This window comes from Physella acuta, unplaced genomic scaffold (genome assembly GCF_028476545.2).
Source record: "Physella acuta isolate Inbredline_101_S28 unplaced genomic scaffold, ASM2847654v3 ptg001026l, whole genome shotgun sequence".
Taxonomy (NCBI): Eukaryota; Metazoa; Mollusca; class Gastropoda; family Physidae; genus Physella; species Physella acuta.
Genome location: NW_026732543.1, coordinates 100,048 through 172,136, shown reverse-complemented (window position 1 = coordinate 172,136; position 72,089 = coordinate 100,048). Strand labels below are relative to the sequence as shown.

General features: G+C 35.7%; 3 protein-coding genes and 1 long non-coding RNA gene across 5 annotated transcripts; 1 reads left to right on the top strand and 3 right to left on the bottom strand.

Moving 5' to 3' along the window:
- Nucleotides 1-24,909: 24,909 nt before the first annotated feature.
- LOC131954758 (uncharacterized) lies at nucleotides 24,910-28,119 on the bottom strand. 2 transcript variants are annotated; one of them, XM_059318506.1, is made up of 3 exons: nucleotides 27,977-28,119; nucleotides 27,645-27,726; nucleotides 24,910-26,190 (listed from the first exon to the last, which is right to left on the bottom strand). In XM_059318506.1, the coding sequence occupies exon 3, from the start codon at nucleotides 26,171-26,173 to the stop codon at nucleotides 25,277-25,279; it is 897 nt and encodes a 298-aa protein (XP_059174489.1). In that variant the 5' UTR covers nucleotides 26,174-26,190; nucleotides 27,645-27,726; nucleotides 27,977-28,119; the 3' UTR covers nucleotides 24,910-25,276. The 2 variants fall into 2 exon arrangements, with proteins under 2 accessions (XP_059174489.1, XP_059174488.1); XM_059318505.1 differs by having other exon boundaries at nucleotides 27,658-27,726; nucleotides 27,977-28,118.
- A 13,049-nt stretch (nucleotides 28,120-41,168) lies between these two features.
- On the top strand, nucleotides 41,169-43,786 carry LOC131954757 (uncharacterized). The gene is made up of 3 exons (XM_059318504.1): nucleotides 41,169-41,219; nucleotides 41,940-42,051; nucleotides 42,456-43,786. The coding sequence occupies exons 2-3, from the start codon at nucleotides 42,006-42,008 to the stop codon at nucleotides 43,367-43,369; spliced, it is 960 nt and encodes a 319-aa protein (XP_059174487.1). The 5' UTR covers nucleotides 41,169-41,219; nucleotides 41,940-42,005; the 3' UTR covers nucleotides 43,370-43,786.
- Nucleotides 43,787-46,617: 2,831 nt separating this feature from the next.
- LOC131954751 (uncharacterized) lies at nucleotides 46,618-57,849 on the bottom strand. The gene is made up of 5 exons (XM_059318499.1): nucleotides 57,719-57,849; nucleotides 53,243-53,349; nucleotides 52,862-52,973; nucleotides 52,531-52,593; nucleotides 46,618-47,920 (listed from the first exon to the last, which is right to left on the bottom strand). Exons 4-5 carry the CDS (start codon nucleotides 52,580-52,582, stop codon nucleotides 46,992-46,994), a joined length of 981 nt encoding a protein of 326 aa, XP_059174482.1. The 5' UTR covers nucleotides 52,583-52,593; nucleotides 52,862-52,973; nucleotides 53,243-53,349; nucleotides 57,719-57,849; the 3' UTR covers nucleotides 46,618-46,991.
- On the bottom strand, nucleotides 50,172-52,026 carry LOC131954756 (uncharacterized). Its single transcript, XR_009388796.1, has 3 exons — nucleotides 51,768-52,026; nucleotides 50,336-50,504; nucleotides 50,172-50,205 (listed from the first exon to the last, which is right to left on the bottom strand). It is a non-coding gene; the product is annotated as an uncharacterized LOC131954756 (long non-coding RNA).
- Nucleotides 57,850-72,089: the final 14,240 nt, after the last annotated feature.

Here is a 72,089-nt window from a genome sequence, read left to right as displayed (position 1 = left end):
CGTTTGTGTTTTTTTTTTTCGTTCGTTTGTGTTGTATTTAGTTTTGTTCTGTTCCCAAGTTGGTACATTTAAAAAAGATTTACCGTGGCGGAGCACGGGATGCAGCTAGTATATATATATATATATATATATATATATATATATATATATATATATATGTTTACATTACTATATACCCACTAAGCAAATAAGGATTGATCTACTCATTCATTTTGAAAACAAGGCTGATATATTTTTATCAATAAGTTAAGTCCCATTTCAAAACTGGCGATCTACCGATCTACGGGACAAGTGAAGTAGATTTTAGTTGTTACTATGACCTCGGCATTTTAAGGTATAGTGTTGTAGGCATTATGCCCAGCCGACTTTACGTACCCTAACGTCAATTAGGTAAAATCAGAGCTTGGTGGACTCAAGGACGGTCTACTGACTTGAACCCGGATTCGGGCTCTTAGACTTTTTCCTATTATATTCGGGATTTTTATTTTTGTGCAATCAAACAGAGATTACTCACCACATGATGTGACGTGTAAAAACGTTTAACTCAAGAACCCGGATGTTTGAACTATTTTTAGAAGCTATTCTTCTCAATATTAAGTAGAGCTGGCCTGTTAAGAGACATTAAATGATACCACAAGTATTAAAATAACGCAACGGATGATATACTTTCTTACAACTACTTTCATGTATACGTTTTCTTAATACAAGTTTCAAAAAATGAAATACGTTAACTAGTAGTCTACGGTCAAACTGGGACATTATAAGCCTACAAGTGGCTTCCATACAATTCGGTCCAGGGCTAGTTTCTACAACCGTCTCAATATAAACACATAACTACATGGTTAACAGGGAAAACATAAATGTAAATTTGGAAACGCCTTCATGTTGACCTGGTAATTGTAGCTAAATTTAGAAAAGCATTACCCTCCCAGTTATATTTTAATCAGCGAGAAAGTGCAGGGATACATACTTAACATAAACGTCATTTAACCAGATTTGGCATATTTTTGTGAATTCCCAAAAGTATTAAATAATTTCTCATTTAGTTACTAATAGTTTCGTTCTACACTATTTTCTCCCCCAAATTTTTAACATCCTGATTTAAGTATTCCCTTAAACCTATTTATAGACACAACTTACAATTTTAGACCGGTCTGATAGATTTTTTAAAAATTAAAAATGCGTGTATTATTTTATCAAAGTCCAATAATTATAATTTAAATGTAATACAATCTTTGGGTGCATTCTTTCAATAAGACATCACAGATGTTAACATGACAAGTTACATATTTAGTTCTGTGATAAAGCTGATGCTCGGTTCACTAAAATAAGAAAAATATTAATACTTATGATAGTTTAATAGACACACTTTAGTAAGCCTTACGTGGGTTATTTCTATGGGTTCATTGTAACAAGTACTATGTCGTAAATCCAGCTCAAAGTAAAATAAAAACCGGTATGTATCTGGAAATGTTAGACTTTGTAGTTGAAGCAGGCTGTTGTTATCCGATATCCTTTAGTGGTATGTATGTGTTTACATGTAGTTTAGGTAGTAATCGTAGATATCTAGTGTAGATGATAGAAGGGTATAGGGAGTGTAGGTGATAGTAGTAGACAGATAGTGTAGATGCTAGTAGTGTATAGGGAGTGTAGGTTATACTAGCAGACAGAGGGTCTACGTGAGTAGTATATTAGGTCCCTTTTGGACCGCATTTGGGTGGTGGAGCCTGGCGCAAAGGTTATATAGCAAAATACTCGGAGGGGGATGCGCAGCCTGCCGCAGCCTGGCGCAATGACATATAGTAAAATACTCCACCACCTGGTGGAGGGTGGTGGAGCAGGGTGGTGGTGGTGGTGGTGGGGGAGAGGGGGAGGGGTTGTGGAGAAGAGGGGGAGTAATGGTGGGGGTGGGGGAGAGGGGGAGTAGTGGTGACCTGGGGGTGGTGGTGGTGGCACACCATGGGGTATAATTCATTTTTGTTTCTTTGTATGTATGTTTAATAGTAAACCACGCCACCACCTAGCGGGGGTGGGGGAGAGGGGGTGGGGGTGGAGAAGAGTGGGGTGGTGGGGTGGTGGGGGAGTAATGGTGGGGGTGGAGGGGAGCGCTAGCGTGTACTTTGTGAATAACATCCATTAACCAACCGTGTAACTCCTGTTACATATCGATCCGCGATCCTTTGTTCTTGTCAACCACCGACCGGAGATTTATGGGTTTTATATTGATCGCACCCACTGACCATCAGTATGATGGTCCACCTAATTAAATCTTGTTATGCTTCACCGATTTTATGTGTTGTTCACCGAAGCGAACACCGTAGGGTCCGGTGTTTAATGAGATCCATTAAGCGCTTCTCCGCGTTAAGTGTGGTAACAGCTGTACCACTTTAATGGATTTTTTCACCGATCGAATTGTCAGCTCCGCGAAGTACGTCGATCGATTTGTCAGCTCCGCGAAGTACGTAGGTCATTATGCAACAGCTGTTGTGCGACAGCTGGTGCTGTAATTAGGCTGACCAACCGTATAAATGACCTCGAAAATTTTGTTTTAATCACTTTGACTTCACACGCCGAACCAAGCATCACAGCGACTTATCCACCCTGCGACCTCTGTTGACTCCTGAGACTAACCCACGCCAGCTTTACCAATCATCACATCTACCTAACCCTACACGGACCACATCGTTTGTGCGTGTTTATTCTATTAAAGGTAAGGATAATATTACTTTTGTGTTAAGGGAGCTAACCCCTTTTAATTAAACCTTTTTCTAAATACGTAGTCACAGGTATTTACTTTAATTTTGTATCATACACCGAGGTAAGGTTAATAGTACGTATTGTTTTAAGGTAGCTAACCCTATTAAAATACCTTTTAATTATTTATTTTACTTTTGAATCGTACACCGAGGTAAGATGAATATTACGTTTATTTTAAGGAAACTAACCAATTAAAATAACCTTTAAATAAATATGTATCTAAATAAGTAGTCATCTTTTGTGGGTGTTTATTCAATTAAAGGTAAGGTTAATATTACTTTTGTGTTAAGGGAGCTAACCCCATTAAAATCAAATCTTATTAAAATAAGTAGTCACAGGTATTTACTTTACTTTTTTAGTGTACAACCGACCCTACTAACCATCCACTGACCCTATTGAGCTACCTACCCAGCCCTGAGGCATCCACTGAACCAAACGTTCCAACTACAACCAACTACACCACTTCGGATCTCCACATACAGCTAACACGTTCAGCTTAGACGTTCAAACCCATAGGTACGTTTCAATTTTCAATTTTGTTTTAAGTATGTTTTTTTATTTTATGTTTTTATTTTATGTATTTTCTTTCTTTTTATTCTACAGCCAGCGACCTACCCAAGCATCCAACTACTACACACTTCGTCAATAATGCAAACCGCCCAGTCTACCAGCCACCCAGCTATGACCCGTAACAAGTGTGACATATGCGAGCGGATATTCTCCCGCAGAAACAATTTGACAAGACATCAAGACTCTGCACACGGACGACAAAGACATTCCTGTACAACATGCGGGAAAGTATTTACAAGACTAAGTAATTTAACGAACCATTATAAGACAGCACACAACAAACAAACATCACCGACCGACACCCCATCAACATCCAACAGACAAACACACCATCCCACATTAGTGACCGATAGAAAAACACACCAACCCACCTTAGTGACCGACACACATACTAGCCAACTCCCATCAGCGAGCCATACAGCTCGTACCGCCACCAACACTAGCCCCTTAAAACGACATACGACGTATGACGACATAGCAACCAACAAACGCGTAAAGACTAACAATGACAGTAACCTTAATTCACACACAACTATTTTTCCTGTAGACGACCTAAGGGGAGATGCAGTAGACTTACACATGACCACAGACAAAGCTTCATCCATATGCCTTCCCACAGACATTCCTGATTTTATTAAACATAATCACGCCATCAACATGTTACAAAAGGATTCACATTCCAAACCCTACACAGACAATTTTTCCTTTTTTAGATGTTTAGCCACACATTTAGGAGCATCCGTAAAAGGTCTTAGAATTCCAACATTAAATCTCGCGAAACAGTGGCAAGCACACCAAGGTCTCGGGACCATGGATAATTTTAGTGGGGTTAGTTTGGTCGAAATCCCCCTCTTAGAGTCGTGTTTTAGTGTAAATATTGAGATTTTTGAATTAAACGAAAATCAGGTCCTTTCTCCGAAACTTAGAAGTAGTGATAGGTTTAGGGAGACTGTGTATCTCTTATTTTTTCAAAATCAGTTTATGTACATTAATAATATAGGTGGGGCGGGTCACTCTTTCGCGTGTTCTGTGTGTAACAAATTATGGCCCACCGTTAAACAATTGAACAGACACGTGAAAGGGTGTAATGGGGGGAAACCCGTAGATAGGTATAAGGGAGGGGTTTATCAGACACAGCAAACAATCTGGGAGTTTTTAGCGTCCTATGGGGTAGTTGTAAATAGTAACTTTGTTTATCCCTTCCGAGCAACTTACGATTTCGAATGCTATTTCGACCATACCGAGTTACCCCTGTTAGGTAGAGTTACAAAAAGCGTAGCCAAACACGTGCCTTTGTCTTGCTCTGTCGCCTCAAACGTAGATGGATTCGTCGAACCCATCTGTTTTATTTCGACTGGAGACCCTCAAGAATTAGTGACTAGAGTTATTGACAGACTCCACATAATCGCTGAGGCAGCTTATGGAATTTTGAGAAAACAGTTCGAGCCTGTTTTTAAGCAAATCAGGAAGTTATTTCCACCTAAAGCTAGGGGTAGTGATAATAAGTCGAACGACAAAGCGTTTGATAGGTTTCTTAGCGGTAGATTAGACGAATATTTGCGACAAATGCCGGTTATAGGGTTTAATTCAGGAAAATATGATATAAATCTCGTTAAACCGTATTTTATTCAGTACTTTTTAGCTTATTCAAATACAGAAGAGGGGTTAGAGGAGGGACCTAGATCTAGTTGTAACGATGATGAAGACGACGTAGAAGATAAACAAACACCGTTTAAATATGAAGTTAAAAGAAATAATAATTTTATGTGTATATCAACAAATAAATTAAAGTTCTTAGATATAGTTAATTATCTAGCACCGGGGTTTAGCTATAGTAAATACCTCGCCGCGTATAATGTTAAAGAGACCAAGGGATTTTTTCCGTACGAATATGTAAAAAATTTAGCAGTCTCAGATGAAACGTCTTTACCTCCGCATTCGGCCTTTTTTTCATCATTAAAAAATTGTAACATTTCAGACGAGGAGTACGCGATGTATAGGCAAATTCGGGTAGAGAAGGGGATGCAAACTTTTAAAGATTATCTTATTTGGTATAACAATATCGATGTAAAACCGTTTATCGAGGCGCTCGAGCAGCAAACTAATTTTTACAAAAATTTAGGGGTTGATATTTTTAAAGACGCGATTTCTGTCCCGGGGGTAACCTTAAAATACTTATTCAAAACACTTCACAAAAACGTTTCTTTTTCTTTGTGTTCCGAGCGCGAATCAGAGTTACATAAAACAATCCGAAATAATATCGTAGGGGGCCCCTCCATTATTTTTCATAGACATCACGAAAAGGGTGAAACGTTCATTAGGGGGAATAGTAAAAAGGTGGTACAGGCAATTAAGGGGTACGACGCGAACGCGCTTTATTTATGGTCTTTAATGCAAAAAATGCCGACGGGATTTCCGATTATTAGAAATAGTGAGGAGGGGTTTAGACCGCGTAAAGCGAATCGTTATGGGGAACAGGCCTTTCAGTGGTTATCGTGGGTTTCAAAAACACAGGGGGTAACTTTAAAAACCGCGTTTAACGGGGGTGAAGTTAGCTTAGGATCCCGCCATATAAGAGTAGACGGGTGGGACGCGAACACTCGAACCGTTTATCAGTTCCATGGCTGCCTCTTTCATGGACACCCTGACTGCCCTTTAACTAAAGACAGAACAGTAAATCCTATTAGTAACAGACCCTTGACTGAGTTATTTAAAAAGACAACCGAAATTACGAAGTACCTTACAGATACTGTTGACGTTAAAGTCGTAGAAATGTGGGAATGTGAGTGGGGGAACCAGAAAAAAATGAACCCAACTATTAAAGGCTATTTAAACTCTATTGACAAATCACAAAAGACACCGACACCGACCTATGGTAAGAAATGGCCCCTGACTGAAAAACAGATCATCGATTCTGTTTTAGACGACTCGTGTTTTGGTCTGATAGAATGCGACATTAAAGTACCGGATAGTTTAAGAGAACATTTTAGTGAGATGACACCTATTTTTAAAAATACGGACGTTACGCGCGATGACATCGGACCGTTTATGAGACAATACGCGATCGATAACAACTTATTAACTAGCGGTAGACGGACTTTAATCGGTAGCTTTACAGGGGAGAAAATTGTATTAGCGACCCCCCTTTTAAAATGGTATTTAAATCATGGGTTGGTAGTCAGTAAAATTTATCAAGTCGTTGAATATAATCCGGTTGCATGTTTTAAGACATTTGGGGATACAGTTTCAGACGCGCGAAGAAAGGGGGACATAGACGACAAATACGCGATAACTAGTGAAACAATGAAATTGTTAGGAAACGCGGCATACGGTAAAACTTTGACGGATAAAACACGACATGCGGACATGACCTACTGTAGTGATAGGGATATAGGGGATTGTATTAATAATCCACGATTTAAAAAAAATGACAAATCTTACCGACGCTGTTTACGAAGTAGAAACGCTAAAAAAGAAGATAGTTTGGGATCTCCCTCTTCAGATAGGATTTTTCGTTTATCAGTACGCGAAACTTAGGATGGTAGAATTTTATTATGACTTTATAGACAAATATATAGATAGAACCGACTTTCAGCTCTGTGAGATGGACACTGACAGTTTATACTTAGCCTTAAGTACCGATGACTTGTTAAAAGCCGTAAGACCGGGACTAGAACACGAGTTTTTTGACATTTACGACAAATGGTTCCCCTCAGAAGTATGCGACTCACATAGACCACAATTTATAAGCCGCAAAGGCACGGTAGATAGTCATTGTCTAGAGTGTAGGGCTAGGAAAATTTATGAAAAGAGAACACCGGGGTTGTTTAAATTAGAATATGAAGGGGATGGGATGGTATCTTTATGTAGTAAGACGTACCACTGTTTTGGCGAGTATAATAAAACATCAACCAAGGGATTATCTAAAAATCACAACACACTAGGCAAAGAATCTTTCATGCAGGTCCTCACAACAAAGGAACCAAGTGGTGGGACAAACACAGTGTTCAGAGCATACAACACGGGGATATATACTTACACCCAACACAGAAACTCACTTTCTTACTTTTACATTAAAAGACGAGTAGACGCAGACAATGTGACAACATCTCCCCTAGACATATAAGACCTTTTAGTTTACCTACCGTGACTTTAACGAGACTTTACTGTAAATATGTAAATAAGACAGAACCATGAAGGTATGCTGATGGGGTTGTATTTATTCAATAAAAACTTATGATATAAACGGTCTTTTTTAAATTTTTGATGTGAGTTATTGTTTTGTTACTTGTCCCTGAAAGTTAGGTAACTCGGTATCCTGTATAAGATGTATGACTGGAATCAAAATGAACCATTTAAAATACTGGATCCGAGTTGGAAATATCCCTTTACCGCTCTGATCGGTGCCCCAACCATTATCACAATTCGCCCTTCCCCTTCCCTTTGTCAGCAACCCCTTCCCCCTTCTCCCATCCCTAAGCTCAATACCAACCGATAGATAAACAGATCGTACCACTACCCACACTATTCCTTGGACAGACAAAGGATGTATGACAATCCTACAGACAAATATTTATTCAACTAATATCAAAACTCCTAGACACTAATCCAACAGACTGGGATATGTAACTTGTAGACACCACTCCCCAATGAATATCCCCTTCCTAAACACATTGACATTTACTCTCAAAAGTGATAATGTTCCCATCCAAACTTTTAAATCTTTCCATATACAAATAAAAACATCCACATCCAACTTTGAAATCTGCCTCGGTGAAAACTTCACCGACCCTAGTATGAACACGACCCCTTAATCAATAAAAATTATTGATTTGTACTTTAGAATGATTAGATTGAATGATATGTATGCTAACGTCATATCATATTTAGTTTATACATCATTATTTTGGTGAAATTTAAATGTAGACATTTTAAACGGTGTGTCATTTGACACGACGTACTATAACGTTGTTGATTTTTAAAACTTGCAGTTTATAATCTTAAGCAAATTTACCACCACCTTACCACCACCTTACCACCACCACCACCACCTTACCACCACCACCCTACCACCTTCCCACCACCTTACCACCACCTTACCACCACCACCTTACCACCACCTTACCACCACCACCTTACCACCTTACCACCACCTTACCACCACCACCTTACCACCACCACCTTACCACCACCTTACCACCACCTTACCACCACCACCTTACCACCACCTTACCACCACCTTACCACCACCACCTTACCACCACCACCTTACCACCATCTTACCACCACCTTACCACCACCTTACCACCACCTTACCACCACCACCTTACCACCACCTTACCACCACCACCTTACCACCACCTTACCACCACCTTACCACCACCACCTTACCACCACCACCTTACCACCTTACCACCACCTTACCACCACCACCTTACCACCACCTTACCACCACCTTACCACCACCTTATCACCACCACCTTACCACCACCTTACCACCACTTTATCACCACCTTACCACCACTTTACCACCACCTTACCACCACCTTACCACCACCACCTTACCACCACCTTACCACCACCACCTTACCACCACCTTACCACCACCTAACCACCACCTTACCACCACCTTACCACCTTACCACCACCACCTTACCACCACCTTACCACCACCTTACCACCACCATCTTACCACCACCTTACCACCACCTTACCACCACCTTACCACCACCTTACCACCACCACCTTACCACCACCTTACCACCACCTTACCACCACCACCTTACCACCACCTTACCATCGCTGACCCTCGCTATAAGCGAATAGTTACAACCAAAGTCCTTACTCAGCGTAATAACTAGATCCTATGCTGTGGTCGCGCAACAGTTGTTGCACCGTTGGTTAATGGGTGCATAGACTAGACACGGGTCTATCAATACTATTTCTTTACTCGATGAAAAACCTATGATACTGTCCGTATAACTGAAAAGCACGGGACCCAACCGGGGGGAAAATCAATTAATGTGTTAACAGGTGTTCCCACACTTAACGCTGGCTTTGCGGTTAACCACTTAGCTCTTTCGATTAAACGCGGGACCCCTACGGTGTTCGCTTCGGTGAACAACACATAAAATCGGTGAAGCATAACAAGATTTAATTAGGTGGACCATCATACTGATGGTCAGTGGGTGCGATCAATATAAAACCCATAAATCTCCGGTCGGTGGTTGACAAGAACAAAGGATCGCGGATCGATATGTAACAGGAGTTACACGGTTGGTTAATGGATGTTATTCACAAAGTACACGCTAGCGCTCCCCTCCACCCCCACCATTACTCCCCCACCACCCCACCACCCCACTCTTCTCCACCCCCACCCCCTCTCCCCCACCCCCGCTAGGTGGTGGCGTGGTTTACTATTAAACATACATACAAAGAAACAAAAATGAATTATACCCCATGGTGTGCCACCACCACCACCCCCAGGTCACCACTACTCCCCCTCTCCCCCACCCCCACCATTACTCCCCCTCTTCTCCACAACCCCTCCCCCTCTCCCCCACCACCACCACCACCACCCTGCTCCACCACCCTCCACCAGGTGGTGGAGTATTTTACTATATGTCATTGCGCCAGGCTGCGGCAGGCTGCGCATCCCCCTCCGAGTATTTTGCTATATAACCTTTGCGCCAGGCTCCACCACCCAAATGCGGTCCAAAAGGGACCTAATATACTACTTATATGAATGTCCCTGTAATACCCAGGAGTTGAATATGGCACAACACGTTTTTAAAATACACTCTGTTATATTGTGATGTTATCATAGAACTGTTAAACTGGTGGGACATTTCACGCCTGTATTTAATTTTAATGTTTTAACATTGCTTTATGAATTTTTGTAAAACTATGTCTGTGTTACTTACACGCTTCTGACCAAATACGTCTCAAGATACTTTGCTTCGATAATTTACGATCTGGTTATACTACATGCTACTTTATTTGATTTCATTTTGTATATTTTTATTTCCACTCCGTTTCCTCTTTTAGAATCGCTCTATCAACAGTTTATCTAAATGTTCATGTTTTAAGTATATGTCACATTAATGGGATATCATTAGTTTTTTTCTTTTTTGGTTTTTTTTTTACAATTTTAGATTAAAAGCCTTTTAAATATCTTTACCATGTGTGGCACATGAAAGTAAGTACTAAACTGTAAAATGTTATGGAAACCGAAAAAAAAAACTCCGCTATATTTTGGTACTTTTAAAAACTCTAAGGCTCTTTTTACGCATTTATAGTAATCAAATTTAGACTGCAAAAATTTATTGTATAGTAAAACTTTTGTCTAGACTAATTTTTGATGATCAGAATTTACAAGGTCTGAAAAGTCGCACCTTTTATAGTATGCAAACGTTTCAAAATGTGCATATTATTTACCATAAACTTTTTTCTATTAGAGCCATCACAATTTTCTCGCGAAACAAAAGTTTACTTTTGCATGAAGAACAAATACTGAAATATAATGTTTATTGTTTTTTAAAAAAAAAAGCAGTTGGCTTTTTAGTCTAAACTAAGACAAAAAAATAAAAAAGTAACGAAAAGTAGATCAGGAAAATACAATTTCTGTGAAATTTGTTAACGCGATTGTAAACGTTAAATGATACCGAAATTATGGAAAATATATGAGAAATCCAGCTCTCCAATTATGCCAAATACAATTTAAAGACAGATATTAAACTTATCGTAGAGAACTAGTAAGATCAAGAAAAATCTTTATTTTTTTTTTAATAATGGGGTCATGAAATGGTATTTTAAACACTTTGAATAAAAATCTCATGAAGTTATTTTTTTCTTTGTACAAAAATGAACAAAGTATCCAAAAGTGCAAATAACCAATTATGACAAATATTAGGAATTTTGTCATTTTTGTATGCGCATATCCACTTAACATTATATGGGATAGTGGTATAGTGTCACAAACTTTACATTTTATGTCGATCCTAGATGTGTCGCTTATACCATAATACGCAATTTTACAATTAATATGTGTCTGATTTCTTTTATTCTTATAAAAGTTCGTCTTTTTGTGTAAAATATGTATCTGATCATGTTTAACTTGGTTGTTTAAACAATCTAATACTTGCTTTATTCAATCAAGCTTACTAATTTAAATGAAACTCTATTTAAACTGCCGTTTATTCAAATTATTCAAATTTTAATAAAAACGAGTTTTCTTCATTATCTTCATATTGTTTTATATATCAGTGAGTATTAAACATCGAGAGACAGAAACAACATTGAACATATACAGAGCTTTTAAAGGATGAACAATTTCTTAACAATTGTTTTTAAATGTGTTTTGGGCAAATTTCTATTCTATTTAATAATATGCGTATTTTACAATTATTTTATCTTAAATTTTTAACGGTATTAAAATGAAATACATTTCTTACATTTGTATGATTTCCCAACGTCTATTTAGTATACTGATGTACATGATATAATTTAATTAACCGGACAAATGAATTTGAAACGACTACATTTGAGACTCTACTACTTAATAAAAGATGCCATATTATTTACATTAAACCATCAATTGGCCTACGTTTTTTTATGCTTGTGTGTATGTGTGTGGAGTATAACAGTAAGCGTTTAATAACAACAAAAAATGTGACACTAGCTAGCCAAATATTAGATAACGTCAATGTGTTTACAACGTTTTCAAAGTTTAAACAACGTAGACTTATTAAAAAAACATTTTTTTTCACCCAAAAATTTATACTCTAAAAATTGTCTATTTTGATGTATTTGTCAAGAAAAAAAATGTTCTAGACGAGAAGCACGTATGAATTAAAACTGTGTTCATTTGTTTTTTTGCAGATTTGAATTTGTAAAAGAATCTAAAACTATAAATACACATGATTTCAATGTCATCTTTAGTACTGTCCGTGAGCTCTATCTTCCTATTGGCTTTTTAGGTCCTACTCAGAATTTACCTTGCTTAGGTACACGAGTAGTAGTTACCGATTTTCGCATTTTACGAACATAATAAACGTAAGATTAAAACAGACACATTCTTTTTTTTAAATTTTAAATGTTAATTTAATTTTTAATGTTTGCAATAGTACAGACATAAAGCAACATAAATGAGACTTTAATATTATAATTGCTTAACAGGTTTGAAAATGGACATTAATATAAGATTAAAAGTAATTCCTTTAACATTTATTTGGATTTGCTTTCCATTCGGTGTTAACCATCTATTTTGTTTTTAATTAATGAAATCTCTACACACATTTAGAAATATTTTTTTCATTATATAAAGTTTAAAAAACAAGGGTCAATTTCTAAGTAAGTTTCAAAGATCTCATTTTATTTAAGCTTCGCAATCAATACAGTGTATGAACTAATTACAGAAACATTTTGGGTGCTTTTAATTAATGCATAAAATTTGCAGTCTAACAAATCTATCTACCTAGTATAAACTTGTGCACAAAACATCTATTGCGATTATGTTATGTTTACCATTTAAATAAATTATAAAAGTGAGATTTTAAATTGAACGTTTGTGCGGCGCTTAATTTAGCATAAAGTGCAATATTTATAATAAACTATTTAGATTGCATAAAAAAATTAAATATTGGTCTTTAAAAAAACATAAATATAATTTGTATAATTAGCTTTAAAACCATTTCATGAAGTTGATTGTTTTATATGCAAAATAATATGAAACTAAAAAATTTAACTCTATTTTGTGTGTCATTTGTTTTTTTATTTATTTATTTGATTTCCTTTTAAAGAGATTAACTTACGATTATAAAGCAATAAATATAAAAGAGGATATACTATTCTTACTAGTCAATACGATAAAATAATATATTTTAATGAATTGAATTTTTACATTCTCGTAAAGAAAGAATTGTGAAAGTATTATAATCCTGCAAAAAATATAGTTTTGCAACTGTGTCCGTATGTCTGTGTGTGTGTTTGTGTGTGCGTGTGTTTGTGACCACGATAACCTGAGTATAACTTGAGAGCTGTTTCTGATAGACGAAATTTCAAATAGAAGTAAAATATCTAATTATGTTCTTTCTCTCACGTTTTTTTTTGTTATTTCTGGTGAACGAAAACATTACTTTACGATAATTACAATTTTTTTAAAAAGCGCATATGAATTTATAATGTAATAATTTTCTACACTATTATGTACACATTGTTTGCTTATCGTTTTGTGTGCAATTCTTTTTTCTACGAGATTCTACTATATTAAAAAATATTAAGTATTTAAAAATTGATTAAATCGTGTCAAAAAAATTGAGGGGAAATCACTCCCGCTTTTTTATAACCCTTTCATGACCATAAGGATATTGAGCAAAATTATAATAATGTATGCACATATTTGGTAGTAAAATGACACATAGATTCAAAAAATGATAACGTGTTGTCGATATCTTTAATTGTTATTTAGATACAGTATGTGTCAAATATGTTCCTATGGGCGTTAAGAGAAAATTATCGATAATAGGTAAAAGTGAGGGTTATATTAATGAATTAATTTTAAAACGTTAACAAATGTTAACATTGAATTTTAAAATATTAGAAACTGACAAATAACAGTCATGATAATCCATGTATGTTCTTTCAGCGTGTATTTCCTCTACAAAAAGAAACAGAAGGTAGCAGATATGAGAAGTTTTGTAGCGAAAGTGAACATGGCAGACATCACACCCATTTTCCTTTCTGTTATTATTTTCTCTTGCACATTGCACACATCCCTTTCGTTGTTCCACTTTACTCATGTGTGTTCTGACTGTGGGGTTGACATGTATTTCTTGCTGCTTGGAACAAGTTCTGGAGAGATACTTCTTTTCCTGTTTGCGTAATTCCCAGTAAGCGCTCTTGTTACTAAATATAGCTTATTTCTTAGTAGCCAGGTTAATGTTTCGTCTCTTTTGCGTATTCATGCAATGAGCATTGTTTACAGCTATATCTAACAAATTAAAAAAAAATACGCGCAGGAAGTATTTCACAGTTGACTTTTGGTCCACTTCATATGTTATCTTCTTCTATAAGATCAACGCAGCCCATAAAATTGTTGTAGGCAACTAAAATTTCAGGACGCTGCAAGCACTTGAAGTTTATCGGAAGTTTTGTTTTACCTACTTAACACAATTTTTTTATGACGTGAAGCGCAGAAAGTTCGATAGCATCAGAACTGACCTGTTGTCCATCCATTTGACACAAGTGACACCATTTGCAGACAACATATGACACTCTCCACGTATCTTGTCAACGTCTGTTTAAAACATTTTGGGCATGTGTTTACTATTAATAACCCCAGTCTGTGTTAAACTCACTATTTAAAAGCCGGTAGGCTTGTACTGATAGAATGTACAGCATGGTTGGATGGTAGAGATTACGACTGCTAACCTTAAAGTCTCGAGTTCGTTTTTTAGTCCATCCAGCGCAAGCAATCAATAGACGGATGTGTGTTGTGCTGAACACACTGTCCCTTTGCATAACGAAGCAATTGAAACAGGGTCATATGCATCTGCCCGATATGTCTTGGGCACGAAATAGTAAAGATGACAATGTACTTATACAGCATATATGTTACAATAAATTACTTTGACATCTTATGTGATGCGTTGAAACTACAACTGCTTTTTACTTAAAGTGATAAAGAAAAATATACATTTTAATTGTGTAGAAAGAGTTGCGTCGAAAAGCACGGTAGCAATACCTAGCTTTGTTTACCGATCTTGGTTATATCAATGGCTGAATAAGACGCGTCGAGCATCGAATTTTATACTGTGTGTTGCGGAAGGGTTGGCTGCTTGAAAAATTATAACCTATCGTCACAATTCAATGTAACTTTACTTTTACCTTTCGGAATAGTCCGCTAGATCATTGCACCTGATGTTATTTATCATATATGAGCAGACACAAAGAAACCGACACATTTGTCGTCAATCTGATGTCTGTATTACTGAACAGTTTTCCGGTTACTTGAACAATATTTTTTAAAAACGTTTGACGAAAACCGAATATGATTTTACTGAATACTTTTACATGTTTACATACATCAAAATGAATAAACACCAACCCTCAGCGATAACATATTTAATGTTTTGTGTCCTTGTTTTAAGTAAAATATAAACCCTTATTGGTAACGCTTACGTATATCATTTTCTATTATTAGTCTTCCTTTAAAAGAAACAGGTGTGTATTGGGGTTTTTTGTGGGGGGGGGGGGGGGGAGGTGCAGTGTTGTGTACCTCGTGAGCCTCTCAAAAAATGGTTATCAGTAAACTCTTTTAATTATTATTGTGTCTGTAATTTCAAAAGGAAACAGTCAAAGATAAAACCTAACCTATTTCTTAGATTGAAATATTTGAATGTCGTCTTTTTATGCGTGCGGTTAAACAAATTTTACTGCTTTTTTGTATATTATAAAATGTAGGCCCTACATTATTTTCTTATTTGTTTTGTAGTTTTTAAAATGCAGGCAAACTCAAACTCATTGTTTTTCTATATATAAGAACTATATACCGTGTATATAAAAGTATTTATTTAACACTTTAATCCTTTACGGCACTAAACTAGTTAGTAATTTGGTAAATATTTTGTAAAAACGAAACCCAACTTTACCACCGTTATATAATTTATATATATAATTCTCTTCTTGGAGACGTTAGAAAACAAGCTGTAAGCGCGCTTTGTAGTCCCCTCTCTTACTCTCTAGGAAGTCTAGTGAGCTGTAGTTCACGCTAAATGTTTACAATCGTAGAACCGGGTTTAGTGACGGCTATTAGGGGCAGATAATTTAGTTTGAAACGATTTTAAACTTAGGGGAGGTAGCTAAGAGGAGGCTGCTTTCACGGAGGGGGGGAGGGGTTAGGGGTTTGGGGTTTGGGGAAAGGAGGGGGGGGGGGGTATCGTCCTCAACGACTTATTGATAGTGTTTTAAAGCAAATATTTTCAGTTACAGCAGTGGTACTGTCGAATTTACAAATTATGAATTACTAAAAAGTAGAAAATAAAACAACTATATAGCGGCGTATCAACGCGCGGGTCGGCTCGTTCATTATATTTCAGTCATCCAAATATTGTTGGGTCGAAGTCAGTAAACAACATTGTAAACTAGAGAAAATAATACAAGGAAAATCTAACGCTATCAAACATAATTTTTATTCTTTTTCAAACACACCTTATAAAACACAATTAAAGTATGCAAATAACAGTGACTGTAAATTGTGTAACTACAAAAAAAAAAACACTGCTTCCAAAGACCATTTAAGGACCATTAAAAGCTTGTAAAATTTATTACGTGGCTTACGTGGAATTTTTTTCAGCTGCAGGAGTGTCAAAATATGTGTGCTATATAAATTGAAATTCTGAGAAATATTGAAAAGGAGGCTTTAATATAAATCGACTCAGTGTTAATATCGATAAAATAATGACTTATTAAATGGTAATAAATATCCATAAATGGGAGCCGGACGTTTTCCCGAAAGACACTTGCCCGAAAGCCGTTTGTCCGAAGACCGATTTCCCGAATGGACACTTGCCCGAATGCGACAAATTCCCGAATAGACACTTGCCCGAATTTGTCGTAGACCCCCATAAATACTAAACGATGCTTTTGGATGTTAGTCACTTGAAATTTCATGTATGATATTAAACATTTGCGATATTTTCATACAGTGCCCTTTAATATAAGAAAAAAATTATTAAACTGTCTTTTGGTAAAGCAAAATAATAATCTTATTATGCCAGATTGTAACATCTAAATTAATTAGAACTATAATTTGTGTTAAGTTTACAAAGTAAATTTAAAATTATAGTGATATTTTAAAGAACACTTTAAAAAACATAAAACAAACGATACAAATAATGATAATAGAAGTGTGAAAATATGGGATAAAAAAGCGATTTTATTGAACGTATTCAGGTTTTTAAATATTCAGCTTTCACACCATTATATCCTTAACCAAATTGTTACTTCCTTACTTTATCAGAAATATAAATGGTAGACCACGCGCTTCACTAATGTAAGCTAATTTACTTCGCTCTAATTCGTTAGTTAACCTGTATAGTGCCCCTATTGTCAAATATTTTTTGGAACAAACTAATGTTCACGTAAGAGCCCCTGGTGCCAAATCGCGCCCTACCGCAATGATAACCCAATCTACTGCTGGTGACACACCACAATGATAACCCAATCTACTGTTGGTGACACACCACAATGATGACCCAATCTACTGCTGGTGACACACCACAATGATGACCCAATCTACTGCTGGTGACACACCGCAATGATGACCCAATCTACTGCTGGTGACACACCACAATGATGACACAATCTACTGCTTGTGACACACCACAATGATGACACAATCTACTGCTGGTGACACACCACAATGATGACACAATCTACTGCTGGTGACACACCACAATGATGACCCAATCTACTGCTGGTGACACACCACAATGATGACACAATCTACTGCTGGTGACACACCACAATGATGACACAATCTACTGCTGGTGACACACCACAATGATGACACAATCTACTGCTGGTGACACACCACAATGATGACACAATCTACTGCTGGTGACACACCACAATGATGACCCAATCTACTGTTGGTGACACACCACAATGATGACACAATCTACTGCTGGTGACACACCACAATGATGAACCAATCTCCTGCTGGTGACACACCACAATGATGACACAATCTACTGCTGGTGACACACCACAATGATGATAGAATCTAGTGCTGGTGACACACCACAATGATGACAGAATCTACTGCTGGTAACACAGCAATGATGACCCAATCTACTGCTGGTGACACACCACAATGATGACTCAATCTACTGCTGGTGACACACCACAATGATGACCCAATCTACTGCTGGTGACACACTGCAAGGGTAATGGTTGGGGCACACAGTCACAGAAAAGGCAGAAGATGACTCGGTTAACCCTTCAAGGTGTAAAAGATATATATGTATTTTTTTTGGTCGGATTCTGGGCCCCCTTAACGACCTGGGTGAACCCCTCACCTTACTGTATGATATTACTTGTAGTACTATTGAAGACTAACAAAAAAAGTATAAATAATTCATGATAAATGTAGTAAATATTGAGTGGGGATCCCGTAATAATAGTAAAGAATAAAGTAAATATTTTACTTTAGACATAGCGATCCATTGGGCAGAGGAAGGAGAGTTCATGTTTCTTGATTCTAAGACGAACAGACATCTACATGTACCACAAGTGATGAGCTTGACTTTGATGAAAAAAACAGTCTTATTTTATAAAAATGGCGAAAATGTTACATTTTTAAAATACATAAACGATTTTAATTATACATTTCTGTTTTCTACACGCAAAAATCTGGTAAATAAGTTGATTTAAAAAAAATACCATTGACTATTTACACATAAAATAACATAAAAGTACTCATACAAAAAGTTATGGTTAAAATGTATGTTATAGATATACACATAAAAATTGTTAAACGGTTTTGGAAACCTCCATGCAGCGGCTGGATTACATTTTACATGTTATGGTTAACATTTACCTGTTAAAATACCAATAGAGTAAAAAACACATTCCCAGCCATGTGTAAATAAAAACACTAGGTAAAACAGTTTCCTAGTTGGTCAATATCTGTCCCAGTGCTGTGAATGTAGCATCTGTGTTGTAGACCAACAAGGAACTTAGACTTGTGTTCCTGGTGGAGAAGTCCATAAGCTGACATTGTTTGGTAGAGGAGATCCAGTTAAAACCCATACAGATCTGGTCTTGCCTTGGATTCAAACATTCAGCTGCACATTCAATAGAGCTGCGTGTTGTTGTGATAACGATAGGAGAAGTTGGAGCTGTGAGCTCTCGTTGGTCACAAATAGCCAATCGTTTGGATCTAACAAATATCCCATGACTTGTATCTCGCATATACTCACAACAGAGTAATAGAATCTGTTAAGTCAAATAATGTCCATAAATTATTATTTGTAATTAATATTGACGTACGTGTTAGATTTTTCGAATCAGTAAAACAAGATTAACGAATATAAAACATAATGAAAATAAATAACATAATGTAAAACATATTTTTATCATTGTAAAACTAAACAACTAATTATATAAGATCATCTAATTTAATTTGTATTCACTGCAGTTCGGCATTAATAGTTAATGTTTCAGTTTTGATGCTTTCTGACTACTAAATGTTTTATAAGGTTTATTTTGTATATTAAGTCCGCATTTTTCTTAAACGCTAAGCATTGCGAAATGCACATAGAAATAGGCTAGAAAAGCTGGATCCTAAAGGTTTCAAATGGTTGCTGCCAGAAAGCTTATTTTTCAACCAAAATTGAAAATTAATAACATTTGTAAAACAAGTACAAAATTACTTCCAGTTTGATTAAGGCTAGAAACATTCAAACAAATTATTACTTGGAATATACTATTAATTAAACGCACACTTTTATTTTTAATTTAGATTCGTAGAATCAGGGTGGTGTGCTGATACGGGTTATATTATTTAATATAAATAAAATACCGCTATTGTGTATTTTATCATGAAAAACAATTGTTGTGACATCAATGTAATCGATGGTTCCCTAACAGCTTTAATGTTTACAAACCTAACCATTATTTTATCGCTTGCCATATTTTTAAAAAGATGTTTTGTAAAATTTAGTTTGATTACATAGACTTTTCAAGCCTATTGTATTTTGTATTCTTACAAAGTTTACAAGTGTGTGACAACAAACCTGACAAAACGGACGTATCTGCCAATGACAGGAATAGAACAGTTCCAAGTGTATGTGGTAGGACCAAGTGTAGCTTCTGTTTTATAGCAGAGTTCCCCGGGATCCTTAGGAAAAGTTGCTTTCAGTCTGGGATCTGTTCTAAACACGTCAATGCTAAAGTTGTAGATAGCGCCGTCATTCCTGTTGCTAAAAATAAGATGAGATCAATGGAGGAGTCAATAGGTAAGCAAAATTATATGTACTAAAACCAATGTCTATATTTATATAACGCAGTGGCCGTTCTCGCTTTGGGAGTGATTATTACATTACTTGAAATTGCTGAAGAGGGGATCGTATTGTTTAGTTCCCTGTTAATAAATCGCTGGATAAAAATATCCTGGACATAAACCCCATGGACATACCCCCACCCCTTCTCTCCGTGCAGTGTTTCTTTCAGACTTTTTTCTCCGGTGGGGGGGGGGGCACTTGAAATTTTCGGGGGGTCGGTAGACGGGGGGGGGGGGGGGTGGACACTGTTAAAAGTTTATATTTTATATATAAACTAGCCGTCCCGGCCAGGCCCTGCTCTGGCTTCTGTGAAAAACCTTCCTGTTAAAGACCATTACCTGTGTGTTTAGTAATCTCCATAAACCAGGCATTGCCCACCCAAACCACAACCAACCAAAACCAAAACAAAAAAACTCAAACATAACGCTAACACAATTACAAATACACACGAAAACAAAAACCTAACAACAAACCCAACCACAACCACAACCACAAACACCAATACCAACACACAAAAAACGAAAAAGCAAACGAAAACAAACCAAATCCAAACGCAAAACCAACCACAAACACAAATACAAACCCAAAGAAAAAACACAAACAAAAACGAAAAAAGAAAGAACAAAAACGAACCAAATCAAACCGCAACCACTAACGCAAACCCAACCTAAACACAAAGAAAACACTAACGCGAACATAAACGCAAAGTGCTCACAGTCTAGCCCTGGGCGGAATCGCCTGTTTTAGCTTAATAAACGACTATAGTACCACAACCTATTCATAGTCATTTGCACTCACTTAAACGAACGCGCCTGATTCAATTTAATGAACAATTATAATACTCCAAGCTTATCCGTAAAATACCTACAACATTTGCACTTGATCAATCCATGCTAATTATGTAATTAAGTTTTTCCCAACACCAAAACAAAGTAATAAAAAGTAAATTCTTTTCCACGAATGCAATGGTTTTATAAAGGGAAGTAATTGTGTTTTCCTAATTCATCAAAGGGAAGTAAGTGCTATAGGACTAAATAAAGTCATAATTAGAATTTTTGTAAAAGATGATATGACTAAGCCTCCCCAAAGAGATGCCTGGAAGAAACTCTGTCTCCGTGACAATAACCCTCTCGACTATAACTCCGGATTTTGACCGGACATCAGCTATTTATATATGAACTTAGAGGCCTACTGATAATATACATGACAAATTACAAGAGTTATGAAATGAGTACAAAATTGCTTTATATTATTATAGTAACCAAAAAAATAAAAGAATATTTTCTCGGAGCTGATCGTCTGTATGACGGATGAAGCAGAGTTCACCTATTTTTATTACATACCACAATACAGTTAAATTTTAAAATTTAAAATCATATACTATTTTGCAGAAATACTAACGTAATTTAAAAATCAGTTTCAAAATTAACTGTTACAAATTGTAAGGTTAAATCATATAGCTTGACGTATCAAATTAATCGCAAACGTTTGAAGAATTACATTCTACATCCACATACAAACTACTCAACACATCAACTAACACCTAACATTACTATTGTACAGTAGTGTTGTAACTGTCAGCTCTTAGAAACACCAAATACAAAATAAAGATGATATCAGATTCTTAATATATGGTAAAACAATTGTTGGTCTTAATCTAAGAATAGAGGAATATGGATTTCATCTGTACAAAGAAGTCGGTTTGACTATAATGATGTTTAAATTTAATTACATCGCGCCGTGCTGAAAAAAAAATATTCTAAAACATATTAAAATACTATGGCTGTAAATGCATTTTAAATATAGTAAGCTTTCATTCATGTAGAGGGTAGGGTGTAGGTTGAACAACAAAAAAAAATTCATAAAAAACGTTTTAATAACAAGCTTTTATGTAATGATGCACTAAAAAGTGCTTTTCTTTATAGTTATTTAAATAGTAGTCTATAATTTATTTTCTACTTTTTAGTGCATCATTACATAAAAGCTTGTTATTAAAACGTTTTTTATGAATTTTTTTTCAGTACTTTACATGTTTTATTTACAATAGAGTTACATGACTAAACACCATTGCGCGCCTACTGAACATCACGTTCAGTAGGCGCGCAATTGTTTTTGAACGCAGCCATTACGTGATGGCGCAGCTATTGAAGGTGATGACGCGTGTGGTGTGGTTGGCTAGACATGCCTACTAATTCGGTCCAAATTTTAATTAATTCATAAAAAATTAATTAGGCATCCAATTAAGTCAAATTTAGATTCAGATTGCATTGTCTTCATGTCTTGACCCACGTGCCAACTGTGAATCGTATCGGTCAAGTAGAACTGTCCGAATTTTCACTCCTGCGTTTCCGTCTAGACTGACGACTGACGACTGACGAGGAAGTGAGTTAAATAAAAGCTTGTAAAAAAATTCATAAAAAACGTTTTAATAACAAGCTTTTATGTAATGATGCACTAAAAAGTAGAAAATAAATTATAGACTACTATTTAAATAACTATAAAGAAAAGCGTGGGTCACTTTAGTATCGATTGGATACCTTTACTAATGTTAAGGAAGACACCCACGCTTTTCTTTATAGTTATTTAAATAGTAGTCTATAATTTATTTTCTACTTTTTAGTGCATCATTACATAAAAGCTTGTTATTAAAACGTTTTTTATGAATTTTTTTTCAGTACTTTGCATGTTTTATCTACAATAGAGTTACATGACTAACAACCATTGCGCGCCTACTGAATATCACGTTCAGTAGGCGCGCAATGGTTTTTGAACGCAGCCATTACGTGGTCGTGATGGCGCAGCTATTGATGACGCGTGTGGTGTGGTTGGCTAGACATGCCTACTAATTCGGTCCAAATATTAATTAATTCATAAAAAATCAATTAGGCATCCAATTAAGTCAAATTTAGTTTCAGATTGCATTGTCTTCATGTCTTGACCCACGTGCCAACTGTGAATCGTGTCGGTCAAGTAGAACTGTCCGAATTTTCACTCCTGCGTTTCCGTCTAGACAGACTGACGACAGACTGACGACAGACTGACGAGGAAGTGAGTTAAATAAAAGCTTGTAAAAACCGATAAATTCATAGCCTTTTCTACTAGCATATTTGTATATGTGAGCGGCTGGAGTGTTGTTATTATTATTTATATGTAACTTAAAAAGGCGAATGTATCGTTTCGTTTCATGTCGTAAACTGTTCATACTTTTAAGTTGTGTAGTCCCGTATTATAGCGCCGCTGTGTAACTGTTTATGCCCCTGTTTACAGATATTATGTATATATTTTTTAATATTGTTGTCAATGTTTATATTAAGTGTCTTTTTGTATAATTATGTCGTATGTTTCGTTGCGTGTTGTTTGTTATCTGTGAATTAGGGACTGTTTGTTTACGTGTAGTGTGCGAGGTATATTTGTGTATTAAAGCAACAAAAAATATACGTGATACTTATCAATTAAGTTATTAAGTTATTAAGTTATTTCCCCTGCTTACCTAAAAAAAGAGTCTAGTAATGAAAATTGAAATTATTTTTAAAAAAATCGAGTTTTTAAAAGTATTCGGAAAATATATCAACGTTATCAATGTTATCTACGACGTCAAACTTCATATCATTATTTTTTTACATTTGGTCGTGAAGGTCGAAAGATATATATATACATATATATATATATATATATATATATATATATATATATATATTATATATATATATATATATATATATATAAATAGTTATTTAGTTATTTAGTTATTTATTTAATTATTTGATATATGTTGAATGTTTGTTTAGCTGTCCCTAAATAAAAGTCTTTAATTATTTAAATTAAAATAATTAGATTTTCTTATAAATATTTTACAACCTGCGCAAATATAATATAAAAAAACCAAATACACAATATCGGATGTATTGTATTGTTTGTACATTACTCATTTAAATTAAGCGTCCCATTTCTCCAATTGCGTTATTTATGCTGCGCTTTACAGTTTTCATGTTTGAATTAAGCGTCCCATTTCTCCAATTGCGTTATTTATGCTGCGCTTTACAGTTTTCATGTTTAAAAACTTATATTCAGTGTTTTACATTTACACTAGTTGTTCTATCAACCTTTTCAAAAGATGTTTTATATTATCACAGTCAGTTTATTCAATGATTTCTAGTCAATGACAGCAGTGTTTACACAAATGTCAGTCAATGGCAGCATCAAACTACTTTGTCACTTTACATTTCTATTGGAGCAGGTCTAGAAGCGACGATGTATCTAAATATTGTATTCGATATGGCAACATTTTTAAGTTATTAAAATTCGATTTATTTCTAATTATCTTATTCAAATTAGTCTTACATGTGTATTAGACATAAACAAATGGACTTTGTGGTCAAGTTTCAACTTACAACCCATGACAATCTGGCGCGATCATCTACATCACAACATGCGCTGTTTTACAACAACTTAAACATCAACAGACAACAAAGATTAAAATAACAACAGAAGAAAAACATTTTCTGTTACCATTTAATGTCGTTTAGTGTGAACATTTTGTAAACAAATAGAAACAGTATGAGTATAACATTTGGCAGGTAGGTTACATTTAATTTACATGTAATAGCCAGCGTATAGGTATAGGACAACAATTTGCCGACAAAAGTTATAAGCAAATTATTTACAACATTTGATACAAAAAAACTCTAAAATCCATCAATGTACATGCAAATTAATACAGTTAAACGGTTTACATCAATCAAAAGATTTGTTTTAATCATTTAAAAGTAATAAAATGTTTACAAAACATGCTAGTCTTTACACAAACAGTTTAATGATGGGAAAAGTTCGACCATTTTGTTTGTTTACATTGTGTAGACAAGGGGAGAGAACCAACAGTTACATCAGTCCCTAAACATCTCGCCACTATAATTTCCTTCAGGGTTTGATCCACTGTGGGGATGGAGAAACAACCACGCGTTATATACCAGCCTGTAGACAGTCGCTCCACTGGAGCCTGGACATGTACATGTTGTGTACAAGTAACTGGTCCATATGAGACGCCTTCTATTTGTGTTTGTCCTTTGTCCTACAGAGACCTGTTTAGGACAGCCATGAGGATGTGACACTATAACGATCAATTTGTCCTCTTCATCAAATCTCCAGTATTTGATCGCTACTGCCAGACATTGTCGTCCAAAGCGCCAACACATCTTTTTCAGTTCATCAATCAACCTTAAGTCACATGTTACATAGCTCATCTTACACACGTCTCCCACAATGTCTGGCGCACCCCTCACCTCCCAGCCATCAAGACTGACCACTGGACTTTCATTATCATCAAAACCTAAAACACAAATGGTCTTTCTCGCCTCACTGTCATCAAACACCACGTGTGTGGCTGTCACCACATGAACCTCCCCCCACACTTTGCTGGGTGTGGCAGAGACTTGACACTTGGCACAACGACAAGTTCCGCCTCTCTTTGTGTACTTGTCCACACGATACACCCTCCCCGTCCCTAACCTCATCCCGTAGCTACCTCTGTTATTATAAAGTGGATATGGAACTTGAGTGTATGTGTAAAACTCTGGTCTCTCTAGACTGATGAATTTAGACTTTACCTGGACAGTTAGGGCTGCCAATGTTTTGATTGTCTTTAACAAGAGTTTGTCGCCACGGTAATATAAGGGGAGACAGTTTTTGTTGAAATCTTTAAGAGGTATAAAACCTTTGTGACCTGGATTCTTCGTACAGCCAGTAACACGTTTGTGTAGATCAGCTTCTCCTCCATAGCACATCTCAATTTCATGATTTCCTACAGGAACAAAAAAAATTATTTCTCTAGCAAATAATATATTATATTTAATGTTAAAACCATTTTGTTTGAATAAGCCATGTTAAAGTCATCTTGAAGTTTAAACTAGGGCATATATATTTGCTCTTACATTGTATCTGCCTCATACTTTAGGGTAACTTACCTGGAGAAAACACTACTGGTTGGTCAATCGTTTTATTATTATTTTGACTTTCACAGCAAGACAGGTCAAAAACAGTGTACCAGTATGTAAGGTTTCAAATAAATACTAATATGTAATGAAATAATTACATTTAAAACTGAGGGCCATTTAAATATTTAAAATGGAGATTCATACAACTGCTGACTTATAAAACGGTATGTAATACAGAATAAACTTCTATACATCCTTTCACAATAATTCAATGTTTTAACTTCTTCTTCGTTCTTAGTTTTTAGTGTTGGGAGGGATCGAGCCTTATCTTCCAGAGGGTTTGAACTCTAGACTTTTTTCGAATTTATCAACCATGAGCTTTTCCGACTCGACCACGCTTCCATCACAATTAAGGATTACGTGTCAACTGGTTATGCGCCCTTGTGGCCATTGACTCCGATTTCAGCCTGCTTTTCTTTTTGGATTTGCTTCCATAGCCTTTTGGGTTTAGCAACCATGAGGTTTACCAACTCGACCACGCCTACTCCTAATGTTTTAATTGTATTGCTAGATAAGAATAAACATTTAGTTCTACAACTTAAAATTAAATTACGTGCACATTTTATAGTGATTTAAAAGGACATTTTTTAGCGCAATTTCCATTCTGGAGAATTGCGTTTATTAACGCGTCATTTCTGGATGTATGAATGTATGAATGAATGGATGGATGGATGGATGGATGTGTGTCCGCAGCTTTAAGTCGTATCTCCTCCTCAACGAAGCAATATCAATGACTAGTTCCAAAAGCAATTATGTTAAGCAAGTTACGAGGATGAACATAGGCCATAAAAATTCCGGGTTTCTTTCATGGATTTCCCGGAAAAGCCCAAAAACCTCAAAAAATGCAGTTTTTGGCCCATATCTCGGCAACCAGACCACTTAGCGACTTGAAACATGTGCCAATCGATTCCTGTCATAATTTAGAACAATATTGCCGAAGAAAGTTTTAAAAAATATCCTTTCATTCGGTCACAATTTTTTTTTAATTAATTAAAATTCGGACCGAATTAGTATGCATTTTTTCCAACCACACCACACGCGTCATCACGTTCAATAGCTGCGCCATCACGTTCAATGGCTGCGTCATCACGTTCAGTAGCTAGGCGCGCAATGGTTTTTAGTCATGTAACTCTATTGTAAATAAAACATGTATTTTTACCAATGGTTTTACTAACCCTGCTCTTGATTTACGCTACGACAGAGCTATTTTTAGATAACATAAGGAAATTGCGCTAAAATTGTCACTAGACTTTTTAATTACTTTGTTTTCTTACCTATAGGCCTACCAAGTGATTTGTATTTTCTATTCGGCTTTATGTTGATGTTTCCCATGGCCTACGATGCTGTACATACAAAATATGCATCATTATAAAAAAAGTAATCATTATTAAAATTGTCTAAATCTCTTGAGATTTATAATCTATCTTTAAAATCATATTAAAGCAAATTGAATATATTAAATTAAATTAACGGGTAATATTTTGTATCAATTATATTTATACTGTATGTTAAAATTAAAAGATGAATATAAAAAACAGAACTTAGTGCTATGTATCAAATAAACTTTCTTTTTCTCATGTGTTCGGTACTTACAACATGGAGACACTAAATTGCCTCTGCTTGGACCTTGAATACACACACCTTTCTGTTCTTAAAGCAATGTCCCAATAAACATATTGCTGTCCTAACTTGCCTTCATGCTCTAAATAATACAATGAAGAATAGCATCATTTATTTTTAAACATAATATCTACATTTAGTTTTTACTATTTATATGTTGTATGAATAATAGAAATAATTATAATTAAAACCATAATAAACATGTCCAATTTGGGTACTTTTATTACCCCTGTCAGAAAAAGGATAATTTGATATTGTAGAAAGCTTCTGTATGTAATAGACAATTAAAGTGTTTTAAAAAGTTTATATTAACTCTAATCTTGTAGACTTATCTATTAGTGTGTACATTTATATTTACAACTGATGATTGCTTTTATAAGGCCACTACCAGGTCTAATTATAATAATATTAGAGCGTTAATACAGAAATATACAGGCCTACTAACAATTTAAGCTTTAGATCTAAATTTTAAAAAAAAACTACAGTTACTAAAAGAATATTTTTTGTTAAAACATTTCTATCACATATATTTGATGTGTCTAGGAAAGGGAAACTATGCAACAACCTCAGTAAATAAGCAACTAGAAGATAAAATGTGTTAGTTGGAACTTAGAATACTTCTGGTGTATAATATTTATTAATTAAGGCCTATTATAAATCGAAAAGATGCGCATAGCTCTACAATTACTTTGTTTTTCTTGTCATTTACATGTTTGCTGTTTAGGCTTATGTTTTGTCTTAATGGGAAAGGGATTAAACAATAAATACGTAAGTATATTAAATAGGCTATTAAAATAGATTTTTTTTTTAAATTTTCTACTTAATTTATAATTTATGCTAGCTATACTATGTACTTTGAACTATAAACCCTCAACCCCTGACTACTGCCAGCAGAGCAACTGCTTGACCACATTGTACAGACATTTTGTCATTAGAATAAAGCTAAACTAAAAGAGTAATTGATCCAATTGAGCAGCTATAAAAGAAAAAAAATGAGTCCATTCTGCTGCAATTTATAGAATCTAGTATTTAATTTGAGCCCATTGCCCAGATATTAAGGTTATTGCGCTTTCCATCTTTTGCTGGCCAGATAGTGCTAGGGGGAAAACTATTTTTTGGAGTAGTCACTTTGATTAAATTATGATGTAGATTGTAAATCTAGCATCTATGCTTAGAATTTTGGTCTACATAGCATTCATTATTATAAATATAGATTTAGACTAGAACTAGACCTAGATTATTCTTTAATAACACTTTTTAAATTTTAAAGTTTATTCTTAAAGTCCTATTTATATTACACAGTAGTAAAGTAACTTAGGCCTACGGCTAATTATATATTTATTATATTAACTTCACAAGTTTGTACTACTAGATTCTAGATCTAGTCTAGATCTAGATAAACTATTTGCTAGAGGCTGTGATTCGCTACTAAGTAAAACTGAGTCTCTCTCTCTCTCTCTCAAAATAAATACCTGTATATAAATATATATATATATATATATATATATATATATATATATATATATATATATATATATATATATATATATATATATATATATATATATATATGTAACTAGGTGTAGTTACCAGAGAAGATAACAACGCAATAGTGCAGGTGTTAGGCTGATAACGATCACAAAGCCGCTGCGCAGTTCACAGGCTGACGTAACAGTGCAGATGGCTTATTAATCGGACTGTATGACAGAAGCGGCGTAATTAACATTCTGATGCAACGATTAGAATCGATTACGATTACGATTACGATTACGAATCCGATTACGAATACGAAGGGATATATAGGAGGGCGACAGCTGAGATGAGAGGGGATCAGTCAGTCAGTAGGAGAGCGGCAGTATCAAGTTGGTTATTGAACGGGTTAGCCGTATTGTGTTAATAAGGACGATAGACATGTGCATTCAGTTATGTGAAGACTATTGAGGACTGTTGGGGGTCAGTTGATTCAGACTATTATTGTGAAACATTTCTTTTGATTCATTATATTATTGTGAAGCATTTCTTTGATTCATGTAATAAAAGGATCAATAGTGAACCTGCATCTTCGAGTATCTATACTGTGGTCGATGTTGTGTAGAATGAGTGGTTAGACTCGTTAACATTTGGCACTACAGGCCAATAGACTCGTTACATTTGGCGTTGTCAAGCAGAAGATGCAACTACACTCGGTCACATTTGGCGCTGCGGACAGGATGATTCAACTAGACCAGCCGCTAGGGCACCCATAGTCAACCTAGATCCAGTTCATAACTGTGTTTCGTGTGTGTGTGAATTCGGACATTCAGGAACAGTGAAAAGTGAGGAACGAGGAAAATTTTTCATACACACACGGTAAGAAAGGTCTTTTCTTTTTTGACTCAAGGAATAAAAATTATAATGTCTACTCTGGACGAGAAGCAGACCCATATTGTGGTCCTGCCCAGAGAGTCCCACATTAACAAATTTTACGGGGACGGTGATCCAGCTTTAACCAACAGGTTCAGTGAAGAGGTCAAAGCGGCCTGGGCCTCGAGATACATGTCACCAGAGGAAAGATTAAGACTGCTGATGGGCAGTATAGGAGAGACGGTTAGGGCAGAGGTCAAATGCCACGATAAAACCATCCAATCAGATCCAGATAAGGTGCTGGATCTAATTATGGAGACCTTTGGGGAGAGACGGTCGGGATCGCAACTGCTATCGGGGTTCGTAGGCTTAAAGCAGAGAATGGCGGAGAGTGTGATGGAGTATTCACACCGAATGAACAGGGCCTTTGATTCGGTAAAGGGCAAAACACCTGACATTGATGTGCGCCTACTGAGGGACCATTTCATCGAGGGGCTAGCAACCCCGATCTTAAGGAGAGAGTTGAAAGAAGAGGTCTACAAAGACCCGCAGTTGACCTTCCTTCAGGTCAGGAACTCAGCGATCCGCAGGTCCGAGGATGAGGACCAATCGAACTGTTCGGTAGACAAAGTCTCTGTGCCGGAACAGAAACAATCCCCACCCACAGGGACCGGCACGATGGAAACCATGATGGCTCAACTGTTGGCCCACCTGGATAAGGTTGACCAACGATTGGAGAGGTTGGAAAGCAGGTCAACAGCTGAGAATCAGGGCAAAAACGGGACAAAACAGGGACGGGTTGGACAGCCGCAACCTGCCGGTCCATCGCTCCGGTGGACGGCTGACGGTCGACCAATTTGCTGGTCCTGCTCACAACCCGGACATATGGCAAGGTACTGTCAGGGAAACGGTCGTCCTCTGTAAGGCAGGGCCAGGCTACAGAGGGGCGAGGTTATGGCCCAAGAAACAAAATGATGGGAGTCTGTCCCGAAATGATGATTACGATCGGGGACATCGCGGTGAAGGCAATTGTGGATACAGGCTCCCAGGTGACGACAATTACGGAAAATTTTTACACCAAATGGATGAAAGGAAAAGACCATAGGTTGAGGTCTGACACATGCATGCGCCTGACGGCAGCTAATGGACTAACCATTCCATACTGTGGTTATTTTCTGGCGGATGTCGTGGTGGCGGGACATAGGTTGAAGCAGGTTGGGGTGTTCGTTACGAAACACAACCTAGAGACAAATGTGTCAAATATACCTTGCCTGTTGGGCATGAATATTCTTGGCCAGTTGCCAGAATTTCTTACAAATATTGTCGGATCGACCACACCAGGTCGGGGATCCAAGTTGGCCAGGTTTGCCAAGACCAGAGGAAGGATATCAGTCCCGGCAAACACGGTCAAGGCAATCACATTACAAATTGGTGATAGAAGCGTGAATGGTGATGTGATGATAGAACCATGTGGCGCCGCACTGAGGGCAGGCGTCGTGTTACTGCGGACATACACATCAGCGGAAAATGGACTAGTTCAAGGATTAGTGGCAAATGTTTTGGATGAGGAAATTTTTATACCGCCTAACACTCTGGTAGGAGTACCACAGAACGTCGAGGTACAAAGGTCGGCACAGTGCATCGAACTGAGCAATACCAGCAGTAATGAAGTAACAATTAGGTCGGTCAATGTGACGGCCGAGGTGAAGAAAGAGGATGGCCGATCATATACATTCCCGGAAACTGAGGACCCAAAACTAAATGAATTGCTGAATAAGTACAGGGATATATTTGCCTCGTACGAGGGTGATTTGGGTTACACGGAAGTAATAAAACACCAGATACCCTTACTACAAGACAAGCCGGTGGCGCAACCTTATCGAAGATTACCACCAAGTCACTACTCTGCGGTGAAAGCACACCTGAACGATCTACTAAAAAAGGGAATTATTACAACCAGCACGAGCCCGTATGCGGCACCGATAGTAGTGGTAAAAAAGAAGTCAGGGGAGATAAGACTGTGTTGTGATTACCGGAAATTGAACAATATCACAAGAAGGGATGCATTCCCCTTGCCTCGTATTGATGAATGTCTTGATGCGTTGGGGGGAGCAAGATTTTTTTCTACCTTGGATTTGGCTAGTGGCTACCACCAAGTGGCCATGCACCCCAACGATCAACATAAGACTGCATTTATTTCTCCACTAGGACTGTACGAGTGGACCCGTATGCCGTTTGGTCTAACTAATGCGCCTGCTACATCCCAGCGAGTAATGCAGAGTGCTATGAGTGACTTTCTATTTCAAATAATGTTGGTGTACTTGGATGATATACTGGTTTACTCAAAAACTTGGGAGGACCATCTAGAAAAATTAGAACAAGTGTTTCTCCGTCTTAGGGAGATAGGAGTAAAGCTGAACCCAGACAAATGCTGCTTCGGTCTGAAATCGGTACATTTTTTGGGTTATGTGATTTCGTCGGATGGCATCGCCACTGACCCAGATAAAATTGCAGCTGTTAAAGAATGGAAACAGCCAACAACCACAGTAGAGGTCAGATCATTCTTGGGCTTTGCTTCCTATTATAGAAAATTTGTGCCTGGTTTTGCAAAAATTGCCGCACCATTGCATGACTTGGTAAACAAAATGACAAAGAAACACAGTAAGGAGAAAAAGAAAGGCAAAACACAACTGATAGGTGAATTATGGACTGAGGAATGCCTGAACTCGTTTAAGCTACTGAAAAAGGCTTTGACAGAGGCGCCGATATTAGGATACGCAGACTTTGACAAACCATTTCGGCTAGAAATTGACGCCAGCTCTAAAGGTCTGGGAGCTGTGCTATCACAACAACAAAAGCAAGGTTTCAGGGTTATTGCGTATGCCAGTCGAGCTCTGAAGGAATCAGAGAAGAACATGACAAATTACAGCGCCATGAAAATAGAACTTTTGACATTAAAATGGGCTGTGACGGAAAAATTCAGGGACTATCTATTAGGTGCTAAATGTGTGGTATACACTGACAATAACCCCCTCAGTCACCTAAAGACAGCAAAGTTGGGATCCATCGAACAGCGATGGGCAGCAGAATTGGCACTCTTTGACCTGGAGATAAAATATCGCCCGGGGCGGTCCAATGGCAATGCGGACGCCTTATCAAGGAATCCTTACGAGAGACCGGGCGATGAGGAAGAAACGCTGACAGGAATATGTGAGGTCAGAGCGTCAACAGATATCCCTCATGGGGTGCAAGTGAGGCAGAACGGACAGACCGGGGTGGAGCACATATCCACAGAGCCCGGACATATGGACATTAGTGATTTTAATTGCCTTAATCACAAAGAGATAAGAGATGCCCAGAGAACGGATAGCGGGTTACAGCCGCTATTGAAATACGTCCAGGAACAAAAATTCCCAAGAAGAAGGGAAATAGAACAATTTGGTCGAGAAACAAAGAAAATACTGAGTCAGTGGGACCGTCTCAGTATAAAGGATGGTGTTCTCATGCGGAGAATTCATGACCAAATTGATGGGACAATACACCAGGTGGTGGTGCCTGGACAGTTACGAGAAGAAGTGCTAAAGTTGGCACATGACAGGGCAGGACACCAGGGTCAGGACAGGACGCACAAAATATTACGACGGCGGTGTTACTGGCCCAATATGGAGATGGAGGTCAAACGCCATTGTGAGGCTTGTGTTAGGTGTCAGCATGCGAAAATGCCAGTTGTCAAAATGAGACAGCCATCAGGACACCTACTGGCGACAAAACCACTAGAGATTGTGGCTATGGACTTTACGTCGTTGGAGCAATCATCGGATGGGACGGAACATGTGTTGGTAATGACTGATGTATTCACCAAATGGACTGTTGCGGTGCCCACACGAGATCAGACGGCCAAAACAGTGGCAAAGGTCTTAATAGAACATTGGTTCATCAAATATGGCATACCAAGACAATTACACTCTGACCAAGGAAGGGCCTTCGAGTCAGAAGTAATTAACCAACTGTGCAGCCACTACGGGATCAACAAATCTAGAACAACCACATTTAATCCGAAAGGAAACGGACAGTGCGAGCGGTTCAACCGCAGCATGCATGATTTGCTGCGTACGCTAGAACCTGAACAGAAAAAACGTTGGCCTGATTTTCTCCCAGAGTTTGTATATCTATACAACTGCACCCCCCATGCCACAACCGGCTTTTCGCCACACATGTTACTGTTCGGACGGGAGGCTCGACTACCTCTTGACTTGTTCCTAGGAAAAAAGGAGAGTATGACTGGCTCATACACCGCACTAGAATATGTGAATGAACATATGAGACGAATTAGAGAAATGTACAGGGTAGTACAGGAAAGACTAGAACATGGAGCACGGCGAAGGGAACCGCCGGTACAGACAAAGGACCCGCCACTCAAACTGAACGACAGGGTATTACTGCGTAGCCACCCGTTAGGCAGAAACAAAATCCACGACCTCTGGGGACAGGAGATATGGCAAGTCGTGGAGATGCCTAAAGTAGCAGGTGGCCCCTTTAAGATAAGACCCATCGATCACACCAAACCGGATCGGTGGGCGAATATTGCTCAATTAAAGAAATATTGTCATAGTCAAGAAGAGCAGTTACACACAAGGAAACCTAAGACAATTAGGGAACCGGAAACTATAACGGAAATTCACATACCCATCCCGGAACCATGTCACCATCAACAGCGCAACAGCGATACACAAGGGGAGGATAACGGCAACAAGGAGGATCCCGGTCCTCCCAGAAGCAGAGACACAGTAGAACAGCAGATAAGTGGTCCGCGGAGAAGTTTGAGAAACAGAAAGAATACGAAATTTTTCGTCAGCAACCATCAATTCTTTCATGGTCGCGCTGGTATGAGAACAGACTGTTCAAAAAAAGTTATAAAAGTGAACTGGTGAAGGCACCAAACGAAAAAGGTGGATGTGAATTCTAGAACTGCCTTGTGTCTGAGGAATATGATGTAGACACATTTGATATGTGAAATAGGGATAACTGTCAATCTTTTACGAATGTGTTAGTTGGAACTTAGAATACTTCTGGTGTATAATATTTATTAATTAAGGCCTATTATAAATCGAAAAGATGCGCATAGCTCTACAATTACTTTGTTTTTCTTGTCATTTACATGTTTGCTGTTTAGGCTTATGTTTTGTCTTAATGGGAAAGGGATTAAACAATAAATACGTAAGTATATTAAATAGGCTATTAAAATAGATTTTTTTTTTAAATTTTCTACTTAATTTATAATTTATGCTAGCTATACTATGTACTTTGAACTATAAACCCTCAACCCCTGACTACTGCCAGCAGAGCAACTGCTTGACCACATTGTACAGACATTTTGTCATTAGAATAAAGCTAAACTAAAAGAGTAATTGATCCAATTGAGCAGCTATAAAAGAAAAAAAATGAGTCCATTCTGCTGCAATTTATAGAATCTAGTATTTAATTTGAGCCCATTGCCCAGATATTAAGGTTATTGCGCTTTCCATCTTTTGCTGGCCAGATAGTGCTAGGGGGAAAACTATTTTTTGGAGTAGTCACTTTGATTAAATTATGATGTAGATTGTAAATCTAGCATCTATGCTTAGAATTTTGGTCTACATAGCATTCATTATTATAAATATAGATTTAGACTAGAACTAGACCTAGATTATTCTTTAATAACACTTTTTAAATTTTAAAGTTTATTCTTAAAGTCCTATTTATATTACACAGTAGTAAAGTAACTTAGGCCTACGGCTAATTATATATTTATTATATTAACTTCACAAGTTTGTACTACTAGATTCTAGATCTAGTCTAGATCTAGATAAACTATTTGCTAGAGGCTGTGATTCGCTACTAAGTAAAACTGAGTCTCTCTCTCTCTCTCTCAAAATAAATACCTGTATATAAATATATATATATATATATATATATATATATATATATATATATATATATATGTAACTAGGTGTAGTTACCAGAGAAGATAACAACGCAATAGTGCAGGTGTTAGGCTGATAACGATCACAAAGCCGCTGCGCAGTTCACAGGCTGACGTAACAGTGCAGATGGCTTATTAATCGGACTGTATGACAGAAGCGGCGTAATTAACATTCTGATGCAACGATTAGAATCGATTACGATTACGATTACGATTACGAATCCGATTACGAATACGAAGGGATATATAGGAGGGCGACAGCTGAGATGAGAGGGGATCAGTCAGTCAGTAGGAGAGCGGCAGTATCAAGTTGGTTATTGAACGGGTTAGCCGTATTGTGTTAATAAGGACGATATAATGTGTGACGGAGGGGAGGGGGGAGGTAGAACTCGTCCAAAAAAGCGTGACGTCATTTATGGATGACCCCTTATACAATATTAGACAAAATTAATACAGGTTTAAATGCAAACGGAATTTCTGATTCAGCTTAAATTATCGTAATATCAAAGACCTATGTAGTATTTATAATTAATAAAAAGTAAAGTTGGGAGACTAGTTTAAGTCGAGACTTAAAAGTTAGTTTATCAGCTGGAGAAGATGGGTCAGCACTTATATGATTCACATAAAGAATGTAACATTCAAATACAAGATACGTTGATGTGGACTAGTTAACCGTTGAAGTGTCGATGCAGCATTATTTTACTAATCATGCCTGTTTAGGACTATGGATACACAGACACGAGAAGGATTTTACCTACAAGTCACCATCAGATATTGATATAAACTTTAATCTTCTAAAAGAAAACTACACATGAAATAGAATTCTGACAACGCACACATTGAGAACAATGAAATCCGCTTAATATTTAACTTCACTTATGATAGTTTAATATACACACTTTAGTAAGCTTTACGTGGGTTATTTCTGTTGGTTTATTGTAACAAGTACTATCTAGTGTATATGATAGTAGCGTATAGGGAGTGTAGGTGATAGTATCGTATAGGGAGTGTAGGTGATAGTAGCGTATAGGGAGTGTAGGTGATAGTAGCGTATAGGAACTGTAGGTGATAGTAGCAGACGGGTAAAAAATATGAATATATATCTATATTGATTTCGATTTGTGAGGAGATTGTGTTTGAGACTGGTTGTAAATTCAATACCATCTGTTGAAGGAATCAAACGTTTTAGTTAATATTTTTCCAAACTAGTTTTGTTATTTATTTTTAAAAGGTATTATGTTTGATTTGAAAGCAACATGTCTATGGGATGTTGAAGAAATTGTAGTAAACAAACCATAACGACAATGTTTGTTAGTGTTAGAAAAGTATGACTCATTATCCATTCATAATACACCAAGTCACCTGTGACTGTTTACATATCAGAATTATTAGGTTAGTGTAAACATGGGCTCTGTGACTACACCATTCTCTGGCCGAATTAATTGTGTTGGCCGATTCTAGCCGAAAAAAAGAATTGCATGCGCAATGGAAAGAAACTACCACCTTCATTCGTTGTGATATTTTTTATGGTACTGTGCATGCGTGTGATAACAAACAAACCGCAGAACCCTAACCCTATTCTTAACCCTAACTCTAACCACAACCATAACCCTAGTCCTAACCCTAGCGCAGCTATTTAGGTAACTGCGCAGAACTATTGAGTTTCTTATTTTCTTCCAAAACATATTTTTTCGATAAGTCACTTCGATTTTTTTACCCCAGTAATAGTACCTTTTATAAAATATCGTGCAGATTATATTAGGCACTCGAGAGATACCCTTTAACAAACGGGTACGACAATGTTAGTGTAATCTTGGGCTGTTGGATCCCACAGTGCAGTTTTTCTTTCTGACAATCTTCTTATGTAGGAGGGGCACTTGATATTTACGCGTGAGGGGGTGCATTTGAGATTTTGGGGTCCGAACACTGGTTTAAGAAAAAAACATGCAAATTATAAAGTCCCCTTCCCCAAGAGATAACTTTAAAATAGTTCGTGTAATAAATGGAAAGATGGTTTCCACCCAATTAGGTTAAACATGAACAAATTGCATGTCATGTGTCCACTTGTTTGCCAATTTATCATTAATTATTCGGTAACTTAATTAATAAAAGTATATCCTTCTAAAACCAATGGTATTAAGTTTTTCTGAAGGCAACACCAGGTGATTTTTATCAATAAATTACTTCAAAATGAGTGCAAACTTTGTATACACAATTTTTAACACAGACACAATGTATTATATAAATAGATACGATAAAAAGTAATAATTAATAGAGTGATCAATAAATAAAAATTATTAATTAAACAAGGTATTATATTATTTTTTAGTAATTGTTAAACTGAAGTGCAGAACATTCAAAATTAATATTTGATATGTGTCTTAATTGTAAAAAAAAATAGTTCAAAGGACACACCTTTTGAAAATAAATTTTAGCATCATATTTAAAATTACAATTAAAATTCTATAACAAAAATATTGTTACAGCTGTTCTATGAAAGGAATCGGTATTTGTTTAGATTTACAGCAATTCAACAAAGGGAGTGAAGTGAATTAAATATAGTTTAAACTGCCTTCTTTTGTCTTAATCCTTTAGACCTTTAAACACGCGTTATCCCAGAAGTACTAGAAAATAATGTATACGCACTTCATCAAATGTTTGCAGAAAACAATGAGCAGCATTTTGAAGATTTCCAATTTGAAAAATTACAATTTGATTGTTTAGTAATTAGGTTATTGATATTGAAACAAAGGCTTAATTTCTAAAACTTTAATCAAAATTAAAAAACTTACATTCTGATGTTTATTTATTTTTCTCTGTGACATTGTTAACACTATCTGGTTAATTCATTTCCTTATTTGTACAAAATTCTAAAATTAACAAGCATGTTTGTGGCAAATGCAGGGGGAGACCCTCTTCCCATCCCCTCCCCCATGGACCCTTCGGTAAAAAAATTTACTGTCACAATACTACTGTTACGTATTTAAATCTATTTCTAAATCAGTATAGGCCTATATGTATACTTGTATATTTATGTTTAGAACAGTCATCTATAAACTGACGCTATGTTCACTATGAGTTGGTTATCCCCTCCCCTCCACCTCACCACCTAAAACTGAACAGGCTGTAATTGTCTAGAGCGACATTAATGTCACACTATGTATACTCTGGGTAGGATAATTGTAGGATACTTGACCAATCTAGTGTAATAGCGATTTTAGTCTAAAAAAGCCTCCCCACATCTAAGACAAGATGGAAAGCGGTTTTGCCGGTCACTGTTTTTTAAGAGTATATGTTTTACAGTTAATAATCAAGGTAAAAAAACAGTTAAACCAGTATGCAAAGGCGTGTAACCATTTGAGAGTAAGTTAGGTGGTTCCGTATGGTATTCTTGCTTAGTTGATTAGTGGAAGTGGCAAAATAAGACTGTTGAAGATTGTTTATTTTACCAGATTTGAGTAATCATGATGTTGTTGGTATCGAGTTCGATTGAGTAACGTGGATGAGAAGATTTTTTGAGAGGTCGAGCATATGAATTGATCGCTTGGTAGAGGTTTTTTTTATATCCTTGCGTAATCCAGTAGTTGAAACGGGCGAAGTAGTGCTGTTGACGAGTGCTTATTTTACGAGAGTGAGTAATCGTGAAGTTGTTGTAATCGATTTGATTGTGTAACGTACATGAGAAAATGTTTCAGTAGTTCAACTTTGCGAGACTTTGAGTACTCGAATTATTTTGATGGTATTGTAACGGAATATCCCACCAAAGATTTTTACTTGGTGGGTGTCGACAAGCTTAAAAAATAGAAAAATATAGATAAGCCACTCGTACGTAGGAAGCCACACAATTCAAGTACTGGGTGACTCATCTCGAGGGTCTAGGGCACTTCGAGCGTTTTGTTGGCGCAACCCCATGGCGGTATTGGCAATTGATTGCTTGATCAGTTGGGGAGTTGATTTGACCACCTCTCGAACCCGGCAGAGGACTAGACGGGGCTGATTAACCAAATCACCAAGTTCAGCGCAAAATCTATAAATAGATTCTCCATTATGATCATAGCCATAGCCAACGGGCGGATATGGGGGGGGGGAATGGAACTCTGCTAGATTGGTAGAATTTTACGTATACCATTTAATCAAGGCTTCATAATCCTAGTGTAAATATGTAAAAGTAATTATATGACATTTTTACATAATACATTTATGGGTTTTGAAACATAATTATAAAGTCAATATGTAATGTTAATAATTTGTCTACAGTACTAAGACATACTTTTGAAATAAAAATTAATGTTACTTGTAAATCAAGATTTCTTTTTATCCCAGTATTCTATCAAAGTAAGAATCAGGCAAATAAATACCATTGCTGTTTAGCATGGATGAGCTCCCCTGTCCATCGTTTTGTAGTTCAGTTATGAGTTAGTCCTGTTGATGGCACTATGGTATATACATTGTCGCTTAAATAAAAAGAGTAAATGTATACATATCCTTTAAAATCGGTTAATGTAAATATCATCTTGATTAGGAGTTTCGAAGCACTCTTTTGCAAAAAACAACTAGTTTTTTAATGCGGTATAATTACATCGACCGCATCCAAGTAAATGGAAACAAAGGCTTCCACCCCCATATGCCCTTTCATATATAAGATAATAAAACAAGTAAGTATTATATATAGATAGATCTGGATAACACAACAATATGTGTGTTACTTAGGTTGAACACACCTTAATATAAAACTAACAGGATACGTCAGAGAACCTAACTTAAGAAGATCTAGGTCAGTTTACCGTTGTTTGTAGTACGTATTGCGCAGGTCAAGGATTGGCGTTGCTATTTATAGAACGTTAGTGTTTGCTAGCCTGTAAACACAACGATCAATAGCATGACACTGAACGTTGAAACAGACAGCCCATAGTAAGTAACGTAGTTAGCTTATAGTCATAATTTAATTGTTTGACTTAGGGATTATTGGTATTACCAATGTCCGACAATAGACTTATCCGAAAAAAAGGTATATTAGGTTGTTCGTAGTATTGTTATCTCAAGGTAAATTTTACTATTAAAAAATAGATTTAGGGATATGGTTGGACTCTGGTTAGGGTTTGTGTTAGAGATAGTGTTAGCATTAACATTAGCAAAACATATGTATACTATGTTAAATACTAGAAACCAAACGCCCCTTTTATAAGAAGATTCTATTATTAGCACGCCCAGGCTTAACACATCCCACATTAATATGTGTATAGTGATATGCTATTAAATCTGCATACAGTCCAAAGTCTAGGAAAGGTGCATGTTTATTTGTAAACAGAAAGAAAGATATAGATCTACTGGAGATTCTAGTACGCCTGTTAAAAAGCGACTATTCAAGATATCAAGATATTTACCATATATATATATATATATAATTATATATATATATATATATATATATATATATATATATATATATATATATATATATATATATATATACATATAATTTAATGTGTGTGTGAGCGTGTATATATCTGTGTGTGTACGTGTCTACAGTTGTTCATTAAAAGCACAAGCAAGAAACTTCAACCATTTTTTACCATAGCCTTAAAAGTAGCACTTAAATTATATCTTTGTATGTATGTATATCTTAAACAGGATCTCAAGCCCATCCCATTACTCCATTATTATTACTTCAGACTTGCCAACCCTTAATAATCCACAATGGATCAAGATGCTGATAAAGTGGACCCGCACAGCTTGTTTAGCGGTAAATATTTACCCTCTTATATTATGTACACACACATATATATATATATATATATATATATATATATATATATATATATATATATATATATATATATATATATATATATATATATATATATATATATTAAATAGCTGAAGTTTAAAACTCTGCAATAAAGATTCATCGTCAAAATTTTGAATTAAGTATAATATTTTACATGTACTGTCTTGATATTTTGAAATCTAATTTTATATACCGTATATTAAAAGCTATTTGGTTGTGGTTTAACCAATTGTCTGTATTTTCTGTTTTGCTTTATGTTAGATTAAATGTAACTGATAAGTTCATGAATGCATTTTTTTTATATTAACTTAGGTTTGTTAGTTTAATTTGTCTATTTTTATAATTTCAATCACATACAGGAAATCATGAAATGGAGATCTGTCTAGAAGGAGAAACAGATTTTGAGAAGAATTTTATCAACTGCAAGAAAAACCCAGGTCATCTTGACCTGATACCTGTGAAAGATTTCACCGTAGACTACCTGCCACCCAACTACCAACACAAGGACATGGTGGATCTGGTCACGTGTTTAGCGGCCCTAACCGTCAAGCTCGAGGTCAGCTGCACCAGCACACAGCGACCGGATTTTTTCGCCCACTTTGGCTGTAAATATCCGGGTTTCGGCTCAAAAGGGAGGTCCTTAACGAGAACAGGAACCGGAAAAATCAATGGGGTTCGAAAATTCACGGAAAACGATAATAAAACATGTACTTGTCGTTTGTGTAAGGATTCGGATACACCCAGTAAAGTGTGGGCGGAGGTTGATGTATTGACAGCCAGACATGTTGTGTTTGATGACAGCGAGGCGAGGATGACGAGGTGTGTTGGGGATTTCGATGAAAAAGACAGTCAAGTATTCAACCTAGACGGAAGAGTCACTGTTCTCGCGGATGTTAAGGGTGACTTAAGTAGGGTCACGTGTGTGTCATGTGACTTGAACTTAATCAACAGGCTTGAAAAATTAGTCAGGCAGTTTGTTATTCTATGCTGCAATGCGAACGTTAAATATGGTAGTTTAAAGAATGTGGACAAGTTGGTGGTGATAGTGTCACACCCTCATGGCTGTCCTAAACGGATTTCTGTCGGACAATGGACGGACAAACACGACTGGTGGGGGTTGTCTAGGTACACGTACACAGCGTCCACTTGTCCGGGTAGTAGTGGGGCATATGTGTACAAGCTGGGGTGTATGGGGGTGTACTCACACCCTCACAGTGGGTCGTGTGCCAGTGTTAACTACAGTGGGGAGTTATGGGACTCTGTGAATAGCTGATACACATATATAATACACAACTGTACATACATTCAAGTGGGGAGTTATGGGACTCTATGAATAGCTGATACACAAATAGAAAACACAACTGTACATTCATTCAAGTGGGGAGTTGTGGGACTAGTTGAACAGTAGATACACATATAGAACGTACAACTGTACATACAAAAAAGCGGGGAGTTATGAGACAGTGAACAATTGGTAACATACAATGGTACATACATTTACAGTGGGGAGTTATGGGACACTGTGAACAGTAGATACACATATAGAACACACATATAGAACACATAGCTGTGCATACATTAAGGTGGGGCGTTATGGGACTCGTCGTATTGTTTGTCCTTAAATAAGGGTTCAAAAGTTTTTAATTATTAAAACAATCAGATTTTCTTTTAAATATTTTACATCCAGCGCAAATATAATGTAAAAATATAAATACACAATATCGGATGCATTGTATTGTTTGTACATTACTCATTTAAAATAAGCGCCGTTGATTCATGTGAAATTCTGAGTGAGTTATTTTTCATATAAAAATTGTTTATCTTTACATTTCTTTAAAAAAATTAAATTAAAAAAAAATATCACCACACTAACTGATTGAAGAACCCATCAAAATTAATAGTAAAAATACTAATCTCCTAGAAAGTCATATAAAATTTAGTGCATGATGAACGGCAAAGAGTCCTTAGAGAAAATAATATGTTAACTATTAAAATTTAGTAAAAAAAAATCAGTCGTCGGTTGTCTCCCTCAATTATCTTAAACTATAAATGGGAGGCTAGAAAACACGATAGTTAGTTGCAACAAGAGCTGACATTGTTTATCAACGCATGATATCTACAATTATAGTGAAAATATAATAAGTTTGTGTTCGTAAATATCACTGAAATGATGTGCTTGCTGCACCTACTGGGCACCAAGCCACTTTAACATTAGATACTGGGTGATGTTCCATGGAGCTTGTCTAAACCTGGCAGGAATCAAGTACTGGCATCATGGGTGAGAGAATTGCTTGATTCTTTCTTATGCTTGTATATGTAAGGGGATATTGTGGTCAGTGCTATGCCCATAGCTTCAACTTCGTTTTCCAATAGTAACGTCCTACATTCTCAATTCAGGATGCAAACTCAATTATTTCATGTTAGAAGTTGAGTACTCTTTCATCTTACCATGCCGTTCCGTTTACAATCAGCTGTATGGAAGTAAAGGTAGTTACACGTGTGGAGGTTGATGATACATTCCCCAATATCATTAGTTAAAGTCTAACTACAATGTTATAGAAAAGAAAATTTCATTGAGTAATAAACGTGTTTCTGCCATGGAATAGACAAAGTAAAATTAACCTCTGCCGCTTCACATTAGCGATTTTCACATTTTAATTTCATCGTCTAACAAGGATCATTTAGTGTGTGCTAATGACTGACCTTTACATTAAAACTAAATAATGTAATGGGTAAATGTATCGAGATGTGGGTAAAAAAATCAGCCCAACGCCTTGGGAAATCGAGAAGCTGTTGTTTATTCCGGCCCGGAATACATATCAAACGTGCTTAGCGGTAGAGAGCTAGACTGCTAACACGGAAGTCTCGAGTTCGAATCCTGGTTCAAGTAAGTAAACCGTCATAAGTCCACCCAGCTCTGATCGGTAAAAAACTCATGTAAGAAAAAGTAGAGGCGGCTGGGCATAGTGCTGACCCTTCATAAGCAGAGGTCACAGAATGATGTCACTGAAAGATGTGAACTCTACTTCACTTGCCTCGTAGACCCTGAGGATTTTTAAAAGTAAGTAAAGTTTCCCTTTCAAACCTGACGGTCTATGGGGCAAGTAGAGTTCACTTGTTTCTGTGACCTCGGCATATGAAGAGAGAGTGTGGTCAGCACTATGCCCAGACGCCTTTACTTTCCTTAACGTGAGTTGGGTGGACTCAGGGACGGTCTTTTGACTTGAACCCGGATTCGAACTCGAGTCTTACTGGTTAGCAGTCCAGCTCTCTACCGCTAGACCACTCCGTCCCTCAGTTTTTTTAAGGGAAACTTAATTCTAAATCTACAGCATTTATTTTATGTTATATGGTCTTGAGAAATTACTTAATTTACATGAATTTAGTGATATCACAAAGAATGGTGGTGATTTTAAAAAAAACGGGAGAAAACAGTGTAAATATTTGTTATTCCATCATTTTAATTGTTGTTTCCCTTTGACCGTAAAATAGTTTTACTCACCTTTTAAAGACCTGCTTTGTTCATTTCACCATGATAAGGTGGATTACATAGATCACAGCGAAGGGTTGTTTTATTATGTTAGATTACTTTAATTAAAAAAAACAACAACTTAAGAACTTAAGAAACGATATAATCCTTCATTCATAAGCATGCAATCAGAAAAGTGTTTCCATATTCGAACCTAATTTTTCTTAGGCTTGATGTAACAATTGTGTCAAAGTTAGAATTCAACATTAAAGCTAGCTTGTATATTATACGGTCAGTTTGACTGAACATAATTAAATTTTATTTATTGGTGTTTTACTCATGACTTATTACGTTATTGAGTCCACTCGGAACACCAAGCAGAACTTTATTCCTCCAATAATGTCCTGGTACATGTCTTGGTACACATGACCTGGTACACATGACCTGGTACACATTAGAGATCAGAATCTGTACACCAAAGTGCGTACTCTAAACTGGGATTTAAACTCGTGCCATTGGGGAAAAAATGCTTGTATTACATCATTCGACCTTGTCGCCGCATGTATCCGTTGAGTTTTCAAATTTCTGTTATACAGTTCTCATCTTTGAAATTTTTTAACTGTTTTATGTTTTAAAGTAATAGGCCTACTAGTTAAGCAGATCTGTAAACTTTTACTTAAGTTTTTTTTTTCAAATCTCCCTCAGTTTGTTCAACGATAATTAATTAAAATGACAATGCTCACACAAATGTTAGTCAACAAAATCTCAATTTTACATTTCTATTGGAGAATATTTAGAATTGACGAAATATTAAACTACACCATCTGATGTTCCAATAATTCAACTTTTTTTCACATTTTCTTATTCAAATTAGTCTTACTTGTGCATTAGCCATAAACAAATGTACGTTGTTGTAAAGTTTAAACTTACAACCCATGACAACCTGGCGCAAACTTCTAAATCTCAACATGCGCTGTTTGACAAAAACTTAAACATCAACAGACAACAAAGATTAAAATAACAAAAGTAAAAAGATATTTTCTTTTAACATTTAATGTCGTTTAGGTTGAAGATTTTGTAAACAAATACAAACAGTATGAGTATGACATTTGATAGGTAGGTTACATTTTATTTACAGGTAGTAGCCAGCTTTAGGTATATAGTATATGACATCAATTTGCCGACTAAAGTTGTACACATACTATGTTAAACATTTGAAACAAAAAACTCTAAAACCTATCTATGTACATGCAAATTATAACGGTTAAAGGGTTACATCAATAAAAACATTTGTTTTAAACATTTAAATGTAATAAAATGTTGTTAATACATGCAAGTCTTAACACAAACAGTTTAATGAAGGGAAAGGTTCCGCCATTTTGTTTGTTTACATTGTGTAGACAAGGGGAGAGAACTAACAGTTACATCAGTCAAACTCCCAACAATCCCCACTATAATTTCCTTCAGAGTTTGATCCACTGTGGGGATGGAGATACCACCACCCACAATATCCCAGCGTGTAGACAGGCGCTCCACTGGAGCCTGGACATGTACACGTTGTGTACCAGTACCTGGTGTACTTGCCAAACCTCTCACGTTTGTGTGTACATTGTCCTACAGAGACCTGTTTAGGACAGCCATGAGGATGTGACACTATAACGGTCAACTTGTCCACATCATCAAATCTCCTGTATTTGTTCCTTACTTCCCTACATAGACCATCAAAGCGTCGACACATCTTGTCCAGTTCATCAAGCAACTCTAAGTCACATGTCTCATAACTCAACTCACACGTGTCTCTCTTAATGTATGCCCCATCCACCTCCCAACCATCAAGACTGACCACTGGACTTTTATTGTCATCAAAACCTAAAACACACCTGGTCTGTCTCGCCTCACTGTCATCAAACACCACGTGTGTGGCTGTCAACACACGAACCTCCCCACACAGTTTGCTGGGTGTGGCAGAGACTTGACACTTGGCACAACGACAAGTTCTGCAAAGCCAAGGGCTGTGACTCTCTGTGTACTTCTTCACATACTTCACCCTCCCCGTCCCTAACCTCATCACGTGATGTCCTCTGTCATTATAACATGGATATGGAACTTGAGTGTCTGGGTAAAACTCTGGCCTCTTTAGACTGGTGAATTCAGTCTTTACCTGGACAGTTAGGGCTGCCATTGTTTGGATTGTCTCAGACATGAGGTCGTCGTCATGGTAACTTGAGGGGAGATAATTTATGTTGAAATCTTTAAGGGGTATAAAATCTTTGTGACCTGGATTCTTCTTACAGCCAGTAACATGTTTGTGTAGATCAGCTTCTCCTCCATAGCACATCTCAGCTTCATGATTTCCTACAGGAACAAACAACAAATTAATTCTCTAGCAACAGAAATCTTAGATTTAATGATAAACTGCATTATAATTAGGCTGTTGCTCGTATTTTTTAAACTCCACTAATTTCAAGTAAAATTATATCACAATAAAACAGGATTTTTTTCCCTACACATTGATACCAATTTTGTGTCTCTAGCTTAATTAGGAGCTAAGATATGGCCTTTTAAAAATTTGTGGGCGTGGCTAAAACAGCTTAGACCTTCGTCATTCAAGTCAATGTTACATAAACAAAAAAGTTGGCACCGATGGTTTTTTCATTGCATCATCACGGATTCGCATTTTTCGAAAAATTAAAAAATTATAATTTTATTGCATCATCCGGGATTCGCATTTTTTTAAAAACTAAAAAATTATAATCAAGCTTAAAGTCTAAGGTATACTGGACTGGATGTGATTTGAATGAGTAATTTAATGCCATTCATATATTATTATTGACTTATTACTCCGTGTAAAAAAAAAAAAATGTAGATCTAGGTTTAAAATAAACTAGATCTAGTTATTGTAAATCGATTTATTAATATTTAATACTGTTACTACTATTATTATATAATAGAAATGCATAAGCACATATTACTGCACACGTTCTTTATTATCTAATTGTAATGAACGATATTACTTGGGTAGATGAAGTAGAGTAGACCTACATACACACACACTACATAATAAATGGAAGTTGCCTTTACGTTACTTTCTCAGCCCCCCTTCTCTCTCCCCCCCCCCCCCCCACTTACTTGATATTCAGTGTCTATATCAGGAGGCCATAATAAAATTATAGAACAAAATAAAAGAAAACAGCTGTCAAAGTGTGTACCAGTGTTTATTACTACTAAACTATGCAATGTAAATTATTAGAATGTGAAAAACACAGTATTAAAATACAGTAATCAGATTACCACATGAATTTTAATTTTGTCTAATAAAATAGAAATATTTAGGAGAATGGCAAAGCAAAAAAAAAGATTTTTTTGCAATAATTTAAAAATATGTTTATCAGAGCAAAGAAATAAACTACATAGTGACAACCTAAATTTAGCCCTTGTATAATCTACGACCTTCACAGTACTGTAAAACAGTTACATAATCATAATTAGTGTGAAGAAACAAATCTACAGTACAAGAAATCAGCCTCGTCTCATTACGATCCCTCTTAAGAAGAAAAGTAGTATAGTATTAATTACCCAGGAATAAACATTAAAATATTGGTTTAAAGTATAATTACTAGTAAATCTAACCATTCATTGAATGTATGCTGGAAAAAAAATAGGTGACGAAAAATTTCTTGGACCACTTTAGTCTCTTTAGTGTTAAAACAATTTTCTAAAGTATCAATTATAATTAATCTTTAGATACAATTAGCACATCTGAGGAAAAAATATATATTTTAAAAAGCGTTAGTACTTGTGTGATAAATTAGTTTGGACCAACATTTTTGAAGCACATTAACTACTGATTCTAGGATTATCTAGCTGATGTCAATTACCCTGAAAAATTAGTTAAGTAATTAATTAAAACGTAATTTTTTTACACTATGAAAACTAAACTTAATTATAAACATTGTTAGTATTAGTTTTCAAAATAAATTGACAATTCAGAGCAATCATTTTTTCAGTAACAATTTACTATAACACTAATGTTTAAAAAATAAAGTTCATTTGTATACTAAAAATGAAAGAAGTACTCTGAAATTCTGATAAGCTATTATTCAGAAAGAAAAACAAGATTCCTACAAAGTCAACAACCAGTGATTCTGCCAGATAACTGAAATCCTCAGAATTATCCTCATCCTCTGCCCAGTAGCTTATGGTGTAAAGAGCTGACTTTTGTTTTGTTTCTGGCACCCTTTTGATAGTCCTTCCACTGTATTGCGACACACCCTGATCACCTTGCTCCCACTTATGAGTCAGCTGGACACCAATCAGATTTCCCGTCAGATACCTCTCCAGCTGTCGCACCAAGAAAGGCTCAGTAGAAGTCAACTGTCAACAACGCTTCCATGACTTTAAGAAACAGAGTAGATCTACATTTGATTGCCACATTGCATTCTTGTAAATGATCTTTATCAAAGGGCCAGAAATTAACTTCTTAATCAGCCTGAGTGCTTGCGGTGCTGCACGAGAACCCCAGGCTTCTTGAGATCTGCAAGCAGTTGAATGTAGACTTAAGTTATGTCCCAGCAGCCACATCATTCTCTTTAAGATGAGCCTTGAACTTGAATAAAGCTGGATCTTCATGGAAACTGTACCTGAAAAGAGAAGGGCAAATGGAATTAGAATTTAGGAGACCATTTCACAAAATATATACCTAGCACAACATATTGCAAAGTATATAAAATAAATATAAAAATTTGAAATAAATTCAGTCTCCATACTTACTAAATGTACTTCCACCTGAGACATTTGTTGAACATAGAAAGGGCTGTACACAAGTTCCACCAACCTATTCCACTCACAAGCCTCTGTTCTCCTCAGCCGCTTTATCTCAGCCACCAAGTTTATGATTGCATTAGCGATCCCCTTTACACCAAGTTGTAGGCACACAAGTCTAGAATTAAATTAATATTAAATTTAATAAAATTATCAAGTACTAAAATTGTCCTTAATAAAGAGGTCTAAGGGCATAGGGCTTTATAAAATTATATTATTGTATAGGACTAGTTATAGATATATACAATACATAGGCCTATATTAATTTAAATATATTTATAGGCCTACTTGATGGAGAATTATACCTGAACTAGTCTAAATCTATTCTTAACCATTTAACAATGTTTCACTATGTGACTATTTTTACAAGATCTAGATCTAGACTAGTACTTGTATGAAATAGAATAGTTTCGGCAAAAATAAAAAATAATAAAAACATTACTGTAACTGAAAACGTGTAAAAATATAAATAAAAAATTAATGTAGAGTCCTAATCAAACATAATGATTAAATGATTGTGTTCATCTAAATGTACTGAATTAAAATAAATAGGCTAATTACTGAAATGGTATAGGCCTAGGACAGGACTACTTAATACTTAATGCAGAATTAGATGAACACTTAGGCCTAGGGCCCTATACCTAATTAATTTAACTTATCTAGATTCTAGATCTAGAATCTATATCTAAATGAACTAGCACCTATTTCTTACTAGAATCTAGATCAGTGTTGGCCCTATTAGATTCAATTAGATCTAGAATTAAACTAGAGTCCAGAACTAGCTAGGCCTAAAGCTAGATTCAGTAGATTATTTTTTACTAGATCTATCTAGTAGTATATAGTCTGATCTAGATCTAGTTACTATAGATCAATAGAGCTAGATCTAGTAATCTGGATTTGTTTTTCTAAATCCAAAATCTATTAGGCTATCTTAATATCATCTAGATCTAGGCCTATTTACTGAGTCTAGATCTAGTTCTAGATCTAGAAATCTAGATCAAAATTTAAGTCTACTTGTGTAAAAATCTAAAAATTAAATTAATATAGAGTCTAGACCTAATTGTCCTAAGTAATCAACCGTAATAACTTAGTAAATGTAGGCTACTTAATCTAAATTATTAATATTTGGCCTAGTAATAGTAATATATCATAGATATCGGAGAGCCGTTATCAAGTAATGCGATATTTTAATAATGTAAGAATCACAGAAAATTTGGCGCGAAATTAAGGCTCTCTCGCGGACAGTCTTCCTAGGCTTGCGGACCATTGAAATCGTAATTTTAAAATATAGGTTAATTTTACAAGACCCAATTATTATTCTCATCAACATTTAGGCATCTCTTTCTAAATATTAAGTACTTTATTATTTATAGACACTTACCTTATATTTCAGCACATTGCTCCTCTGTAAGATAATAAACGAGATCCAAAAATTAAAATAGGCTTGGAATCTAAATCCTCTTGAGGTTAAAACAAAGATGCGCACGGCGACATGCGTAGATCAGGTGTGCTGTGGTAGCGCCTTAAGCGACACGGCCTTAATTAGCAATGGTCAACCGGAAACATGGAATTTAGGTTCAAGGTACAGCCATGATTACCATGGCAACAAAGGTCACGGCGCAAGCTGCGCAACTCGCTATTATAATGGAACAAGTTTACTACAGTCATTTAGATGTTAAACTAGCACATATATTAAACTGTTTACATTATAATTGTTTTAATTGTTTTAGTAAATATAAAATACACCAGATTGTTCATTCATTAATTGCTCATTTTTAATTTCACAGCTTGTCACAACTGAAACAATGTAGATGTTTAATTTCCATCTTGCAGAAAAAACATTGTAACAAAGTGCTAATTTAATAATGAATAATTTAAATTCTACAGTGATATATTTCTTTATTTTCATATTCTGCTACATCTTTAATATTCAATCGCCCTTTTTGATATGTTGCACATATTTTTTTTAAACAGCCAATGTGAAAAAATACCTTTGTGTCTACTGCTACTGTTTAAAAAAAAACTATGATAATTATTACATCTTTTAACTGTACAACTTGATAAGCAATAACAGATGATTTAAAAAATTGTAAAATAAATTACCTTACCATTTTTCAATTAATTTAAATCAACTGTTTTCTTACCTGAAATGTGTGACTCCTGTTTCCTTTTTGGCTTTCTGTAGGAATTGCCCATGGCCAATATTGCTGAAGAATAAAATAAGTAACATTATATACCAGTAATAATCTTAAACCTTATTTAAACATTTTAAGATTTGTATTAATTCTAAAAAAATTATATTATAGAAAATTGAAAATGTTAAATTATCAAAATTGGTAATAAATGTATGCTTTGTAGTATCAATCATATATTTACCAGTTTGTATAGAAGAAATTAAAATAAACAACTATATGTATTTCTTCTTGTCTAACAAATAATTAAAAAAAATAAGTTTCTAAATTTTTGAACACTTACAACGTGGAGACTCTTAAATGATTCAGCTTGAACCTTGACTACACACAACTTTCTGTTCTCAAGTAAATGCTGTTAGGATAAACAGATAGTTGTCAGACCTTGAAATCATGCTCTGAAATAATACAATGTAGTATAACATTATATATCACACAATACATATTTAATACATTATAATTCTTTTTTTTACTCTTTATTGATAAGAATGGTGATAAAGTTAAATGTTTCTAATTTTTGTTATACAAATTATATTACCACATAAGCTATGTACTTGAGTTTGTTTATAATTTAATGTTTAACCAAAAATGAGTTTAAATTTAAATAAATTGATGTATCTAACTTTTATAATTTTTTTAAAAATTGAAATAATAAAATATAGCTTACAATATTAACTTGGCTCAACCACTTTAATGTTGTCCTTAAATACAACCTCTTTACTTGCTAGGACAGAATGGCATTCGAACACACAGCAGCCATCAAAACTTTCACATCTGAAAACATACAATTAAGGTTAGATAAACAGAAAAATCCTTAAAATTTTTAATGTAATATAAAGTCATGCAATTAACTTGAGATTGTGTTTAGACATTTAACACCCTTTACTTATACAAGTAGGTCCTCCATTAAATATCAATGACTGAAAGATATTTAACCACAAAGTGCTATACTGCCAACCCAAAAGTCACGAATTCAAATATGAGAGGAAGTCAATAGACGTGGAACGTCCCTGAGTCCTCCCAGCTCTGATGGGTACATTACTCATGTTATAGAAAGTAAAGGCGGCTGTGCAAAGGTCAAGAAACAAATGAACTTTACTGAATCTGCTCAATAGATTGCTGGGTCTTAAGTCTTTAGAGCATTATTTACTTTTACAATACATTTTTATAAATCAATATTTGACATAGTATTTGCCCACCCTGCTTACAATTTAAATAAATAAATCTTCAAATGCAGACTTAGAACTATATTTTAAAAAAATAATAGGCCTGTAAGATATTAAAGTAGATCTAGATCTAGGCCCTATTAAGAAAACTGATGCTATTCAATGACCCCAGCAACCAGGTAAATGGCATATAAAATGTGTTAGTTCTATATCTAGATCTAGATAAAAGTTAAAATAAGTAAAAATTATATTTTATGAAGATCTAGGCAAAGATTACGATTCTATATATTTACGAAGTGACTACTCGAAATAAGGTTTTTCGCCCAAACGTCTCCACCTAGTCAGCAAAAGATAGCTCTCCGCATGCGCAGTGGGCTATGGCTAGGATTAGAGGGTTAGGGATAGGGTTAGGATTAAGATTAAGGTTAGGGATAGGGATTAGGGTTAGGGACTCTAGAGAAGATCTAGATCTAAAAACAAGTTTTGTTTAAACTAGCGCTAAAGAGTGGTAATGTTAAAAAATTACTTTTAAAATTATTCTATCGCTAGATTCTACATCAGTCTAGAATTTTAGGACCAGGACTAGGAGGGTTACCTCTTTACTAGTTTAGCTATGGATTTGAATATAAACTAGATCTAGATCTAGAATCTAGATAGATCTAGACTAGACAGACTAGGTCACTAAGGGAAACTAGTCTAGAATCTAGAATTTAAGACTTGACGAAGACTAAGAGTCTAGACTACACTCGTGTAGACTTCCTGAATTCTAGATCTAGATTCTAGATCTAGATCTAAATCTACAAGTTACTTAACCAGTTACTGAGTTACTAGGAATCTAGATCTAAATCTAGAATTCTAGATCTAGATCTAGCTCTAGATCTACATAGATCTAGTCTAGAGTCTAGATCTAGTCTAGATCTAGATCTCTAGTTATTGATCTATAGATCTTGATCTATAACTACAATAACTAGATCCAGATCTAGATCTAGATTTAGAATATATTTAATTAGAATCTATTTAGTTTAGGCCTAATTATAGTAATTAATTAATAGGTTACGTGTTAGACACTGTTAGGGCTTGGACAACGTACTCCAAATACCAGTTTGCTAATGCAACCACGCTAAATGATCGTCTGCTGCATAACTAGTTTTGCTTTTAAAAGTATCGATATCATAATTTAGCATTGAATATGCCATTTAGGCTTTAAATTAGAAACAGATATAAGGCTATATGGTAATTTTTTTTAAGTGAAGAATCTTAAAAATCTGCATATTTTAAAAGCAGCATATTTCCTTTAAATTTCAGCCTGATGACACGTAAAGCCATCTTGATATTAGTAGAATGTTTGATTATTTTGAATTGTCCACATTGGCATAAATAAATACTGGGTCTAAATTTTCTAAATAGTCCCATTTTCTGCGACTTTCTATCAAATTATGTTTTACATAGCCTACTGCAGTAAGCCTGATCAATAGAATCAATGAGTTTATGTAAGGGTCAGTAGCGTAGCGAGGGGGGGGGGGGGCGGGGGAGGACATATGTCCCCGGGCGCCGAGCTTAGGGGGCGCCGAAATGGGTTGGAAGAATAAATTGAAAGGTTGAGGGGGGCGCAAATTGAAAGTTTGAGGGGGGGGGGGGGTGCAAATCGAAATCTCAAGGGGGGGGGGGTGCAAATTGAAAAGTTTGTCCCTGGGTGCCGGGAAGGTTCGCTACGCCTCTGGTAAAGGGTCACTCGTTGAAGATGGCAACATTACGACATAATTAATTAGTGATTAAATTTTATACTTTTGGAAAAAAAGTTTCATTATACTAAAACTTATATGTAGGTAGTACGAGTGTGTGTGTAATGGGGGGGGGGGGGGGGGAGTGCTGAATATTAACTTAATATCGATATTTATTTTCAAAAACAAGTTTGTTTTTTTCTTATGAAGTGAAACATAAAATCTTCAATATGGAATAGATTTATGCAGATTTAAAAATGTTTAAAAAATAAAAGTTACACTAAGACGGTGTACAATTATGACCTATATTTCTATCGGAACAGTAATAGGACCTACACACACTTTTTTATTTGCATTACGGCATTTTCGTGGCCGGTGCTGCCTATAAGGCGAACTAGGCGGTCGCCTAGGGCGCCATCCATGGGGGGGGGGGGGGATGGCGCAACATATTTAATCGCTATTATCAAAACATACCTAATAATTGATAGCTTTTATAAAGGAGTAACGATCTATTTCGGCACCCAGGACGAACTATCAATTTTGCACCCCACCCCAAAATTAGGTCTATAAAGGTCTATATTTCTTCACGATGGTGAAAATGCAACCCCACCTCCCTAATTTGGAAAGGTCGGGGGCGCTTTTTACCAGTCACATTGCCTTTTTAATGTGGTGTCATTCAAGTGATATAGAAAACGATTAAATAAGTTCGTAATTTAAATTTCGAACAATCCAAACAGTTATATAATTTAATAGGGCTTGTAAGTTTCGTTTTCTCAAATTTTGATTTAGAAATCTGTCCTGGTGTAAAGAGTTTTGTAATGACGGGGTGTTCAAAGTATTGTACTTATTTGGTAAGTTTTGATGATTCGTTTAGATTTGGGAGTAACGGTGGAAGGCTGTTGCTGATATGGTTTCGTAGGTAGAGTCTAGAGTCTATAAAGTATCGAAGTGTTAAAGTGTCATAATTTTTATTCGGCTGTTTTGTAGTTGACGATTTAGTGGAATCTGATTGGTAATAGAGAAATGAGAGTGCAGGTGATGAAGTATCGTAGTTCTGGAGTTTGGGAGTATTGAGTCTTATGGTATTAAGGTATCGAATTATATTGACTGTTAAAGCGAAAAAGTATTAGGTCCAGTTGTTTACTTCGAGTATCGTTTGTAGAGCTTGGTAAAGTTATACGAGTTGGTTTCATAGTTCTGGAGGATCGAGTCCAGAGTTTCTTCCAGGCATCTCTTCGCCCCCCCCCCCCCCCACGAAGCAAGTCTACCGCCCTCTCCCCGCCACCGCAAGAAATGGAATTTATATAACAAATATATACTTTTGACAGTGTCCCTGTCCCTCTCCCCCCCTCCCGGAAATTGTTGACCGCCCCCCCCCCCCCCATTGAAAATTTCAAGTGTTCCCGCGTAGAAACATGTCTCGAAGAAACACTGATATATATATACACATATAGGGGGGGGGGGGGCTTAACATTTCTTTTTCCGAGGTGGCCCTTTTTTCTAGTTCCGCCGCTTTATCACACATTTTTCTCCGGGGGGGGGGGGGGGGGGAGGGGGGAGGACACTTTGGGGGAGAGATGTGTTGGGGTGTGGACTTAAATTTACAGTACTGAGAGGCAAACATTCACAACTTGGTTAAGATATAATTGGTACGACACGACTACGCGTACAACGACAAATTTTGATAAATCTGGATTTAGTATTTTGATAAATCTGGATTTAGAATTTTAGCCCGTTTTAAAAAAAAGTCTCCTATACTCCATGTATGATGAAGTACTGAGGTGTAAAACGGTGAAAACTGTCGTAATTTCATGTGATTTTTTTGCACAATTACAATGCTTCCTGTATACGATGTATACGAGAAAATAAAAATAAATTCAGATTAACAAATAATTATATTCTTTTAAGCAGGTTATTTGAGAGATTTTTCTCCCCATACGATCAGATGCTGTAGTTTATTACAGCTAACCATATCTCAAGTTATTAAAATCTCAATAAGAAAATGGTTACAACTGATGTATCTGATGAAAGCAGGATTTACTTTCTACATAGGACAATTTAGTGTAGAAACTAGTTTAAAATGGGCCAAAGGTTTTTTCGATAAAAACACATTGTCCAATATGCTGGACACCCACATAGATTTTTTTTTAAATTAATATATCTATCAGAAAATTTATTTTGCACGTTTTAGTTTTGAATTATCACAATCGTAATATATTTTACAATACAAGTACCAGATATAAGAAACTAACTTACCGATTTATTTAACAAAACGTTAGAAATCTTGAATATCTGACTGTCGTGGATTGGGAAATCTACTTGTGTTAGCTGATGGTAGTCTAAGCCAATCGGCTGCCAACGGTTCATCTAAAATAAAATTCGCTAAGTGAGTCAATAAGCAAGGAGACAAGGCGTTTTGACCGTAAAAACAGGATGTGCGGATTAATCTTGTGACGCAACTAGGAAAACCCAGTATAAATTTACTTCCCTTTTGCCCAGTGTCCAGCGGCGCACATTTTAATACAGTCCACTTAATGACGTCATATTCACATCGGGCTTGGTTGTCAAATAGTCTACAAAATGTCAAACTTTCAAACATTCTTATTGTCGATACGTTTTCATCTGAGGCATCTGTTTCAATTTATCGTAGATTTTCAAACCAATCAAATATTGCCGAAGATTATTGTTTCACTCGTATTTTATTTTTTGTCTGTTCATGTATAGCCTACCTTTTATACAATAGAGTGTATAGACTTCTTCTAGTTTCATGAGATCAGAACGTCAATCATCCAAACCATTCAGTCCTCTCCTCAGTAACATCAGCTCATATTAAAATGTTTTAATCTCGCTTCTATACGCCTACAAACCAATTCCAAAAAAGCTTCTAAATAGAGCTGAGTGACTCAATTGTTCCTGCTATTTTTAGAAACTGAGGAGCAAGAGCTTTTAAATGTTTAAAGTTAATGCATATTAATGGCTGAACAAAGAAAACCATGAAAGAAATAAAGAGATGTTTATTGTTTGTGAATGTGGTAATATATTTGACAGGCTGATTGGTGTTCAGTATAAAAAACAAATTTTAAAAAAATATAGTACGATACGTACGTTTAGCACGTAAGAAAGACCAGACCAGCATTATAAGTTAAACAAATGTTATTTACTTCGAAAAGATGATACGATATTTGTCAATGAAGTTCATAGAAAATGTTTTTGAAAGCTTTTTATTATATGACTACAATTCATGATATTTTTTTACACGCTTGAGACTACTAGGCCTTTTTGCCCTGACACCATATTTCATTACACACTTGTGACGCAGCTCACTTCACTCTCACTAGTTTGTTGAATGACTAGATGAAAATATTTTTATTTAAGAAAACTTCCATTTGTACAAATGATAAACGGGAACAGGGCATCCCCCCCCCCGTCATTACCCCCGAGTAATTTATCCAGTGTCAATTACCCCCCGCCCAGTATGACACTACTCCACCCGGACAGGATTAGAGTTAGGGTTAGGGCTAGGTTTAGGGCTAGGGTTAGGGTTAGGGTTAGTGCAGTTTTAGGCTAAGGTCGATGCTTAAGTATTGGTCTTTTTCTTAAGGTTTTGATTAAAGTAGTATATAGGTATAGAATTCTAGTTAGAGTTAGGATTCTAACTTCAGGGGGGGGGGTAATTAATCGGGGGATAATTGACAGGAGGGTAATTGTAAATACGGGGGGGGGGGAATGTGCGGGGGGTAAATTCCGGGGGGGGGGCAATGTCCTGTAGCCATGATAAATATAGCTATTAATATGTCAACATAGCATAATGTAACTGTTTCACTCTTTTGTTCTTAAGACAACTAGATGATATTGTGATTTTTTCTGTCATCAAAGATAGACGATAAACTATTGGTACATTTTACAACTTTATTTATAATAGTAAAATCCACAAAGAATACAGTAAATTGAGTAATCAAACATCCACCGAATGATATAGCCTATATAGAGTTCGTGAATATACAAGATGAAGTCACAAGAATATGTTTTAAGTTCTAACGGTCTACACACATACCTTCTCCTTGCGTTCATCTATGCGACCTATCGAACATCTCATTTACCCCGATTATATAGCACTACATTCACTCTCTTCAGTCAGTGAGTCATGTCCAAAAAGCATGCAAAATAAAATGATTGATCGCTCGCGCATTCATTTCCAATGGGCAGGTATTCAACTATCACACACGTTTCAGTCTAAATACAATACACCAAATACAGTCTGTTACAGTAATATTAAAGTTAGAGAAATTAGTGAACCTTTAATCTATTTCTTAGCAAACAGAAGTGTTCAGCAAAAATCACAGAAACAAGTAAACTCTACTTCACTTGCCCCGTAGACCGTCAAGTTTGAAATAGATCTGTAATCATTGATAAAAAAATATCAGCCTTTTTTTCAAAATCAGTTTAAACATGTAAGTATTCGGGCTCGTGCCCTAAGTCTACCCAGTTTTATGGGTACTTGACTCACGTTATGTAAATTAAAGGGGATTAGGCATAGTGCAGACCACACTATCCCTTCATACGCCGTGGTTTATAAAATTGTATTTCATCTTTCCTATGGACCGTAGGGCTCAAAAGTTTCTCAAAATTTTAAATTATTATACTGGCACTAAGCTAAAAAGTTTCACAAAAGTTTACATTACTATACTGCCATTAAGCAAATAATGATTAATCTACTCATTCATTCCCACGTTTTCTTTAACTTGCTTTCTCTGTTTGTGTGTTTGTTTGTCTTTCCAATCAAATCTTGCGATCGAAATTTCTGGCACTTCCCAGTTAGCTAGCGCGCTGAAATTTTCAGGGAAGCTTTCTTTTGGATGACCATTGAATATTCAATTGTTATTATTACTAAATTGATCAATGGAAACATTTTATTGAGCATTTTAGACCGCTATATAATCTATATATATAATTCTCCTCTGCTAGCCATTAGAAAAAAAACCAGCGACGCGTACCTCGCGCGCAGTGAAGCGAACGATCACATGTCGCCACAGGCTTAGGGGCAGAGAATTTAGCTTGAACCGAGTTTAAACTTACAGGAGGTAGGCCAGTTTGGGGGAGACGATATGGTCGAGTGGTTGGGCACACGATTGCTATCCCACTCGACACGGGTTCAAATCTATGTGTTCTAGTCAGTAACCAGCCCTCGTCCTAACCGCTATCAACTAACCTCTGACAATCATTCACTTGCGATTGAGACCGAAGAAGAAAGGGTGTCTCGTTTTTTTACGAGTTGTCTTTTTACGAGTTGTCTTCGTTTACCCAAAAAAAAGTGAAAAGATAAAATCGATAGCAAGATTTCAATGCAAACAAACAAAGACTAAAAAGTAGAAAATAATAATCATTAAAAAAGTTTTTAAAAACCCACGTTTTCTGATTGAACTAAAAAGTAGAAAATAAATGTTATACATCACAATAATGCAAGCGATCACTCTACTATAAGCGATCAAAAACGTGGGGCGCCATGATTTTCTTACAGTTTCTAATATTGTTGACTCTCTACAAGCTCCCTAATAAAAGTCAATAGTATTATCTAATCAATAGTAATATAACTTTTACTTCGGCGCCCCACGTTTTTCATCGCTTATAGTAGAGTGATCGCTTGCATTATTGTGATGTATAACATTTATTTTCTACTTTTTAGTTCAATCAGAAAACGTGGGTTTTTTAAAACTTTTTTAATGATTATTATTTTGAAAACGAGGCTGATATATTTTTTTATAACTAATTAAAGTTCCATTTCAAAACTGACGTTCTCTGGGGCAAGTGAAGTAGAGTTCACTTGTTACTGTGACATCGGCATTTGAAGGTATAGTGTGGTAAACACTATACCCAGCCGCCTTTACTTACCCTAACGTTAGTCTACTGACTTGAACCCGGATTCGCCTTGCGACTTTTTTCTATTATATTCGGGATTTTTATTTTTGCGCAATCAAAAGAGATTACTCACCACATGATGTGGCGTACGTGACGTGTGCAAACGTTTAACATAACAGCCCGGATGTTTGAACTATTTTTAGAAGCTATTCTACTCGATGTCAACGAAACGTTAGAAATCTTGAATATCTGACTGTCGTGAATTGGAAAACCTACTTGTGTTGGCTGATGGTAGTTTAAGCCGGGCGGCTATCGCCAGTTTATCTAAAAATGAAACTCTCTAAGTGAGTCTAGAGCAGTGGCGGAACTAAAAAAAAAAGGGTAACCCCGCAAAAAAATGTTTATATATTAATATATATACGAAAGTAAAATATGAATATAGGATACTCATTGTTGGCCTGATCGGGTTTTAAAAAAATGTGTTTTTTTACATTATAACAAATGAAACATCATGTTATGTGTGTAAGTGCATTAGTCTGTTTTGTGAAAATCAGTTTTATTTTCTTTATGCTGTAAGACCTCTTAACCCTTAGTCGGTTAAAAAAATATAAAACATGAAAGCTTTGTATAAGTCATGGTGTTTCGTGTTATGTTTATTTTTATGTTATTTTTATGTTATTTTGTATTTATATTATTTTATATAAATATATTTCCTTTTTGTACAGAGTTATTCTTTAGTAAGTTTTTTTTAAAAAGATAATTTAAGAGAATTAATTGCTTTTTAATTTGTTTAGTACAAATCTATTAAAAGGAGCTTATGAGCACACCTATATGACTTTTTATAAGGGAAATAAGTCACGTTTGCTTCTCTTTAATGAGTTTGATTGAAGGAGAAAGAGGACTCGGCTTTCACAGTGGTTTAAAAACAAAGGGAAAAAAGATATACAAGAGCGTGGGTTGGTGTCTGTAGAATAAAGATAATCCAACCGCAGTTGTTGTAATCTTTTTTTTTGTACAAAACAACGATCATATAAAAATGCAAGAAAATTAATTTTTTACTATAAAAAAATTATTATGGTCGGCTGTGGGACCTTAAAATGGCATGCCCCCCCCGCATTACAGGGTCTGGAGGCACTGTAGTTGCGCCCCTGGTCTAGAGGCGATGAGGGCTGGACGTGATTTACGTAAAAACAGGAAGTGTCTGATTATCTTGTAACGCAGTTAGGAAAACCCAGTACAAATTTACTTCCCTTTTGCCCAGTGTCCAGCGGCGCACAGTTTTATAAAGTTTACTTAATGAAGTCATATTCACATCGGGCTGGGTTGTCAAATAGTCTACAAAATATCAAAATATCAAACTTTCAAACATTCTAATTTTCAATACGTTTTTATCTGAGGCATTTATTTCAATTTACCGTAGATTTAAGAATCAATCAAATATTTACAATGTTTTTAGTTTCACTCGTATTTTATTTTCTGTTCATGTGTAGTCTACGTTTTATACAATAGAGTGTATAGACTTCTTCTAGTCAATCTTCCAAACCATTCAGTCCTGTCATCAGTAACATCAGCTCATATTAAACTGCTGTATTCTCGCTTCTATACGCCTACAAACCAACTCCAAAAAAAAGCTTCTAAATAGAGCTGGAGTGACTCAGTTTTTCCTGCTATTTTTAGATACTGACGTGCAAAATCTATTTAAATGTTTCAAGCTTATGTATATTAATGGCTGTAAAAAAAACTTTGAAAGCAACATAAGAAAAGTTTAGTGTTTGTGAATGTGGTAAGAGATTTGACAGACTGAATAAGTCTTCATTATAAAGAAATATTTAAAAAATTATGTTAAGATAAGTACTTTTAGCACGTGAGAGAGACCAGACAAGCCTTATAAGTTGAACAATTCAACAAATACAGTCTGTTACATTAACCTCAAAGTTAGAGAAATATGTACACCTTTTATCTATTTGTTAGCAAACAGAAGTGTTGAGCACAAACAAAAACAACAAGAAAACACATATAGGTCTAAGCATGTAGATATTCGGGCTCGTGCCCTAAGTCTACCCAGTTTAATGGGTTCTTGACTCACATTATGTAAATTAAAGGGGATTATGCATAGTGCAGACCACACTATCCCTTCATACGCCGTGGTTTATAAAATTCTACTTCATCTTTCCTATAGACCGTAAGGCTCAAAAGTTTACATTACTATATTGCCACTAAGCTCAAAAGTTTTACAAAAGTTTATATTACTATACTGCCACTAATCTCAAAAGCTTCACAAAAGATTACATTACTATACTGCCACATAAGTTCAAAAGTTTCACAAAAGTTTACATTACATTACTGCTACTAAGCCAAAATTGTTTACATTACTATACTGCAACTAAGCAAATAATTACTGATCTACTCATTCATTATGAAAACAAGGCTGATATATTTTTATCAATAATTAGAGTTCCATTTCAAAACTGACGATCTACGGAGCAAGTGATGTAGAGTTCACTTGTTTCTGTGACATCGGCATATGAAGGTATAGTGTGGTCAGCACTATGCCCAGCCGTCTTTTTTCACCCTAACGTGAGTTAGGTACCGATCAGAGCTAGGTGGACTCAGGGATGGTCTACTGACTGGAACCCTGGTTCGGGCTCGAGACTGTTTTTAATATATTCGGGATTTTTATTTGTGTGCAATCAAACAGGGATTACTCACCACATGATGTGGCGTACGTGACGTGTACAAACGTTTAACTCAACAACCCGGATGTTTGAACTATTTTTAGAAGCAATTCTTCTCGATGTTAAGTATAGCTGGCCGATTGTGTAACATTAGATGGGACCACGAATGTTAATATAACGCAACAGATAATGTACTTTGTTACAACTGCTTTCATGTATACGTTTTCTTAAAACAATCTTCAAATAAATGAAAGCCCACCCCCCCCCCCCCCCATACCCGAACGAATTTTTTTTATTGAAAATATATACTTTTAACAGTGTCCGCCCTTGAAGAAAGCCTACCGCCCCCCCGGCCCAGTAAATTTCAATTGCCCCCCCCCCCCCGGAGAAAAAAGTCTGGAAGAAAAACTGCTCAAGATTAACACATAACTACATTGTTAATAGGTACAAAATAAATGTAAATTTGGAAACGGCTTTAGGTCGTTCTGGTAATTGTAGCTAAATTTAGCAGAGCATAACTCTCCCAGTTATATTTTAATCAGAAAGAAAGTGCAGGGATACACACTTAACATAAAAGCCAGTTATCCAGATTTGGCATATGTTTGTGAATTCCCAAAAGTGATAAATAATTTTTCATTGAAGTACTTATAGTTTTTCCTCCGAATATTCAACATCCTGATTTTAATATTCCCATAAACCTATTTATAGACACAACTTACAATTTTAGACCGGTCTGATAGATTTGGTTTTTTTTCTCACTAACAAATGCGTGTATTATTTTATCAAAATATAAGCCCAATAATTATTATTTAAATGTAACACAATCTTAGAGTGCATTTTTTCTATCACACATTACAGATATCAACATGATAAGTTACAGCAGCTTTAATTCTATGATAAAGCTGATACTCGATTTACTAAAAAAGAAAAGAATATTTTAATTTAATGTTCGTTTTAATTTTCTCCTGTCATAAAGTTTGCAGAGTGCCTTATGATATGTGTAGATTGTGTTTTGTATACTGTACTGTTTTGTAGACTTTGATATGGCGTGTTGTTAGGATTTACATTGTAATGTGGCAACTGTTTGATAGTATAGATATAGAACATCTTCGCATAAAATTTCTATATTATATCAAAAAAGCTATTATTTAACAGCCAACATTTTCTTTATCAATTTAACAAATATAAAAGCTAAAATAGATATGAAATACGTATTTTATTTACACTGCTAGTTTGAAAACGTGTTTACTTCTGTGTGAACTTTCATGTAGAACACATATCTCCTACCTGTCTGATAAGGGGTCATCCATAAATGACGTCACGCTTTTTTGACGATTTTTACCTCTCCCCTCCCCTCTGTCACACGTCGTCACAAAAAGTCAGACCCCCCCCCTAAAATGACGTCACACCTCAACCTACTACCCCCCTCAAAATTGCAGTTGAATTTTTTTAAAACATCGATATTTTTCCAAAATCTTGTCTAAACTATTACAATTTATTAAAACAGTTATCTAAAACGCGAAATAACGTCTAAAATTCGTTTTCTAACATTGCTTTTTTATAATGCAAAAATGTGACATCGCAACATCTGAACCCCCCCCCCCCCCCCTCCCCCTCATCACACATCGTCACAAAATTACGGACCCCCCCTCCCCCCTACGAGTGTGACGTCATTTCTGGATGACCCCTAAGACAACGAGGCTTGCAAGTCAAATCAAGAGAAGAAAAACTGTTATCTTCATTTTCATCAGCTGTAGACAAGTTAAAAACAAATAAAGAATTCATTTTTGTAGCTTGTAAAAATATAAATAGAACAATTTAAAATCATGTTATGATGTTTACTTGTCGCATAGAAAAAAAGGTCTTTATCAAATAGATTAGTTGCAATGTGAAATATAAAATATGGCTGGATCTAACATCACTTATTATACTGTAGACAGTTATAAATAACCCACATTGGTTGGTTTGGATGGTTTTTATTTGTTGATTAAATACGTACTGTTAAATCCTCTGTTTTAATTTAATCTGATGATGAAAAAATGGTATTTGTGTATATATGTTGGATATGTTAGTTGCAGCAAGCTGTTACAAAAAATAATGAATTACCAGTAGTTTGGATTATCTTTATTTATACTTCTTGTATATTTGACTAGAGTTATTGCAGGTGATGTTTACTTACAAATGATAAAGGTACTATACGTAAGTTTGCTGTATATGTAACAATTCTATATTGGGACTCTATATGCAATTCACAGTGAAAGATTAATGGTAAATAGTAGTAGCATAGCGAGGTCGGGTGTCATCCGGTGCGGCACTTAATGGTGGCGCCCCCAGAGGCGTAGCGACCCTTCTCGGCGCTCGGGGACAAATTTTCAATTTTCCCCCCTCAAACTTTCGATTTGCACCCCCCCCCCTTCCACCCTTGCCGGGATTTGTCAAATTTCCTCTTAAAGACATTTTAACACTCGAATTAATCACTTAACCCTTAAAGCGCTCAGCTGGTATTCAGGAAGTGCATTAAAAAATGGGATCAAAATGGCAATGTTTACAAATTTTGATACCCCCTTGTAATATTACCATTTTAAAGTGTGATCTATACATTATAGACCTATGAACCCATACATTAATGGAAAGCTTAAATAATAAAGAATATGAAAACACATTAACTATTAACAGAAAAACACAATAGTAAAAATTTAAGAAAAATGAAATACAAACCATTTTTTTTACCTTCGCAAATAATTTTAATTCCTTGAATAAAGTACACATAAATTTTCAAAAACAAACACCACAATATAAAAAAAAAAGTACCAAAACCAGCACATTTATATCCTTGATAAGAAATCACACACTAGTAGTAACTATAGGGTCCTATGGTATTTGGCAAAGCATTCCGGACACAGTCCAACATTGCAACCAGAACACTCCCACCCACTTCTGACTCTTGCAGAATGACCTGCAACACACTGTCTTTTTTTGCCCACTGGCAGTTTCACTAAATCATGACCATCTAGTGGATAACTGTAAGCAGAAGGCACTGGGGACTCAACACCATTTCTGGTGGTTGATATTTCCTCCCTTGTCCGTTTGCGACGAACAATTTTTTCTGGTGTGAATTTAGAGGACAGGCTCTCCAAAACAGAAATGATAAAATTGCACCTAAAAAGCACAGGCTTGTCTGAAGTGTTCAGCTTGTATAAGATATAGCTGTTTAGCACAGCTCTACCTAACAAAGAGAAGAATACTTTATTTGTCCATTTGAGGGTTTGACGTTAAGCCAGGTACATACAGTTTTTTTTTAAATGTGCAGGGAACCATGGTCTTTCTTGGCTATGGTGGCAGGTGTCCCAATAAGCATTGGAATTGGGCTTTTGATTTAAGCCCATGTTCAGGACCACAGCAAGAAAGGCCCTAAATTCAGCTAGGGTGAGTGGAGTCAATTTGTGGACTCTTGATCGGGGAAGGATGTCATAACTTCTCTTTGTTGCTCTCGATGAACTCGCTAGCGTAGCAGTTGGTCTCAGCTATGATAACATTAGTAAGCTCTGCTGTTAAAAACAGATCCAAGTATTCAACAGGCTTAGCATTAGCAGCTGGTTTATGCTTGGGTCCTGGATTTGCTGTAAACAGGATAGGTCTAGGGCCACAATCCTCTCCAACAATAGGCTGCCATCAGCTGTAAGAGATTCCCTGTCCTCTGAATCTGAAAAATAGATTAAATTTATAATTAGAGCCTATTATTTTATTTTTTAATAATTATATTGTTGACTTCATTTACATTTGTTTACCTAAATGATATATTTAATATAGAGATCTAGACTAGATATTCATTCATAAATTTTGAAACAGTATCTACCTAAAGAGGTGGGCGTGGCACTTCAAGCACCCACACCCTTACACTTACAGTAAAAATAAAATAATGTAATAATTTTCCCGACACTAGATCTAGATCTACTTTCGGTAATCTATCGTTTTGGGTACGTAAAATCGCCCGCGATTTGTAATGTGAAAAACAGGTGACTCCTTAAATTTTAATAATTATTTCACATTTTGAGGAAGATTTATGTTTTAAAAAATTCAAAAATGTTTCCTTGATTCATTTATGTACCTGTTTTTAAACAATTGAATTAAAACTTTTCCGTAATAAATGAAGACTAGCGATGTTTCCAACAGATGCAACCATGCTCATTTAATATAGCAGCCATCTTGTCTAAGTTTTATTTTTATAAGCTTTTAGCGCCAGATTCAGGGGGAAGCCACTCTATTTTACAAATGGCTGCTGTTTATATAGCAAATCTTGCTCTCAGACACTGCTGTTTAAAGTTAATTTCTGGCCTGTATCGATATATTTAGCCATTGATTTAGGTTTATTATTCATTTATCTATAATATTTGACACACAAGTATGACAATATACTTCTATTAAAGCCTTGACAATGAGGTAACGTTTTCGTACATAAATAGCCGCGGGCGATTTTACGTACCCAAAACGATAGATTACCCTACTTTCACTTTAAAATTCATCACCAAGCTGAAGAGAAAGTATTTGTATTTATTAAATTCGAACACTTACCATACAAATCATCTAAAACGCTGCTATCAAAGTCATCATCAGTCTCAATTATGTTCTTGAGTCACCTTCACTGTCTCTTGAGTCGCTGTCCAATTTTATTTGTAAAAAATTTAGCTTTCACAGTACAAACACTAAACCACGATGTTTGAAATCGGAAATGGCGGAAGTATTCGTGTATTTACGGTTACTGGTCTAATTGCCGAGTATTTACGAAAAATACGGCCGCAAACACACGAAACCACGATCGTGGCCTTACGCGTTATACGTTCTGTTATAGCAAAGCCACGATCGTGGCCATGCGCGCTTTAAGGGTTAATTAAGTGAAATTATCATTTTTCTCTATATATTTTGCTATTTTTTGTCTTGGTGTCACCCCCCCCCCTAAATGGTGTCACCCGGTGCGGTCCGCACTCCCCGCCCTCCACCTCGCTACGCCACTGGGGAATGGTAGGTTAAAAGAAGTCTAGAAAATAGTATAGATTATAAAATGATAATGATGGTAACAAATACGTGGTGGAGCTAGCATATGGGAAGTGTATGTTTTAAAAGCATACAGAAAGTGTAGGCTATGGTAGCTGGTAGGTATGGTAGCATGATAGGAGTGTTGTTAATGGTAGCATACATTTGGTGTAGGTGGTTTTAGTGTACATTAATTTTAGGTGATGGTAGAATACATTGATTGTAGGCATTGGTAGTATATATTGAGTGAAAGTGATAGTACCATAGTGCCATAGTACCATGTATGAGTTTATGGGATGATAGCTTACATGGATGTAGGCGATGGTAAATTACTTGAGATGGTAGCATGATGGTAAGTAATGTCATGAAATTCACCATCATTCTTCGCCTATTGTTATAACGTTAATTTTTGTACATTGAGTGTTGAATTTTTTACATTTGTGGTACATGTGTTGAGGGGTCCTCAATAAATAACGTCACACTTTTTTGGACGATTTTTACCTCCTCCTCCCCTCCCCTCCGTCACACATCGTCACAAAATGCCAGACCCCCCCTAAAATGACGTCACACCACAGCCTACAACCCCCCCCCTCAAAATTCCTGTTGAATTTTTTAAAATCATGGATATTTTTCCAAAATCATGTCAGAACTCTGTCAACATAGAGTATTTTGATCAATTCCTATTATAATTTATTCAAACCGTTTTCTAAAACGCGAAATAACGGCTAAAACTCATTTTATAACATTGCTTTTTTATAATGCAAAAGAGTGACGTCACACCATCTGAACCCCACCCCTCCCCCTCATCACACACCGTCACAAAATTACGGACCCCCCCTCCCCCCTACGAGTGTGACGTCATTTATGGACGACCCCCTTATTACAATTACATTAACCTGCATGTGAAAAATTAATTTAGAAAATCAGGTAGTTTATACACGTGCATTTCTTTTAAAAGTCTAGTTATTTTACACGAATGTTGAACAGGTGGCCTAGGGTAAAAAATATGAATGTAGATCTATATTGATTTCAATTTGTGAGGAGATTGTGCTTGAGTCTGGTTGTGAAATCAATAGCATTCAAAAACCAACTATTGAAGGATTTAAACGTTTTAGTTAATATTATTTCCAAACTAGTTTTGTTATTTATTTTTAAAAGGTATTATGTTTGATTTGAATGCAACTAGTCTATGGGATGTTGAAGAAAATTACTTTTATAGTTAACAAACCATAAGGACAATGTTTGTGTTAGAAATGTATGACTTATTATCCATTCATAATGCACCACGTTATCTGTGTAGGTTTACTTATCAGAATTATTAGGTTATTGTAAACATGGGCTCTGTGACTACACCATTCTCTGGCTGAATTAATTTTTTTGGCCGATTCTAGCCGAAAAAAGAATTGCATGCGCAATGTAAAGAACCTATTACCTTCATTCGTTGTGATATTTTTGATGGTACTGTGCATGCGTGTGATAACAAACAAACCGCAGAACCCTAACCCTATTCTTAACCCTAACTCTAACCACAACCATAACCCTAGTCCTAACCCTAGCGCAGCTATTTAGGTAACTGCGCATAACTATTGAGTTTTGTATTTTCTGCCAAACATATTTTTTCGATAAGTCACTTCGATTTTTTTACCCCTGTAATAGTCCCTTTTATAAAATATCGCGAAGATTATATTAGGCCTTGGAGAGATACCCTTTAACAAACGGGTAGGACAAGGTTAGTGTAATCCTGGGCTGTTGGATCCCACAGTGCAGTTTTTCTTTCTGACAATCTTCTTATGTAGGAGGGGCACTTGATATTTACGCGTGAGGGGGTGCATTTGAGATTTTGGGGTCCGAACACTGGTTTAAGAAAAAAAAATGCAAATTATAAAGTCCCCTTCCCCAAGAGATAACTTTAAAATAGTTCGTGTAATAAATGGAAAGCTGGTTTCCACCCAATTAGGTTAAACATGAACAAATTGCATGTCATGTGTCCACTTGTTTGCCAATTTATCATTAATTATTCGGTAACTTAATTAACAAAAGTATATCCTTCTAAAACCAATGGTATTAAGTTTTTCTGAAGGCAACACCAGGTGATTTTTATCAATAAATTACTTCAAAATGAGTGCAAACTTTTTATACACAATTTTTAACACAGACACAATGTATTATATAAATAGATACAATAAAAAATAATAATTAATAGAGTGAATAATAAAGAAAAATTATTAATTAAACAAGGTATTATATTATTTTTTAGTAATTGATAAACTGAAGTGAAGAACTTTTAAAATTAATATTAATATTTGTCTTAATTGTAAAAAAAATTAGTTCAAAGGAAACACCTTTTGAAAATAAATTTTAGCATCATATTTAAAATTACAGTTAAAATTCTATAACAAAAAAATTGTTACAGCTGTTCTATGAAAGGCATCGGTATTTGTTTAGATTTACAGCAATTCAACAAAGGGAGTGAAGTAAATTAAATATAGTTTAAACTGCCTTCTTTTGACTTAATCCATTAGACCTTTAAACAAGCGTTATCCCAGAAGTGCTATAAAATAATGTATACTCACTTCATCAAATGTTTGCAAAAAACAATGAACAGAATTTGAATATTTACAATTTGAAAAATTACTATTTGATTGTTTAGTAAGTAGGTTATTGATATTGAAACAAAGGCTTAGTTTCTAAAACTTTAATCAAAATTAAAAAGCTTACATTCCGATGTTTATTTATTTTTATCTGACATTGTTAGCACTATCTGGTTAATTAATTTGCTTATTTGTACAACATTATAAATTTGCAAGCATGTCAGTGGCGTAGGCAGGGGGGGTGAGAAGGGTTATATTACCCCCCCATGAACCCCTCTGTGAAAAAAAAAATGTTACTGTCACATTACTACAGTTACGTATTTAAATATGTTTCTAAATCAGTATATATGTATGATTGTATATTTATGTTTAGAACAGTCATCTATAAACTGACGCTATGTTCACTATGAGTTGGTTATCCCCTCCCCTCCACCTCATCACCCAAAATGGACGGGTTGTAATGCTCTAGAGCGA

Bases quoted from the DNA above. Each gene is read 5' to 3' on its own strand.
- LOC131954758 (XM_059318505.1), bottom strand. From the start codon at position 27,715: ATGGGAAACATCAACATAAAGCCGAATAGAAAATACAAATCACTTGGT. The intron at 26,191-27,657 runs GTAAGAAAACAA...TTGTTCCTGTAG, and splicing joins ATCACTTGGTAGGCCTATAG to GAAATCATGAAATTGAGATG.
- LOC131954757 (XM_059318504.1), top strand. From the start codon at position 42,006: ATGGATCAAGATGCTGATAAAGTGGACCCGCACAGCTTGTTTAGCG. The intron at 42,052-42,455 runs GTAAATATTTAC...AATCACATACAG, and splicing joins CCCGCACAGCTTGTTTAGCG to GAAATCATGAAATGGAGATC.
- LOC131954751 (XM_059318499.1), bottom strand. From the start codon at position 52,582: ATGGGCAATTCCTACAGAAAGCCAAAAAGGAAACAGGAGTCACACATT. The intron at 47,921-52,530 runs GTAAGAAAACAG...TTGTTCCTGTAG, and splicing joins ACAGGAGTCACACATTTCAG to GAAATCATGAAGCTGAGATG.